Below are 72,089 nucleotides of genomic sequence, written 5' to 3' on the forward strand. Positions count from 1 at the left end.
ACCCCTGGCTAAATACTGGTTAGTGGTAAGGTTAGAGTTACGATTAGGGTAAGGGTTAGGTTAAGGGCTAGGAGATTTGGTTAGGGTTAGGATTAGAGCCAGGGTAAAGGTCCGGAGTGGGGGTAACTGTCCTAGACCCTTTTATACTCCTCCTATATACTTCTAAAACTACTGCTTACTAGTATACTACTCTCAATAGCACACTCCACGTCCACTCCAAGTTTATCTAACATGGCCACGACTCACCCTCCTGTTATAGAACTTTCCGAAGTCCTTGATGAGTATTTTTCTGAGGAGCTCGACATCAGTGACCATGATGACGGGTTCTCGCCATAGGTAGAGGCCCATCACTGGACCATACTTCTCCGACATGCCTGTTATCGTCTCGTGAAATTTCTTCTAATGCGAAAAGAACATGTAATGTGCATATAGGTATTAATTAGTCAACTGGTTACAGTTCGTTATTCCGAAGGCTTGTTATTACGAAGGTTCATTAATCCGAAAATGAAACAAAGCTCGTTATTCCAAAGGCTTCTTGAGGACCCTATTTCATTTCGGATCAACGAACCTTAGGAATAACGAATCCTATTTCATGTTCGGATTAACGAATCTTCGGAACAAAGAACCCTAATTCATTTAAGGATAAACGAGCCTTCGGAATAGCGAACCCTATTTCATTTTCGGATCAACGAACCTTCCGAATAACGCCACAAATGTTCGGATTAACGAATCCTTTTTCATTTTCGGATGAACGAACCCCTCGGTATAGAGAATTTGTATGTTTCCGATTAACGAACCTTCAGAATAACGAACAGCACCCATTGAAATAGAACTACAGTATACTGCAAGCACATAACCGCCACAACAACATCACCAACTATTTTACTATTGAAAGTAAGATCTCATTTGAATTGAATTGAATTGAATTGAATTGAATTGAATTGAATTGAATTGAATTGAATTGAATTGAACTGAATTGAATTTTTATGTAAATGAAAGCAAGAGATTTTTATGCAGAGGGGAGAAGGTTGAGGTGTGGGTTTTCTTCAGTTTGTTTCCCTCTACAAATTAAGTTTGAAAGATCGCAACTGATCGGTATAGGCATATTTAACGAAAGCAATGACATTCAATTCATGTCATGTTACTGAACAATATACAACTAATTATAAGACTTCTTCTCCTGAACTTTGATAATTATGCTACGAACAATATCACTATGTCAACGTATCTAAGTATGCCTACTTGCGGGTCTGTGTCAAGGTCTATGTAAACTTACGTTTCCAAGAGCGATGATGTTACCGAAGATAGGGAGAGGGGTGGGACAAGGAATTCCCTTTCGCCAAAAGTAGGTGTGGCACCAAAAATCGTACCTACACGACAGAAAACAAAGTGTTGTATATGCAAAGCATGGTAATCAGTAAGCCCAGTTCGTCGACACTGACAAACAAGGTATACATGAGATAATCATTGAATAGTTCTAAAAATCTGCTCTAGGTATATTCTTTATTTTGTTGGATCTTTTTGGCTGACAGGCTGATATTTTCTAATGTTCGCATGGGTGAACCCTTTGTTTGTTCAGCCATATACGTCACGTCACTTAACCAGGTGATTGTTGAGTGCTGAGGTCTTGCAGGGTACACCGTGAACGAAGTCTTCTCACCTTGATTACTGAACTCATTGTTACCATGTATCGCAATCGCCTCTCTTTTATGAGCATAATGCCCCAAACATACTTTTTTTGGGGGTTAAAAGAACGCTTCGTACAGCACTCGAAACAACTAACACCTAATACAGATTTAAAAGAAGACGCATAGTCGATCAACCGGGGGTGGCATGGGGGGGGGGGGGCAGTTGGGGCATGGTAGCTCCATGTGACATGTCCGAGCTGGCCTCTTATCTGAAATCTATCGTGCGTGATGCTAAAGTAGATCATGAAAGAATCATGCTTGCTGTACGGCTTCAAGGTTCAAGTTTGAGTTCACGTGATGTTCGTATCACTTAAAGGGAAACAATCACATTGCTGTTTTCACTTAATTGTAAAGAAATGAAAAAGGCGAACATTTTAGGAAAAGGAATGTATTTTTTTGAGGTCTCAAAACGCGCTAACGCGAAACAATGATATCTTTCAAAATCAACCATTACAGTTGTTCGAACAAGAAAAAGGTATATAACAACAACTCTCCCTTGGTTTGCTCATAAAATCGTTTCTCATTCACAAACACTGATTACTCTGGGCTTACAGGCTAAAGCCAAACATAAAATGCTTTTATGTAGGGACCATCTAGCTTTCTTTGTACAACCCTATTCGATTCCGACCAATGATTATAACTAGTGTGAACCATGCCTTTATATTCTGTGGTTTGTTTATTATGGACAAGGTGCAAGAATTTGTGATATTATTCTTGCAGTAACATTATATGAGAAGTAAGAAATAAATTGAAACTGAAATAACTTATTACGTGTGTGTGTGTGTGGGTGTGTGAGAGTGTAAAGACTTGTTTCCTAGCGAATTGGAAATTACCATGATATTTAGATATTATCACTTCGTCTGACTGTACGCAAGTTTACGACTACTAGGCCTATTACCCCTTTTTCAAATATGGATCATTGAGGCAGAATAAATTTTAGCCTTCATTCCGCTTACTGTTGAATTTATTCAAAATAGCGTAGAGCTTTCTTTTAAGACAGCGCCTTTTTTTTTTTGTATCGATACACACGTCACAAGATTCTGGTATCAGCAAGCATGTTTATCTTTGATAGATCATCGTTCCATCCATGTAATGCAAACTATATTAAAGAGACATTTCTTCAGACGATGTGTATAAACTTACATCATGTATACTGCATAGATCGATGGTGTCATCTAAAGATTTGAAAGGTTCATTGTGTGTGCCATTGTGTTCATAACAGGCTCGCATATTATTCCAATAACATGAGATATGAGTGTGAAATAGTTTTTTTTTTGTAGTTAAGTAAGTCGATAGTTGGTTAAAACTGTTTATTTGAATCTTTGTGCATGAGGCCCCAATATTAAGCTTGGCTTACTCACTGGGGATCCTCCTGTATGGTACCTTGACCTTTCTTCTTTTAGTATGTCTCCGTTCTCCGTCACAATGATTTGCTTACCTTTCATGTGCAAAATCAGCCATGAATTATTCTGTATATATCTGAAAGTGATCATAGTAGAATATTTGTACCATACAGAAACAATAAAATGAAATGAAATGAAATAATGTAACAATATAATTCCATTACAATAAAACTTGCTGCTTAACAACCTTGCCTGTGCAGAATAGATACATGATTTCTTCTTTTGTTCTGCTTCCTGAAACAGCGAATCACGCATTGGTTTCTTATGTGAAATTGCTATTTCGTCATCTTTGTTCCTTGTGTTTTGTTATTCAATGCAGCTCAATTCAAACTTTATTTTCACTTTTTTTTTTCAGCAGAGTTATGGAGTTATACAAACTAGTACAAGGTTTTGCCCTAACATTTCATTAAGATTGATTCGTCATCAATGTTTACCTCCCTAATCTATATCATTCAATGATATCGTGGAGATATAAAAAGATTACGAAAGGTCTATTCACCTTCGTGTGTGTATAACTTATCTGGAAAGGTCGCTTGGTACAGACTGCTCGTCAGGTGATCATATCAACCACCATATTACACCTAGACTCTTGCTAGACGTGAGAGTGGGTGGGCGGAGCTCTGGGGGAGTTCTGGGGGAGGGTTGGGGTGTAGTTAGGGGAGGGGTTAGGAATTGGCCCAGCCTGACGCGTCTCAACAATCATAATATACTCAAACTCGTTGCATGACTGATATGTGTGGCCCATGTTTTGGTTTCAATTTAACTGTTATGCAAAAGAGACAAACATATGATCGGTAAAATCATATAACTCACAAGACTGCCCCCAAAAGAGGGACAAATTTAGGTTGTTAGCCTTGAGTCCTACTTTTGTTTCAAGGTCATCATTACTGATCACAGCAAACATTCTGATATGAGGGGCCTATAATATCTGCAAATATTTGAGGCACGCAACTTTGATATACAGGGATTCTTTCTACTCACTTTGCAAACAAACAGACAATACGTGCCCTGAGCTAGTGCGATGGTAAAACATAATCGAAGTTATAATTCTATTGTAGAAACCAATGTTAGACTTGCAAACTTGTACAATACTCCTTTCCTTGTTCAATGTATTCCTCTAAACCTGAACTCAGAATGGCTGTTTAGATAAAAAAAGAGCTAAAAACAATTATAAACAACAGGATACTACTTGTCAAATTATCTAATCAGGAAACTTATTGCTCTTGTCTTAAAACAACAGTTGACTTCTCTTGTTGTTGTTGTTGTTGTTGAGGGGTTACATTTTGATCTACATTTTTCCTGTCAACTGCTTGTAGAAACAGCAACCATGCGTTTTATGTTATTGTGTCCTGTTATTGGGAAGCCTGCTGCTCAAGCTGTGCTTGAGACCATATAATGTAATTCACAATAAGATCGCTAATTAAATCAGTACGTTTGACAAGCTGTATATGCACATAACATTGGTATCAAATTTAAAGGGCCCCTAAAATCCAAATGCATGTTGATTTGTGTTGATTTATGATACCCTCAACATCACTTTTGTGGTGAAACGAATATCTAGAAACGTTCCATATATTTTTAACGATTTTGTTAAGGGAAGTAAAAAAACAATCTAATCTATTATAGTCGCCTATTTCATTCGAAAAGGTCACGGGCTCTGGTGTTAAGTAATGATTTCTCTTCGCTTGCACACACATTTCTATTGCTATTGTTGACGTGTATTTAAGGAAAAAACCCATCATAGCAACCTCTTTATAGGTGTTAACATGGTTTATGAATGACGACTTAGGGAGAGGAATAATGACCGTTTATTACTGAAAGCTAGATATCTGTTCAAGTGTAGGATAAGTTTGAGGCGATAATCCCATTACCGTATCTAATTTGCATAAGGGTCGGTGACATATTATTTTACATATTAATGGGGATGGCTAGTAACCGACCAGTGGGAATCAGTGGGAATGCTGAGGGATGATTGTTCCAATCCTTGTGGGATTCATTTAAGAGTACATTATATACCTACTGTTGTGTGAAAATTATTTGCTTCAGAACGGTCTCATATTCAAGTAATGTGCAGATTAATGCCCCGTCACTGACCAGGGACGCTTACCTGGAAACATTAAACTGCACATTACTTGAATATGAGACCATTCTGAAGCAAATAATGTTCACACAAGAATAGATATACAATGTACTCTTATAAATGAATCCCACAAGGATTGGAACAATCATCCCTCAGCATTTCCACTGATTCCCACTGATCAGTTACTAGCCATCCCCTTTAAAATTTGGAAAGCGATTCCGAACCAGAAAAAAAGTAGATAATATCTTTTTAAATTGCCAACTTTTGTTATTCTGGCCAAACAGATGTCGAATAGTTGATGCAAACAAGTCAGTTGATGACAAATATCTCTCACCTCTACTGCTAGTGTTGTAAGAAAATGACGATAATTAATTTTCTATACAGCTATGGAAATGGAAAAACCCATAATATTAGTTCTTACTTAATAATTTCAAAATAATGGTAAGTCAGATATACTTGGATATCAGAGGAGCTCGCAGATGAAGATAATTATAAACAACAACGGGAATACTATGTGTGTATGTGTTTCGTGCGCTTCTGTCATACAACAACATCGTCCAACATATCCTTAAATATAGGAAGAATATTAAGATGTACACACGAAACTTTAATTCAGATTGAACTTTAAGCAGCTATATTCAAGTGCCAAATACATCACCGAGATTGCTTCAGAATGCACAAATACACAAATGATCCGAACCACTGAACCCAACACTAAAACCTAAAATCTCTATTTACTTATATTAATGTTTGATGCAGTGAGATAAACCCTTTTTGATCGCCATGAGCCCCGCTGTTGCATAGCGAACGGTGAAATACATTTCGTTTCATAGTCGGTCTCCTGGTATATTACAAACAAAACTTGAAGACTTACTTATAGATGTCCCTACATTGTATGTGCACTGGACTTATACTGTCGCTGCCTGGTAATTTGTATATTTTATCTCCTATGGCGACCAGGGATGATATCTCAGAGTGCTTTGTATCCAGTAGAAAAGGCGCTCTAAAATGTCTTTAATTCTATTATTATTTTTATTATTATTACCATTACTGTTGTTGTTGTTATTATTATTATTATTATTATTATTATTATTATCATTGTTATGTAAACACTTTCTCGACCATTTCCTACTGCTTATACGGCACCGTGTTTTTTTTTTTTTCGTTTTTGCCTCTTGCGCCTATATGGGTGCAGTATGGGACTCTTTTGTACAATTGCTTTTGCAAAGAAAGTATCCGATGTATTACTGTGTGAAACAAGGAAAAGTAGAAATTACGCGGTGCGTAAAATATGTCCCCGCCGGAAGTAGCATTTAGTATCAAAATGTACTATATAGGTCAAAAATTCAAGGTCAAAGGTCAAAGAAGTCAAAGGTCAACATTCTGTGTAGAAGTTTTGAAGCCCTCACCTAGTGCCATCACATAAAGCAAACGGAATCGAAATCCGGGTTAGAAATGGCAAAGGAGTAGCATTTTGTAGCCAATATACAATATAGGTAAAAAATCAAGGTCAAAGGTCAAAGAAGTCAAAGGTCAAAATTCTGTGTAGAAGTTTTGAAGCCCTCACCTAGTGCCATCACATAAAGCAAACGGAATCGAAATCGGGTTAGAAATGGCGAAGGAGTAGCATTTTGTAGCAAAATGTACAATACAGGTCAAAAAATCAAGGTCAAAGGTCAAAGAAGTCAAAGGTCAAAATTCTGTGTAGAAGTGTTGAAGCCCTCACCTAGTGCCATCACATAAAGCAAACGGAATCGAAATCGGGTTAGAAATGGCGGAGTAGCATTTTGTAGCAAAATGTACAATATATGTCAAAAAATCAAGGTCAAAGGTCAAAGAAGTCAAAGGTCAAAATTCTGTGTAGAAGTTTTGAAGCCCTCACCGAGTGCCATCACATAAAGCAAACGGAATCGAAATCGGGTTAGAAATGGCGAAGGAGTAGCATTTTGTAGCAAAATGTACAATACAGGTAAAAAATCAAGGTCAAAGGTCAAAGAAGTCAAAGGTCAAAATTCTGTGTAGAAGTTTTGAAGCCCTCACCTAGTGCCATCACATAAAGCAAACGGAATCGAAATCGGGTTAGAAATGGCGAAGGAGTAGCATTTTGTAGCAAAATGTACAATATAGGTCAAAGGTCAAGGTCAAAGGTCACGACTGAAATTCTGTGTAGAAGTTTCAAAGCTCCCATGTAGTGCTATCATATAAAGCAAACAGAATCAAAATTGGCTCATAAATGACAGAGAAGTAGCAAATTGAAGATTTTGATCACACACGGACGCACACACGGACGGACACACGGACGGACGGACGGACGGACACACGGACACACACACGTACGGAGCCCGTTTCATAGTCCCCTGCTCGAACTCGTTCGGCGGGGACAATAACCACCCGGGTCGAAAACATAACAAAACAACCAATACGGTCATGACTCAACCGTCTTGTAAACCATTGACGTGTGTAATAGTTTTTCACATTTCAGCACTATGTGATAGCATTGCACCACCTGTATATTAAAGAAAGTACGTATGAACTGACAAATGTTAATAAAAATAGAAATGGCAAGAACTCACGCGAAAAGTAACAGAAGGGCAGTGACGAAGAGATAGAGCGTAGTCGTGGACATGGCCACATTGAAGGCGTCGAGGACAGCCATGACGATCACGGAGGAGTCAAGATGTAGCGGGTATCAAGCAAAACAGAAAACTTGGCAGAAAACTCCGGGGAGAGTCAAGCCCCTTACGTCCCGAAATCAGACCTCAGCACGAATGTGACACCGCTGTGAGATTGACGCCGATTTCAATATTCTGCAGCGATGCGTGCGCTTGAGTCTGGGAAAACTACTTGAAGAAGGGCGAAGGTAGTGTACACAACCACAAATGACACACAGTAAATTTGCATTTCTGTTCACACGTCCAATATAGCCAACATTTCCTGGTTAAACATTTTTCATGGTTGAATACTGTGTTCAGTATACGGGTGAGAGGTCTTTTTGAATGAGTTGATTCTTAACAAACACGTATTCTTTTCTCCCAAGCACTGCAGGAACCATCCTAGAACTTCAACCTCTCTTATTTTGCATATTATGTTAGCTCTTTCTGTAAAAGAAAGCCTATTATTTCTGACTCTGAATTTGGCCAAGTGCCTCTGGATTTGTAGAGAAGGGGAGTGAAGTGATTTTGAAATAAGTGAGCATATGCTGATCAAATTATCAACACTGCCAGCGTGACTGTTGCAAGATGCCAAACATACACAATACTGTAACACAAGAAGTACCTGTGTGAAGTATAACCAGACCTTTCATGGAGAATAAACTTGGCTTTGTTTAATAGTTCTGTTGGGATCGAAGTCAGAGAGTTTATTTCTGAGGACAAATGTTAGAGATCTCTGGAAAGCTCTCATTTTACTTAGAAATGCTCTCGTAGTGATGTAGAAAACAGAAAATTAACATAATATGATATGTGTCGATAGAATATAACAAGACACCAGAACAAAGTAAATAACTCAGGAAGGTTATTCCAAATCTTGAGCCCCTAATAGATATATTTGAAAAAAAAATCTCCATTCCCATGCAGTTATGCATGATCCTTGGGATGTACTCTATTTGTGGGTTGATTTGTACATGAACCGAGATTTTTTGATGGTTTGTTAACATTAAGGGTATCCTGTATTAAATCCTGCGTATTGTACGGTAGATTTCTCAGCCATTCAAAAACCTATGTTCAACAAATAAACTTTGAATTCCTCTTACAGTGGTATGCTCTGTCCTATTTCATAAGTGGTTTCTAGGTATCTCGCAAAAAGTTAAGAGCCCAATACCCATCTCCACCAATACTATACTATCCCTTTAATAATTGCTTATTATTTTTTTTTTGGAGAAAAATAATTTGTGAAACACAAGTCCTCCTCAGATGTTCCTGTTATTATACCATGATTTTATATACATTGTTTCTATTCTCTGTTTCTTTTATATCCGCTGTTCTGCATTCTCACCGGTATTTGTACCCAATTCTTTGCAACATATTCAATCCAGGCTGTATTTTAACATTACTCTATTACATCATGGAATCCACTTTGTCTACGATGGCAGTTTAATTTTTTCCTTTTTTTTCTTCCTAATTTGACTTCATGATTTTATGTCAGTTGACTTTGGTTCTTGTTTTATATCAGTTTGCATTTTAAAAAGTTTTTCGTTAATTCCTTATTTGTTTTCTTATGTATTTTCTGAGGGTTCCATATTGTACAAGCTTTGCGTTTTAATGGAACCTTCCATTCCCATTCCTATTTAATTTGTAGTATTGTTAATTCACTTTTTGCACTTGTTCAAGTATGTTCTGGTTGTACATTGTGTATAATTTTTCTGTTTATTTGATGGAAGTAAAAAAACAACAACTTCAAACTCCATATTCCTAGCATGTAAGGTTGGTATTTCATCACAGTATTACAGCAACATCTTTTTTACAACAATCAATTAGTGATAACGTGCAAACTTACCCAAACTGTCATGTAAAGCCAATAAAACAATTCATCTAATCCACACACCCCAACACCAACCTACACACACGCATACACAGACAAACAAGACATTACCGTTGATTATCATCTTATTTTTTACCTGAGGAATATGATTACAGTGGTTCGGTGTAAAATGGCAGAGGTAAAAATGGCAGAGGTAAAAATGGCAGAGGTAAAAATGGCAGGGGTAAAAATGGCAGGGGTAAAAATGGAAGGGGTAAAAATGGCAGGGGTAAAAATGGCAGAGGTAAAAATGGCAGAGGTAAAAATGGCAGAGGTAAAAATGGCAGGGGTAAAAATGGAAGGGGTAAGAATGGCAGAGGTAAAAATGGCAAAGGTAATAATGGCAGAGGTAATAATGTCAGAGGCAGAAATGTCAGAGGTAAATAATTATCATGTCAGTGGTAAAAATGTCAGAGGTAAAGTTGAGTATATGAATATAAGAACGACCCAAGTCCAATTTTTGGCCAAATTCAGTTTGACATGGGAAATTGTAGCTTATGCATGGACTCATCTTGCGTATAAATGATAAATCCTAATTACCCCCGGAAGTGCCTGAAATAAATGAGTTAAATCTTATATGAATGTAAGACTTAAGGACTTGGGTCATTCTTACATTCATATTATAGCGCCCTCTCTCGTCCTTCTCTTATCTCTATAGCAGAATATCATGTATATGAATCAAAGAACGACCCAAGTCCATATGAATCAAAGAACGACCCAAGTCCATCACCAAAATGGCCTCTCCACAATCAATGTTAATGTTAATTGTCATAATACTATATGTTCTAATTTGTATAAACAATGTTGCCTTCCCATCACAGTTAAATAGAATATTATTGGACAAACAAAAAAGATATGAAGTTTTTTTTTTAGTTTACTCGAAATGGTCCTCCATGGACTTGGGTCGTTCTTATATACATATACTCAGTTGTCAGTGGTCGTAGGCCTAATGTCAGTGGTCAAAATGCCAGAGATAAAATGTAATTGATACAAATTCAGTCGTAGAAATGCAAGAGGACGAGGTAAAAGTGACAGAGACTTTTTTCTTCATGTTTCTGACACTGTTCTCGCAATACACGCTTTGCGTGCCTTCTCCTGAAATAAAGCACGGGGGAGACCGGGGAGTAAATAATATGGGACACTCATGTAACTTGAAAAATGCTCAGGCAGTCAACAATCCAATTATATCAGTGAAAAGATGAGCCTCGGTACACCTGAAAATGGACAAATTAACCACTATACAGCTTTACAGCTATCTTGTCAGTAAAATATCAAACTTACTATAGATCTGGTAGGTCCTATAGGTATTTTAATGAGTGTGCAAACTTCTGAAAATAAAATTGCTTGATAACAGACATGCAGGTATGAAAAATTCGCAGGGATCTTTTACTGTTTCTGTTACCACTGTGAGAAATTTAGTAGGGCATGCCAGTGTTACATTTCTCCCCGCGGCACATGTAAATCCTACTTTAGTCATGATGGTTATGTAATTTCTCTCCAGGTTGTCTCATTTCTCCCCGCTTGATGTCCCATTTCCCCCAAAATTAGGGGTTAAACAAATCATTGATTACACGAAAATGTTTTATATATATAGGGGTATCACTAAGTGCTCTACAATAAATTTCTGAACCTATACTACATAATTATGATGATGACCTAGTTTGAAAAAATATTTTAAAAGTTACAAGGAATCTTTCACGACGATGCGAAAATGTCCCATTTCTTCCCGGTCTCCCCTACACTTTCCTGCATTTTTTGTTCTCACGGATAACCTCTGCGTTTTAATGGAAAGGACCAAACCTCCCACCCAGCCGCCAACGTCTCTAAACTATTGCAAATGGAGCATGTACAAAAATTGTCCAGAATGAAGACTGTATTCCTTCACGACCAGTAGGGCCTACGTACATGTACAAGATATTTCCCTCGTTTTCCTACAGGTAGAATGCATAATATATTATCGCCTCACCTGGCCTCTTTCTGGTTTATTCGAAACATTTTCATCGGGTTATGAGATAAGAGTGCATAAACCGTGACGTAAATGATGTACGTTATCATAAACATTAAAACGAAAAAAAAAAAAAAGTATACATGTGCATAATGATCACAATCGATCTTTATCAAGGCTGCACAAAAAGAAGAACTTATTCACATTCATAGACAGTGTGCGTGTTTGCATGAGAAATATGGGGTTGGTTCATGCAGAAAAGAAAGTAGGCGTATACTTATATTTGTCATGCACCCGGGGGTTGAATTTTTTTAACTGTTGGCTTCCTTTTCACTGTGTTATTACTACATTAAATTTAGTATGACTCCAAAGTCTTCAAAATAAAAAATTCATGCACAACACCTGATCGTATTACCCAAGTTAATTCAAACTTTCACAGCACCCTCTCGAACGAGGGAGGGGTAATTACCCCATCCAATGAAGACTTTAGTTTAACATAGTGACAGCGAACTGCCTGCAAACAGGTTTTCTTGCATGGTATTTTATGTTATTTTCTGTGACCCACGTGTATCAAGGGATATCCTTTTTGTGAGAAATTTGTCATATGTATATATTTAAGGAGCCTTATTTCAATCAATAATGAAAAAATAGCTTTAATTCATTTTCCATGATTACTTCTCATGCAGCAGAAGTGTTGTAATCGATCTCATATATCAATGCAGGACAGAGCTATGAATTTGCTACACGAGCAAACCCCGGAAATGACTATTCAAACTGAACTGCTAATAAAATAAAGACTTCTCCACCAAATTGATTCTGATGTTATTTCAATGAAGAATGGATGCTCCACCCAACAAACTAAAATACTATCGCATTTTATCCCAGCAAAGTCCTAAAAACCTGCTGTTCAAATGTTTTGGGCCCCCCTGTATAGTGTAAGCTCACCGTAATATTGTCGTTTATCTATTTGCATCTAATCATCAAAGTGCCACAGTTTTCGTAGCATTGTGGTCTTTCCAAGCAAGTGTAAATGGCCCTACATAATGTATAGTACAAACTCTGCCAAATTTAGCGACTTCCCATGAAAACGAGTAGCATTAGTTCTCACCTTTAAACTGACATGGTGCAATCTTTGTAGTCACTGTAAACAGTTTTTGACTGCATACATTATAAATCAAAGTCTGGAAGTCAATCACGAGCCCCAAATGTTCTTACACTCCTGTGCTACATACTACTTAACTACCCCCCCCCCCCCCCCCTCCCGAAAAAAAAGCATATGTTTGTGAATCTAATTTGTTGGTGTGGTAATGCAATGTAAATGTATAATATGTAACGGTGTAGAACTACCTACCAAATGTACAATGATGTCCTAATTCAAAGTATTTCTACTGTATAATTTTTTTACTCATGAATGCAGTATGTAATGTCTCCTTTTTGCTGTATTATGTTATTCTACTACGGACAATGTCTTTACGGCATTGGCAATTCCTACATTGATTTTTATCGTATACATATCCTTTTTGGACATATATCATTTCCATTTGTTACAATATTTGGAGAAAAATTAACAGAAATGCAAAACGAAATTTAAAAAAGGCAAACAAACAAGCAAACATCCCATAAATGGGGTTTTCACTGTTTGAAATCAAATGTTTAACCATTGATATTTAGCAATTAATATTATTGCCCTTCTCAATCCTAAATTGTGAAAAGTTTGATATTCATTTCCTCTCTAATACAAATGACAATACTGAGTGGTAGATTGAAAAAATATTATATGCAGTATTAAACAGCTGTGATCATAAAAAAAAAACTGACTAAATTTGTCTTATGCGAGTATAAGAGAATATGCTCAGTGATAATGTAAAGTGTTCAAACGATTGATTGTTGAAGAACTTTAAATTTGTTCGTACTTTTTACCTGTTTTATTGTCTTGTGTTTGTTTTAACTGACACAGTCACACACGCACACATATTCGCACACACACAAACATACACACACTCACGGTCAAAATCAATTTCATTCAGGTCAAATTCTACAGATGAAACCAAAAACAAATGGAGTAAATTCTACAATTCAGATAGATTTTTTTTTTTCTTCTGTTTCCATGGCATGATTGTAGTCGCAGCTTGTAAAAGTCTCTGAATCCAGATGAAAGCCTTGATATGTGGTATTTTATTCTTTCGTGTATCAACGGTTCCCCGTTAACTTTTTGCTTTGTTATAGAGACTCGTGGAAATCCATTCTATTCAACAGAGATTTTACAGATTTTTATTTTCAGGAACATTTCTTAACCTTTTTTTCAATTCCTATATATATATATATATATATATATATATATATATACATATATATATATATATATACATATATAAATGTATATACGCTATATATGTGTATACATGGATGTATATATACATGTATATATATATATATATTATATATTATATATATATAATTAGTCTTGCCGAAGGAAGAGCGAGTGGACATTGAAGTAGTTGATTTATTGCCTTTAATACCGAGATTTTGATCTTTTTACGGGTCTTCTTTAGGGCTTGAACATAACAAAACCATTTGAAACATCTGAAGGGAATATGGTAAAAACAAGGCAAAAAGAAATCGAAAGCCCAAGAAAAAAAGAAAACAGCAACATAACATAAGCTTGTATTCACTACACAAGAACACCAATATGACATTCATATTGGCATACACGGCGGTATAAAATAATAGGACAGCGATACGGAATAAATACACAATAGCAGCGCTCATAGTGGCAATGAAATAATTCAAATCATTATATTTTAACAATTAAATTGAATTGCTCGAACGATATATAACCAAGTAAACTGATTACCTTGTTTAAGGGCTCACACCCGTAAATACAATGGAATGTCCCATACCTCTTCACAAATTCGTACCAAAGATACCAAAATAAATGAAGAAAAAAATTGATTAAAAATCAATGATGTAGTTTGGCAAAAAACTGAATAGCTGTAGATATTGAGTATGAATTCCTCTACAAAGTGCATTTTGGTTGGAAGATGAAAGCTTTTCTGATGGAATTTGAGGGGACTATAATTCATTGGGTACGTGTACGGAAAATAGGTAATTTTTTGAGTGACAAGAACTCGTAGTTTGGCTTTGCGGACCCCTGGACAGAATTTGGACTGAAGAATCCACCCTGAAAATTTGATGGATGAAAGGGTATATCTCATTTATCCAGGTTCGTGAAGCTGAAATACCTCATTTCTCCCAGCTATTTTACAGAATTTTTTTTTGAAATTTGATTTTAAACACATATCCCTATGGGGAAATATTTATGGGTGTGAGTCCTTAAAGCATGGGAAGGTGTACCTGTGAGGTTTCTGGTGTCTGTAGAGTGATTGAAATGGGTTTGTAGGCGTAATGTGGGGGTAGTGAAGCGTGAGCATGTATTTGATGTAAAATACAGTGTACAGTGTTTTGAGCGACGATGGCACGAGAAATTTGATGCTGATGCTGTACATATGTATATAAATATAGATATCGTATATGTGTCAGTCAGAGGTGAAGGCGTTTATCATAATGGAGGGACAGGAATACAACGAAGGTGAGAAAATAATCAAGAATAATTACAAGAAAAACAAGTTGATAATTCATATTTCTGCAACTTCCTCCGTTGACTCGCCATCTCATTTCTGTCTGCCTGTCTTTCTGTCTGTCTCTCTACTCCTTTTTCCTAACAATGTATTACATCCTTGAATCTCACTTGAAGTTGTAATTCTTTTTGTGCGAGCACACCGTAAACCCACGTTTTGATTTATCAATCTTAGACAATTAAAGCTAACGGAACAATTTAAATCTCAAACGAACTAAGCGTCTAGTCTACGAGGAGATTAGTAGTCTGTAGCCCCTCACTAGCTCCGAGCCCTGGGTTTAAAACGGACAGCAAGGGTTAAGGAAATCTAGGTTCCATTAGATATGAGAACATAAGTAGGTATTCATATTCATACTATGTACGACAGTGTAATTTTTACATCATAATTAGAAACCTTCAACATCCTAACATTATTTCATCCCCCAACACTTCCAATCACTCCGGTCTTATCATCGATTGATAAACAAATACTATCACTCAAACACAAGTAAACCTAAGGCGATAGGAATATTGTCAGCTCCATCTAAAATCTACATGGACTTTGTAAATTAATGATTTATTTACACCATAATTAGACATCTCCAACATCCAAACATTATGTCACCAGCTCCTTCTCTTCCAATTACTCCGGTGTATCACCGATTTTTAAACAAATTATTACACAAACAAAAGTAAACCTAAGGCAACAGGACTGCGGTTAGTTCCATCTAAAATCTACAGGGAGTTGGGAATCTCGCATGGGTCGGTTAATTTAACTGATCATTATCATCAAGTACATGAGAGGCTTTTGCAGCGCAGAAGAATACATGTTTTTTTACGCTTTATGAATTGATATGTTATGAAAGCATTATTTAAGAGGAAGGCCTGGGGTAGAATCATTCTCAGCGAGCGACCAGTTTCAGGGTTACTCCATTGGGAGGAGAAAGAAGACCACTGGTACCCAACTTTGGAGGAATCTGCAGAAAACAAGCAAACAAAATAAAGGAACAAACAATAATTTTTATGATTTTAAAACGAGTTCGAACAGGAGCACGCCATGTTAAATCTGGCCACCTTTAATTCAAGCAGGGTGGAGGAGCGGGGAAATTGATGTTGTGCATGAACTTCAGTTAAAAAACCAAACAAAATATTTTGTGTCGATGACATAATGTTTCAGAGTGTACGTTATTCCTTGCTCTCCCTTCGCTACTGGATCCTTGAATGAAAAATCCATTCCAAAAGTTTACCAATTTCATAAAAAAAAGGGAGAAAAAAATCCCAGCAGAACAGTACAAATACGATCAAAATTGGATAAGAAATACGGAAGCTGTGATATTTTGAAATTCTTTTTTTTAACACTTCTTGGTCAGTCCTTATGAATATTCAAATCAGCAAGATGATGATGTTATACTCTATAAATTTCTTGTCATTAAATTTTCATAAGCAGAAATGATAAAAAATCTCATTTTCAGCTGTATGAATATAACACTTGCCTCAAAACCACCCAAAATAAGAAAAAAACAACAACAAATGTTGACTGTGATATATTTTGGTATGGAAATACGCTTCAACCTGTACTAGGTAATGATAACGACTTTTTTCGAATTTCATATGAAATATTAAGAGGGCATGGCATTATCAACTCGCTTATTTGAACATTCATAAGAACTGGTCAAGATCTGTTATTCGAAAAAAAAGATGCGAAATTCAAATATGATATAAAATTATCTTCTTCATTTCTTATCCGACTTTGGCCACTTTTGGAACGTTCTGTATGGATTTTTTTCTCTTTCTTTGGAGCTTATTCATTTTCTGGGTAGACTTCCTCTTAAGGGAAAAAGGAATGTCTAAAGAACGAATTTTAGATTTTCATGGGGAAGTATTACAAGATTTTAGAGAAAATTATATATAAAAGAACGATGAATTTTTTGAAGATGTGTAATGTTTTTACAAATTCGCAGTTTGGATTCCGAGAAAAGCATAGCACCTGTCATGCTTTGCTTAATTTTGTTGGCAAAGTAGCACATGCTTTAGACAATCGGTCACATTTGATTGGTATCTTCCTGGACTTCTCCGAGGCCTTCGACACTATAAACCATGATATCTTACTCTACAAGTTGTCTCATTATGGTATACGTGGGAAGGCCTTGGAGTGGTTCAGGAGTTATCTAACTGATCGCAAACAATATGTATTTTTGAACAATCATAATTCTGATATGAGAGAACTGAAGTGTGGCGTGCCACAAGGTAGTTTATTGGGTCCACTATTGTTTATTGTTTACATTAATGATTTTTGTGCTTCGTCAGATGTGTTATCGTTCATACTTTTTGCCGACGATTCAAATGTTTTTTACTCACATGAAGACCCAAATATTCTTGTGCAGACAGTTAATTCCGAACTACAACATTTATGTGAGTGGATACGAGCAAATAAGTTGTCTTTGAATATCCAAAAAACAAAATATATGCTTTTTAGTAACACTTTAGATAATTTAGATATGGACATTTGTTTTGGTGACGCTGTCTTAGAAAGTGTTCCCCATATAAAGTTTCTCGGTGTTACAGTTGATAACAAACTTTCTTGGAAATTTCATATCGATAATGTTTGCAAGAAAATTTCACGTAACATAGGTGTTATTAATAGATTAAAACTGTCTATTCCTCAGCATTCGCTGTTAACATTGTATTCATCTTTGATATTGCCTTATTTACATTATGGAATTTTGGTATGGGGAAACACGCATCAATTATCATTGGATAGGATTCTACTGTTACAAAAGAAGGCTCTTCGCATTATTTGCAATACTGTCCCATATTCTCATACAGATCCTTTGTTTTTTGATAACAAGATTCTGAAAATTAAGGATTTGTTTTTATTACAATTAGGGCAGTTTATGTATACTTATAATAATAATTGCCTCCCGTTTGTATTTAACTCCATGTTTATGCGCAACCGGACATACCATAGATACCCAACTAGACAATCAAATGAATTTCATTTACCTCTGTTAAGAACCTTGTTAGCTCAACAGACTTTTATTTATGTAGGTCCAAGATTCTGGAACTCCCTTCCTATGGATATAAAAAGTGCCCCTTCATTGAATTCTTTTAAAACGAGATTGAAAATGCTTCTTTTGAAGTCTTATAATGTAACTGAATGTTTTTAATTTTGTAATATATTTTGTGAGCACGATATCATTAATCTCTTCTTTGACTGAAAGGCTGCGTTCTCTTGAGGTATCACTTATTTTTACTACCTGGTAGTATTCTATACGTGCTCTCGTTCTCTCGTCCTCACAGTTGAATCTCTTCCGCTGGAAAGCTGCTCGACAATTTGTCACTTTAGAAAACACCTGGCTAATTGTCTCTGTGGGCTTTCGCCCTTGGTGTATGCATCAACAAATTTTTGGTTTCTCTCTCTCTCTTCTCTCTCTTCCACTTTTCCCTGTTTGTTGTTTCTTTTTTTCACACTTTTGCTTTCTTTTTTTTCTCTATTCCCCGCTTCCCCAGTTTCCCGCACTCTTTGTAGTTGTAAGTTTTCACCCCATTTTCCCCCTTTCCCTCAGAGGTATCCACATGTTACAAGCTTAGTCTTTTGAGTGGGTACCTCCACTTTTTTTCTCCTCAGTGTGTATATATAGAGTGTATGTATCTTTATTTTACTGATCATGTAGACAAGAATATGTTGTTAATCCTGTCTGGTTATATATATTTACAACGAGTCGCATGTCAAGTTCATGATATTGTTTCTTATACATTCTGTTGAAGAAAGAAAGTGAAAATAAAGTTTGAATTTGAATTTGAATTTGAACCCCCTTCAAGGAGAGATATGACAAAATATAGAGGATGATATTATAACTGTAAAAAAGAAACCAGGACAATATTCTAATGTAAACAGGACAGCCGTTGATTGTCGGAATTGCTCAAACACCTCACACAGCCTTTAGGGAAAATGAAGTGGAGGGACGTTTATTCCTTACTAATATTGTAAACAATCACGAAGCTATTATTTTCTGATGAGGTCGGAGAGCTGTGGGGTAAGGGACATGTATGACCCGATTTGGTTCAACGGCTGAATAAAACCACTCTGTGAATAACCCAATGCTGCCGAAATTTAGGTCAAGCGCTAACTAATGTAAGTGGGATGCGTTTAGGATAGTTCTTTTTGGATCAATACTCGCAGGCACACCAAAGACAGAAACGTAGACTCCGGAGGATTCACTATACGTGGATAATATGCCAGTTTTGTGAGCAAGAAAGAAAACAAAAAGGATAGGAATATGCATGAATATTCATGTGTCGCTCATGAGGATATTTTTTATTTCAGTAAATCTTAAGATAAAGGATGATAAATGCTCAAATGAAGCAACTATCAATAAAATGAATTAATCTGACTTTATGAAGCTTTCCGCGGAGTTTGAGCAAACCATTAATTTTAAGAATTAATAAAGACGACAAAATAGGGGAAAAAGATTTAAAAAAAACATAGAATGGCGTCCAGTATGCCTCGACCATAACCCATAGCTCTCCTATAAATCTACAGAGTACGTCTTGACAACGTGAAACGACAGGTTCACAATATTACAAAAAATATATATATTATTCCTAGGTTACATGCTTGTCACAAATGTGGTGATTGTTTACTTACCTTGAAATAGGTTTCGTTTGGATGGATAACTACATTGTTTAAGAGAGCAGGTAATCGGGGACTTTAGAATTTTTACTTGATCCTAAATCTCTGCCATTTGACCCTATGGCCCAAAAATTCACAGGAAAACCACTGTTAGGCAGTTAATTTTAGGATGACACCTTTGGCCATTTCCGAGATATGGAAAAAAGGTGCCTTTTTTAGCATTTCACTCGACCTTTGGCCTTTTACCCTCAAGAAAATACCTTCAGGCCTTGTATAGAGTAAACTTTTTGAGAGTATTTTGACCGCGACTTTTGATTTTGTGCATGTGCACCCAAATGTTGTCCACTTCGTCCACTCAAACATACATATGCAAAGTTTCATTACGATACCTCGATTAGTTTTTAAGTTAGGTTGTCCATAAGATTGATCAAGGACAGACGGACGGACTGACAGACTGACAGACAGCCCCAAAGCATAATGTCCTGGGCAACACTTCGTGCCGGAGGCATAAGATTCCTTAATATCTGCAGTCCCGTTCAATCTCTTTTTGTGTGTATTTCGCAGGTGTGCGTGAATGTGAACGTTTATTTCATCCCACCCTTTACCCAGGGGCGGATCCAGGAATTCCGTAAAGAGGGGGCGCGTTTACAAAATTAAAGGGGGCGCACGCACCCCTCCCCCCATTTTTTCTTTTTATTTCTTTTGTTTCAACAAAAAATAAAGGGGGTGGGCGTGCGCCGGTTGCGGTCCTCCCTGGATCCGCCCCTGCTTTACCATTAGTTCCTCTGCAAGGTTAATCAGAATCGTAAAAACTTATAAGGCATTATAAGCACGAATTGTCGGGGGGGGGGGGGTATCAACGGGCAGGGGGAACGTACCTCAGTCAGCGGGCTGGTTTCGAAACGTGCTTTTTGCAGGACGCGAACAAGCGCCATCTTAGCTTCCATCAGGGCGAACCTCATCCCGACACAGATTCGTGGTCCGGCGCCGAAAGGCATCCAGGTGAAAGGGTCTCGCTTCTCGCGATTCTCCTTGGAGAACCTGGAGACGATGGAATAACGAGACCAACAAAGAAGAATTCATTGGAAGAAAAAGAAGAGAAGAAGAAATAGACATAGGGGAAGGCAAAGGAGAAAACGAAAAAAAAAATATAAGAAGCAGGAGTAGTTCAGAAACACATGAAGAAAACAAGGACAAAAAGGAAAATAAAATAGGAAAAAAACGTACATTCAAGATAAAAAATGGTGTAAGAAAGACAAAATAGAAAAGGGAAAGGATGATAAGAATTTAAGGAGCAAGGAAAGGATGAAGAAAATTCAAAACTGATGAATTTGCCGAAGATGATTGGGGGAATTAAATGTATCTCACCTATCAGGATCAAACTTGCTTGGCTCGGGCCAGTAGGAGGATGAGTGATGCATGGTGTACGGGTTGACCCATACGTCCACTCCCCTCTCGATGGTGACTCCCTTGTACGTGCAGGTCTCACCACACTCGCGATCCAGTCTACGTAAAATACGTAAAATAATAGTCTCGTGAAAGTTACCAAGACTTTATTCAGTCGGTGCTATGATTATAAATACATTTAGGATGGAGCTAAGGAAAGGGCGTGGCTCTGTATACCGTGTATCAATGATCTGATACTCATCTCTTCATCAATGATTTCTTACTCATCTCTTCATCATTAGAAGAATGAAACGAACTATAATACATAAAACTAACAAAACAGCCAAACAAAGATGAAAATCATTACGTGGTAGCGGGTGGGTAGTAGCGGAGAATCTCACACATGACCTGATCGAGGTACGGCATCGTTGAGACCTTCGTGTAGTCGACATCGTTACGGTTGGGGGCGAGCTTATCGATCTCGGCGATGAGTTTGTCCTGGACGTGGGGATTTTGGGCGAGGAGGTACGATCCCAGCGTGAGAGCAGTGGTAGTTGTCTCGTAGCCGGCCGAAAGGAAAATCATTGCCTGTGTGTATATGAGAGGCAAGGATTTCTAGAGGGATATCGATCACAGGTGTTGTCTATTTTTCAAAAGACGAAACTTGGTATTTACGCGTGTTTTTGAAAATGCACGCAGCCTTTATAATGATCCGAATGATTCGAAATATTGTAGACTCTGGCAAGTTCATATATCTCTTGATACTTTTCCAGTCATTTATATGAGCTCATCCCCTTACATTTCTGAATAATTGTTATGGCATGAAAACTATATTCGAAAGTCAATAATTTCACAGATCTTATCACTGCGACATAGGAGAGGTGAACCTTTTAGAATTTTAACGTTCAAGAGGAGCAGAGATGACATTTCATGTGTCCGTGAGTAAGAGAGAAAATTCTCCTCACTACAGTATGTATTACAACACAAAGCAGTTTCAATTATAAATCTCACAAATTTCCGGGCAAGCCTTGCGTGTAACTTGCGGGAAACAATTGCTGCTACCCGGAGGTCCCAGCAGATAGACAGCACCTTTCAGTTCACACCACGTGCCTCGCCCCTTGTTGCCCGGAGGTGTGCACGTCGTCCTATTTACCCGCTGCCAAGTTTAGGCCTTGTCATATCTTTCCGGGCAAGCTAGGGGGGGGGGGGGGGGGGGGGGGGATTTTCCATTCATAAGTAAGGCTTTCCCACAAAGGTGTGGCAGGGCCTTGCGCATTCTCAAAACTTGCTCCGGATGAGTTGCGGGGGTTAGCAGTCGCACCGTCACGCAACTCCAACGCAGGTAACATAGTTGTAACACGGGTACTTTGTCCATTTGTCGCCCGTGATTTAGGTGGATCAGTTTCAAAGCTCTCACGTGCTTTTTTAGAGCCTGACATGCAGGTCACACTGAATACACACAAGTAGAACCTAATAAGGACGCGTCCCGCTGCAGGTTAGACGCTCGCGAAACTCGCCCAAATCCTTGACTGCCCACAGAAAATTATCCTGTCTGCTGAAAAATCTCTACACGCAAGAAGCCCGCGTAGTTTGCCCGGAAAGGCCTGACATGGTAGTCGTCGGATTTAACTTACATTGCGCGCTACAATTTCAGCCGTGTAAATCTCACGACTGAAGTTAAACATATAAACAAATTTGTCTATTTCAACATGAATGTTAGAATCAATGCATCTTTCGGGTTTATTTCTATCTGACACAAACATGACAATACCTCTTATCTCAGCCTACCTGTCCAACAACCTCACGTCTGGAAAGGCGCCCTCTAGTGGTCGGAGTGATGGAATTCTTGCCTTCGTCGGATCCGACGAAGAGTTGGTTATGCTGGTCGTCGTCGTCGTTTTCGATGGTGTGTATGTTTTTGCCATCCTGGGCGTCGATCAGGAGTTGGAGGAAGTCCACATTCTGATATATCATGAGAAATGTTGGTCATTTTTGAAACTTCTTATTTCGTCTAAATATAGTGACATTCTTCAGTTCCTTGTACTATTTCTTACATGCAACATTTGCAATGAAATTCAAATAAGAAGATAATCAATTATGAATGTCAGCAAATCATGCTTTCTGTATCAATTGCTCCGGAAGTTGATGGGACGAGTGAGGGTCTACAAGACGGTGAGACAGACAACCAGACAGACAGACAGACAGACACAGAGACAGACATTACAGACAGAGAGACAGACATACAGATAGACATATAGACAGACAGACATACGGACATGTAAAATGTCGGACACATAATATATGGAGTATGGAGTGGTAGATAATCCATTTACTAGTCGTGCTGGCATGGCTAGTATCACATAAACATGCCCCTGACGTCAACGTTGAAAATAGCAAGCATATAAGTTATATAAGTTAAGCTGTAAAATGTCACCATGCATGAACAATGATAATGACACCGCCAACAACAACAACAACAACAACAACAACAACAACAACAACAACAACAACAACAACAACAACCACAACAACAACAATCACAACTTAGTAAAAACAGAAACAATAACAACAACCACAACAAAAAAGTAAACTACAGTAATAAACACAGAAGCAGGAAAACCGTATTCAACGCACGTGTGTGCCGTGTCCGCCTTTCCTCATAGCAATGGTTTTGTCAATGACTTCAGTGAAGAACTTGATGGTGTCCTTCGGAAAGAGGGTGAATCCAAGAAATTTGACAACAGGCGCCAAGAACGGCAGGAAAGCTGAACTCGAAGAACAGCATTGAAACAAAGAAAGATAAATCGGGGGAAAGAGTCAGTCAGTGAAAGCATAATATTCATATAAATGATACTATTAATACTTCTCCCCCTACTTCTGCTACAACAACTCTTGCTGCTGCTGCTGCTGCTGCTGCTACTACTACCACTACTACTACTACTACTACTACTACTACTACTAGTAGTAGCAGTAATAGTACAACTACAATTACTGCTACTACTGCTACTACCACTGCTATTACAACTACAGTTACTACTACTACTACTAACTACTACTACTACTACTACTACTGCTGCTACTACTACTAATACTACTACAACTGCATCTTCTACATTTTTTTTTCTGTGTTGCTTTTTTCCCGCATTGAATTTTCTTTACGAGATCAGTAAGAAGGACTTTGAATCCAAGAAGGGAGTATCAGTTCTGAGGGGTGAATATCTATGTGCAATGACAGCTTCTAACCAATGCCACCCTCTGTACAATTGTATTTGTAATATTCAAAGAACTATCCCCGCTATCTTATTCTGTTGAAGATCCTTTTGATTCCTCGGTTACTTACAGACGAGGGCGAAGACGGGTGTGGTGAAAGAAACCTGGAAGAATTTCTTGGCGTGGTTCACGAATGGTTCGTCTGCCTGAGTCTGTGACTTCACCTGCAGACCGAAGGCACAACTCGCCACCGTGTCCATCACGAAACCGCCGAACAGACTGCATCGGTTAATCAAGTAAACATCAAAAAGAATGATACAGCATTATAGATTTATAAAGCACAAAACACGTATATGTACAGACAGTATAAATCTTCCACAAGGATCTCTGAGTGGAGTTTAAAAGCAGAACCCTTTCCCCTAATCGGTAAATTCAGGACTAGTGTGAAATATGTGGGTCTGTTTAGATCGGCGTAGCCAGGATTTCATCTTAGGGGGGGCGGTTAGTCTGTGAGGGAGCGAAGCGACCGAGCCCGAGCGAGCGGAGCGAGCGAGGGGGGGGGGGGGAGGGTGTGGGAGGGGGGTGTCCCCCCTCCCACGGTAAGAACTTTTTGCATTTTGATGTTGTAAATGGTGCAATTTGATGCATGTTTTTGCGCGTTTTATCGACGTGAAACAGTCCCACTAGTTTAAGGTAGCAGTTTATTTTGATGTCGATTATTATTGAACAATTTGCCTGTAAAATGGTATAATTTAAATACATGTACACTTCTTGTATCAATTCTTTTCACTGAATCATGAACGCGACTGAACCCGAGTGACCGGAGCGAGCGAGGGGGAGGGGAGGGTGTGGGAGGGGGGTGTCCCCCCTCCCACGGTGAGAACTTTTTGCATTTTGATGTTGCAAATGGTGCAATTTGATGCATGTGTTTGCGCGTTTTATCGACGTGAAACAGTCCCACTTGTTTAAGGTAGCAGTATATTTTAGTGTAGATTATTATTGAACAATTTGCTATAAAATGGTATCATTTAAATACACTCTAGTATCAATTTTTTTCACTGAATATCATGAACGCGACTGAACCCGAGCGACCGGAGCGAGCGAGGGGGAGGGGAGGGTGTCCCCCCTCCCACGGTAAGAACTTTTTGCATTTTGATGTTGCAAATGGTGCAATTTGATGCATGTTTTTGCGCGTTTTATCGAGTTGAAACAGTCCTACTTGTTTAAGGTAGCAGTATATTTTAGTGTAGATTATTATTGAACAATTTGCCTATAAAATGGTATCATTTAAATACACTCTAGTATCAATTCTTTTCACTGAATATCATGAACGCGACTGAACCCGAGCGACCGGAGCGAGCGAAGGGGGAGGGGAGGGTGTGGGAGGGGGTGTCCCCCTCCCACGGTAAGAACTTTTTGCATTTTGATGTTGCAAATGGTGCAATTTGATGCATGTTTTTGCGCGTTTTATCGACGTGAAACAGTCCCACTTGTTTAAGGTAGCAGTATATTTTAGTGTAGATTATTATTGAACAATTTGCCTGTAAAATGGTATCATTTAAATACACTCTAGTATCAATTCTTTTCACTGAATATCATGAACGCGACTGAACCCGAGCGACCGGAGCGAGCGAGGGGGAGGGGAGGGTGTCCCCCCTCCCACGGTAAGAACTTTTTGCATTTTGATGTTGCAAATGGTGCAATTTGATGCATGTTTTTGCGCGTTTTATCGACGTGAAACAGTCCCACTTGTTTAAGGTAGCAGTATATTTTAGTGTAGATTATTATTGAACAATTTGCTATAAAATGGTATCATTTAAATACACTCTAGTATCAATTCTTTTCACTGAATATCATGAACGCGACTGAACCCGAGCGACCGGAGCGAGCGAGGGGTAGGGGAGGGTGTCCCCCCTCCCACGGTAAGAACTTTTTGCATTTTGATGTTGCAAATGGTGCAATTTGATGCATGTTTTTGCGCGTTTTATCGAGTTGAAACAGTCCCACTTGTTTAAGGTAGCAGTATATTTTAGTGTAGATTATTATTGAACAATTTGCTATAAAATGGTATCATTTAAATACACTCTAGTATCAATTCTTTTCACTGAATATCATGAACGCGACTGAACCCGAGCGACCGGAGCGAGCGAGGGGGAGGGGAGGGTGTCCCCCCTCCCACGGTAAGAACTTTTTGCATTTTGATGTTGCAAATGGTGCAATTTGATGCATGTTTTTGCGCGTTTTATCGAGTTGAAACAGTCCCACTTGTTTAAGGTAGCAGTATATTTTAGTGTAGATTATTATTGAACAATTTGCCTATAAAATGGTATCATTTAAATACACTCTAGTATCAATTCTTTTCACTGAATATCATGAACGCGACTGAACCCGAGCGACCGGAGCGAGCGAAGGGGGAGGGGAGGGTGTGGGAGGGGGTGTCCCCCCTCCCACGGTAAGAACTTTTTGCGTTTTGATGTTGCAAATGGTGCAATTTGATGCATGTTTTTGCGTGTTTTAACGAGTTGAAACAGTCCCACTTGTTTGAGGTTGCAGTATACTAATTGTTTACTGTAGATTATTATTGAACAATTTGCCTATAATATGGTATGATTTAAATACACTTCTTGTATTAATTCTTTTCACTGAATATCATGAACGCGACTGAACCCGAGCGACCGGAGCGAGCGAAGGGGGAGGGGAGGGGGTGGGAGGGGGTGTCCCCCTCCCACGGTAAGAACTTTTTGCATTTTGATGTTGCAAATGGTGCAATTTGATGCATGTTTTTGCATGTTTTAACGAGTTGAAACAGTCCCACTTGTTTAAGGTTGCAGTATATTTTAGTGTAGATTATTATTGAACAATATTTGCCTATAAAATGGTATCATTTAGATAATCTTCTTGTATTAATTCTTACACTGAATATCATGAACGCTGTCTGTTCAGCAATCAAACAGAAAAAGCATGCACACGAGGGTGTAGATAGGGGCATATCCCCTCCCACACGAACGTGATTTTGCGTTTTCAGACCTGTAATTCAGCGATCTGGTGCACATTTTTGGTGCAATACTTTTTCATCGAAGTGTTAAAATCACGGAATTTAGCTCTTATTCCGAATGTGCACCATCTGTGTGTATGTATAAAGTCTAGTGAGGTAGAGCTTAGGGGAAGGGGGATTTCCCCTCCCGCTCGCGGAGCTTTTGCGTTTTTAGAATTGAAATAAAGCGATCTTGGTATAGCCACAGTCTACTTCTATGCATGGCGGAAGGGGGGGGGGGGAGGGGCGGGCGAGCAGGGAGAAGGCGTGGGCGAGTGTTATCTCCACCCTTCCCTTCCGATGGAGCTTTTGCCTTTTTAAGGTTGAAATTGAGATATCTCGTATACGCATATTTGATGGAATCAACATTTGGGAAATCACAAAAAACAACAACACAAAACAACTGATGGGGGGCGGGACTGAGGGAGGAAAGGGTCGATTAAAAGGGGAAACTCCCCTTATACATGAGGGAACCTTGAGTTTTCGGGATATAAGTGATAAGTCTTGTGCACTCAGAATTATTCATATTTTTTTTGCAAATCTAAAAAGTGTACTAAGCTAGGGAAAGAGGCACAGAGGGGGAGGGTTTGGGAGGGGGATATCCCCCTCCCAAGCACGAGAGATTTTGCATATTTTGAATTGAAATTCAACGATCTGGTGCACACTTTTAGTGAAATATTCAAAAAAATATCTTATTTGATGAAAGGTTGCAAAGGAGACCCGCTTCATGTGCATGCATACAGATATACACGCATTTTTTTTTTCCGCCTCCCAAATCCCCGGTCCAAATCTTAGGGGGGGCGACCGCCCCCATCGCCCCCCCCCTGGCTACGCCAGTGGTTTAGATGATACATAAAAGTCACTGAATTGTTCGTGCATTTCCTACGCGCTTGCATTTTCTCATTTCAAACTTATATGTTAAGGGATAATTATTTATACATGTTAGAAAAAAGGACATATATTGCGAGTTTGTGGTGAAATTTTTCATGTTCATCGTAATGCTGACTATAGCCGATTATGGAAAGCGCCCTCTTAGCCCAGCTATGGCGATTTTAAAGTGTTTCGATGGAAATAAGCCAGTTCATGAATGTGAATTTGCCATTGATTTAAAAACGAATGGAATCATCTTCAAACTTCATCTTGAATGTTTAGGGTTGGTTTCATTGGCAGAACACGGTCTGAAGAAAATGATCTGTGTTGAAAGCTAACATGATGTGTTCATTTATGAATAGTCCACGGTAGGGAAAGTGTCTCGATGAAAATGAGCAGAATCAGTGGAATTCGGATCGAGCGAAGACAAGACTTACTCTTTACACTGAACTGTGCCATCCTTAGCACACGCCTTCTGTACGTTGTCCATCATGGTATCTGCGCAGGAATTCACGATGCCTGACATCTTGGCGAAGAGAAATCATATAATGGAAAATAGAACAAGCTAATAAGCACTGATTAGTTGAAACTCAGGATTTTATATGCACGATAAAAGGACAAGATTTCCTAATGCATATGGAGTCATTCTTAAAACGCAGAGAAAATGGTGACTCCCCTAAACTGAAGTGCTACAAAAGCTGGACGATTCGTTCAAGAGTAAAAATGATTTCTGGTAGATTTGCATTATTTGGACATTCCCGTATGCCCCTCAGGAATGAAAGTCTTAGTATAAGTCTTAGTGTTGCATGTTAGTTTGTTTCTTCACATTAATTCAACGAGACTACAAAAAAGCGGCACTTGCTGATCACAAATTGCAAACAAATTGATACAAAGAGAAAAAAGTTCACAATATTGTATTTTTTTTTTAACAGTTCACAATATCATATTCCACCTCTCTTATTGAGAAATTTCGAAGCAAAAATTAGTAATGAAACTCTGGAAATCAAAAGAGTGTTAGGCAGTGTTAACTTGATTTCATGTATAACACTCTGATCATCAAATAGGAGTGGCCAATATGAAATATCTAAATATGTGACGTAATAACATTCTACGTTAACATTTCGAATGGACCTTTCGTAAGAATACTTGAATGCGTCCGCAAAGATGCCTCCCAAAACCAGGTAAATTCTTATAGTTATACATCATGTGATAATCAATGTTTGAATATTATGATTAAACAAAGACAATGGAACGCAACTTGATGCTGTAGACCGCGCATAACGCGCATGATTACCTGCAGTGCCTTTCATTTCTTTACCAGTTATAATTTCTTTCATTCAAATGCATGTATTTTTCAAAGTTTTGATCCTTATCACTAAAAAAAAAAAGAAGGCTGGTATAAGAAGGATAGTGCTTTGAAGATGGTTTAGGACACTGTGGTGTGTTTGGAATGTATTTTAACGTGTATTGCTTGTGCAGGTGTGTGCGTTAATACCAAACAGGAGAATGAGTTGATATAAGAACATAGCTATGTAAAGAGAAACGCCTGAGCGTTTCTCTACGTACCATCTTCATCTTTCGGCCAGTGAATGTCGGGGTAAGGATGTCACGCACTTTCTTCCACTGCGCGTCTCGGAGGTTGAACAAGGCGGTGTCAAAGTCCCCGGATGATACGGGTATCTCCTGGGGCACATACACAAAGAGGTGGAAAGTCCACATGGAAATACCTGGCCTTCAATCAATCACCCAATATATCGATCAGCAGTCGATGAATAATATTGATTGACGAATAATAGACAGGAAAATGAATGCATCCCTACATCACTGAGTTAGTGCCTTCCTCACATAAAAGAATGAAAGATTTTAAAGATTAGAAGCCCAAAAGCACAAACAAAAACAGTAAAAACGCACAGCTTCAAAAGTATTTTGCAGAAATAATTGGTAGCCTTTTGTTTCTAGATGAGTGAGAGAGAGAGAGAGAGAGAGAGAGAGAGAGAGAGAAGGAAGGGAGACGGAGAGACAGAAAGAAAGAAAGAGAGGGAGAGAGCTGACGTTTGCGTTTTCCTTCGCGTAGTCATAATTTTCGAATGATATTCATTTGTGAGACACAGGTTGCAATACAGCTAATCAACCTTCTAGACCCCTCCAGAAGAGTAGCATTTTACAAGATATCGCTTACTCTATTGTTTATCTAATTCTGTTTTCAAATCATCCTAAACATAGTGTCATATTGCAATATACAAATAATGCACAGGTGAGAGTGCGTTAGTGGAGATCCAGTGCACTTGTGGGTATGGGTATTTACAATAGTGCAACGTTCACAAGGCGCGGCGGAGTGCATGTTGCAAAACATTGTAAATACCTGAAAATGAGCTGCACCTCCGATATCGAAAAAAAAAAAAAAACCACACCAGTGCATTATTGCTTTATAAATGGTTCTATGAAGTATTTTACATTTACCTTATTTTATGGGTAAATACAAATCAGCTGTACATGAAGAACTTGCAAGATATCCAAAGAAATACCCAAACAATCTCGTCCTGCACTCGAACTTGTTTCCGGTAAATATTTGATCGCGCGCTTGTACATTGACTGAGTGCGCATTGCTATTAAAAATTGTGCAATATCGATGTCATTGATTACGACAAGCCACAGTCACGCGCGTATCTCTAAGTGAGAAGCCAAGGTCCTACCGGTCGCGATTTGCATGCAGTCAATGGTTAAAAAAAATATGCCCGTTTGGGCATCAATAAGAAGAACTAAAGAATAGTCACGTGATTGCGTCTTGATTAGGATCTTTAAAGTCCTACTACTTCATCTGCTACTGCTCCTACTATACCATTAGCACAACCCACACTACCACTCTAAGCATATCTACACATTGCTACGACTCACCCTCCTGTTATAGAACTTGCCGAAGTCCTTGATGAGTATTTTTCTAAGGAGCTTGACATCACTGACCATGATGATTGGTTCTCGCCACAGGTAGATTCCGGTCACGGGGCCATGCTTGTCCGACATGCTTTTTATCGACTCGTGAAAATTCTTCCAAAGTGAAAGGAACGTGCAATGTGCATGTAGGTATAAAGCTGCATAATTGAAATTTACATATACAACTGCAGTACTGCAAGCACTTAACCGTCACAACAAAATGTCCAACTTTATACTGTATTTATGGAAATGAAAGCAAGAGTTTATCAAGTAGAGGGGACAAGGTTAAGGTGTGAGTTTTCTTCTTTGTCTCCCTCTACAATGAAGTTTGAAAGATCGCAACTGATCAGACAAGGCATGGACACAATGAAAGTCAGTTCATATCAACTTACTGAACAATGAACTCATTTCAACGCTTCTTCTCCTGAACTTTGATGATTATGCCATTAACAGTGTTACCATGTCAACGTGTGTAAGTATGCCTACTTATGTGTCTGTGTTGAGGTCTATGTAAACTTACGTTTCCAATAGCAAGGATGTTACCGAAGATCGGAAGAGGGGTGGGACCAGGAATTCCCATTCGCCAAAAGTAGGTGTGGCACCAAAAATCGTACCTACAAGGCAGAAGTGTGGATGCAAAGCATGATAATCAGTATGCCCATTTCGTTGACACAGACCAGCAGATATAAACGTATAAAAGCTTCCATAGGGGGAATAAACGTCTGAAAACGAGGTTGTCTTAAGGGGATTTCGTTCCAAAGGGGAAATTTTTGATTCCCCTTAAGGTTTTGACAATGTATGCAATGCTTTTCAAAGCCTTATCTTTGATCTGGGGCCTCAGGACTACTCCACAGTAGGGCTCATTATGGCAAAGTGTGTATAGATGAGGGCTATAATCAAAACAATTTATGGGAGATTGGCAGGGATGCATAAAATGGGTGTATATATTGGATGTGCATAGAAAACGGGCTATCTGAGGAATTTAGATTTACAAATTATCTGCTTTTTATTAAAAAAAGAATTGTATTTTCTCATTAACATACAGAATGTAGTGGTATAAGATGCATTTTGTGCTCTTGTGAGTTCAATTCCGCTTTGAGCCCATATCAATGCATAATTTTTCAAAAGGGCAATATTTGCATTTCTGCTGAATATTTTCATGCTTTTCGTCAAAATTCCTCCATTTATCATTTATTCCGCATTTCCCCTTGGAGAATTAAAACATATTGACATCATCATCATCATCATCATCATCACCTGATCAAGTGACGCATATGGCAGGACAAACAAAGGGTTTACCCAGGCGAACAAGGAAATATCAGCAAACAAAGTCCACCCTAATATCTTAACATATTGAATAGATTTAAAAACAGATCTGCTCTTGGTATATCAGATATTTTGGTGGATTTTGTTTGCTGATATTTCCTTGTTCGCCTGGGTAAACCCTTTGTTACCTCCGCCAAGGAAGGAGGTTATGTTTTCGTTACTGTTGGTTTGTTGGTTTGTCCGTTCGTTCGTTCGTTCGTTCGTTCGTTTGTCTGTGCGCAAAACAACTCAAAAAAGTATTGAACGGATTGGGATGAAACTTGCAGGAAAGGTTGAGAATGACACAAGTACCACACGGTTAACTTTTGGTAGTGATCCGAGAATTTTGGGGGAATTTATGAAGGATTTTTGATATTTTGGCAGGTAGGGTCAATGAACTTGGGAGATCAGGCTGGGCGTATTTGAGGTTTGCATGCGCGCACTAAAGTGCGTGCCGTAGTTTCTGCTGGGCGAGGCGCGCCCACAGAACTCTTACACATAGAAGAATCACTCGCCACCCGTTTTGTCGCCGTCGCTCGACTCATTGTCACGTGACGTCCGCCATTTTGCTTAGCGGAACTTTTTTGCGTGCAAATCCCAGCAGACGCTATCCACATACAGTGACTGCATGTTGTACCGTGTTTTTCTGACCCTGAACGAGGCATTAAAATGCCGTATTGTGCGGCTGTAAACTGCACAAATCACTCGACAAAAGGATTTGGAAACAGGTAAGTTTGACACCAAGCCATGATGAGAATAACAACTAATTAATTCCCCAAGTCACGTTACAATTAGGCGGATCGGTCGTATGTTGGCTTTCTTGTGAGCGCAGTAGCAAAGGTAGTCCCAGACACTGGATTTTGTGTTTGCCGTCGACATATGTGTTTACCACCAACTACCAAAATATGCAAAATAAAAAAAGATCAAGTAGGCCTAATTTAGGCCCTGGGGCTATACACTCTGTACGTTGTGTGTTGGGGCAAGCAGCTTTGTACATGAAAAAAGTACTATCTACTTATGTAAATTTGAGCTTAGGTGTAAACTTTACACGTAGATTTATTCTTGTCTAGCTAGAGTCACAGTACCAGTGGTGGGTCAGTGTCAGTGACAACACTACAGTCGTTTAGTAGATACTAGATTGTCTAGACTGACTGTGTACTCTAGTATTAAAGTAGAGTAATAGTAGTAGTAGTAGTAGTAGTACGAACAGTTGTAGGGTAGACTGAAGTTCCAATGATATTGATAATACTGAATAAATTTAACTATTCTAGTATATTACTCAAACTACTTACTTTATACTAGGTAATGTCAGTGTCACGTCAGTACTGAGTCTGTAGATTCTAGTTTCTGCCCAATTTCTGGTAACCTTTATCTGTTTATTTTTACTTCTGTCTGAATTAGCTAGACCTGACTGATGCGTATTCGTAAACTCACTAACTGTTATTGCGCTGACATGTAAGTCTCTTCTTACAACAAAGTTAGGGGTGATATTGGATATAAACTGTCAGCTGCCGGTGCCTTGTTTGCTGCCATATGCTAAGTGATTGTACATGCATTTGCTTTCATGATATACAAGACATGTAGTTGTCATATTTGTGACACTTGTTTTGCCTACATGTACATACTTTGAGATACAGTGTACTATGTTTTCACACTCTTTAGATTTCAGTTTGAATTTCGTTTGAAGCAAACGGGTGCGTGTGAAATCATGCATTATACAGATGTTCATGTATTGCCTTTAGTTGATATTGTTATGCCAAGAATGCATTTGATATTCTTGCCCGACAGTGTTCATTATTTATGGATTTTATGTTGTTGCTATATTGCATGATAGTTGATTATACAGGCATTTGCTTTCGTGATATACAACATTTGTTGTAAATATCTGTGATACTTGTTTTGCTTACATGTTGTTACCAAATTATGTTTTCATACTACACAGTGTATGGGATATATAGTTTTTGTTAAACTCATTACTAAGGATTTAATTTTGAATCATGCTGAGCTAACAAGTACAAGTGAAATCTTACATTTACAAATGTATTGCCTTTAATACTGTTGCCAGGAATGCCTTTGGTGTTCTTTTCAGTGTCCATAATTCATAGATTTATATTGCCATAGTGCATGCGGATCAACACAATATGTTTTCATACTATACCATAGTGCGTTTTTACACTCATTAGGATTTTCTTTTTGAATCACGCTTGAAGCTATCAAGGGCAAGTGAAATTGTGCACTATATTGATGTATTGCCTTAGATAATCTTGCCAGACAGTGTTCATTATTCATGAATTTTATGTTGTTGCTCTATTGCATGTCCATTATAGATGTATACATTTGTATATGCATTTGCTTTTGTGATTACAATAGTTGTCACAAATTTGCGACACTGGTGGTCTTGCCTATCATTTGCATAATATGTTCCTGACGCATGTACTGCCTGTGATTATAGCCGCCGTATTAGGTATGATAATGGTACATGTACTTCAAGCAAATGGTATATCACTGTACTGTGGTTGATTCTCAGCAATCAACTTTGACCTTGATAAATGTCAAATAAATTGTAAAAAATCAGGAAAATTAACTCTGTCCAACTTAACTTCCTGTTTTTTGTGGGAAGACAATCTTGAAAGGAGTTCATGCTTGTAATGTGTGTGTGTGTGAGTGTGTGAATACACACATATATACATATATACATAGATAATTATATATATATATATATATATATATATATATATATATACATAGATAATTTTTTATATATATATATATATATATATATATATATATATATATATATATTGATTGAGTACCGGGTAGTCTACTTGTTGGTGCAGCAATATCATGATATCGAAAGTAAAACAGGAACCAAGTTCATGTTGATCACCAACAATTTATTTACAGCACACAAATATTTGAACGATTCGCTCTTTCTCAAATGTTGTTGCAAATCGCTCAAAAATTGGTGTGGTGAAATAAATTGTCGGTGATTAGCATGAACTCGATTTCTGTTTTATTTCATGTATACAGATATACAGTGTATATATGCCTATAGGCCTATTGCTTCCTATACCCTATACCAATATGTGCAATAGTGATAACTACATTGTACTACACACTACTAATGATAATGATAACAGCAGGAATAATTAAGGTGATGTTGTCTTCCAAATTTCTGATATGTTGAACGAGTATATGTCAGATGGGGAAGATGTATTACATGATCATATCCACAAATCATTGATTTTTACAACTGGACTGACTGGAAATTTAATTTGACCTGTTTAATGGGAGAAAAATCAAAAGCACGAACACACATCTTCTTACAATATCATTGGAGGGGAAAAAATGCAAGACATAGGGTTGAGAGGGGTATCAGAAAAATGTCAGGACACAGACAAGGATAGGCGCGCGTCTTAGATTATTTTATACCAAAGCAGATCACGTCTCCGAAGTCAAATAGATCTATCCGAAAGGGGAAAAAACATCTGTTTCAATACAGACAACTTTCAGGGAAGAGTGTGAAATAAATATGAGTACATGAATCTGTGGTCAACGCTGGATTGAGAAGTACCAGTTTGACAGTTTACAAGTTCAAGTAAATATCAAGGGCTATGAGCGGCTGTCATACTGTCCGATCAGTGAGTTGACCGTATCGTACTCGCGAGGAGCTGCTGAGGTTCCGCTAAGCAACATGGCGGCGTGTGCACTGAGGCGTCACATCCGGGGCGCGCGGTGGCGACACCGAGCTCAGCGGGTTGTGAATGGGTGTGATTCTTCTATGTGTAAGAGTTCTGTGGGCGCGCCGCGCATGTGAGGGTTTATGACGTAACAAAGGCTCCTATATTGGGGAAATCGGGCAATTTTTCAGTGGGTGGAAAGCAAGATCATCGATGGAAAGTAACTGCTTGGCCGAGGTCTACACTCTCGGAGTGCTTTTCTAGTTTGTCCTGCCATATGCGTCACTTGATCAGGTGATAATGATGATGATGATGATGATTTCAGTATGTTTTTTATTCTCCACTTGTATAAAGGAAATCAACGTGTCAAAATAAAAAAAAAATTCACATGAAAATATGCACAAGAGTGTTTATTGATATGAAATAAGAATAATACGTACATGCGTTTCATTATGGTATATGTTAAAGTATAGGTGGAGGAGACCGTTATCGATAAGCAAACGTGACCCTGCATCACAAAATCAACAAAAAGTCGCCAGACATGGATTTTTAGTTAGGGTCAGATTCTGAAAGAGCAGACTCTAAGCTTTCAAATCATGTACTACTCAATTCAAATGGACTCTCCTAACCTATCTAAATATTGGAAAGAAGGCACACACTCTGAAACAAGCGTGATCTGAGAGAAGAGGCTCTGAAGTAGAGTGTCTATACCAAGGGTCTATACAAGCGCTTATAGTCTTTACCAAGCAGTGCTAGCTCTTCGATGAAAGGAACAAACAGCAGGTTGTAAACCACAGGAGCAACAACAATGAAGGGATTATCAGATTAAGCTGAAATTGAGCATGCTCTATCAACACATTCTGTCCGTAATCAATGCCTACGTTAAAAGCAGTAGCATTTTCCTTTCAAAAGTTACTAGAATTGAAAATGAAGAATGTGCAAAGGATTTTCGAGAAATGAAAAGGGACCTCTAAAGACATACCTGATCACATTATTCTAAAAAAAGTGGCATAAAACTGCTTAGCACACACTTTTCCGTTCATCTTATGATCCCAAACTTAAGAATAATGTAGAAGAAGAAAGCTCTTTCAGAAAACATGAAAAAACTCAATTGAAGAGTTTGTTTGCAAAAACCGATAAGTCCCTTTTTGAAGATTTTGAAGTACGGTCTCTGTCATAAAGCACAAAATAATACCTTTTAAATGATATACTGGTCACTACATATAAAGGTACACTTCTGAAGCTATGGTCAAAAGAAGCAAATATTTTCTTTTTATTCTCTTTACTTTTCTTGACCTTTAATCGCAAATATCTCCATTTGGCAAATATGGACATATCGGTTTTTGCGAACAAACTCTTCATATTGACTTGGTTGACCCGTTTCCCCTTTTTTAGTCCTCCCATAAAACCAAGGGGTGCGTCTTTGTGTTTGTTTCGTGATGCAGGGTCACAAATGGCTTGTGATTTTGATAACGGCCTCTGGACATTATGACTTGTTGTTGTTCTCTCTACTTTTAAGTGAAGGAACAAAACGCATAACACACAAATTTAAATAGCGTATAAATTAACAGTCGTCATTTCCTATGTTATTTGACTGAGGAGGACAACACACTGGGGATTTGATACAAGACAGAAATTGAATTAAGAGACAAGAATAATGGGTCCCCCCAATATTCTTGTCCCTTAATTCAATTTCTGTCTTGGTTCCCCAAAGAGGAAAAGATAAGAAAAGAGAAGGAAAGACAAGAGCAGAGCAGAGAAGAGAAAAAGCGATAGTACACAATGTTCAGAAGTTGAGAGCTTTATACAGGAAATGAAAACCACCTAATATCATCGAAAGATCTATATTTCAAACACTAAGAATCTGTATTAGCCAAAATATGTGTGTGTGTGTGTGTGTGTGTTTTTTTTTTTTTTTGGGGGGGGAGGAATAGATTGGTGAGCATAATTTCTAATTTGAGTGATACCTTGAAGGAAGGATATTTTGTAAGCTGTTTTAAAACATTTTAAAGGTGATTGTTCGGTGCCGAGGACTTCCAGGGTACGCCATGAACAAATTTTTTTCCTGCAGCTTGTCATTTTGACTGACACTATTAGCTTTAGCCTTATCTTGATGAAATTCTTGCATCTGATTGGCTGAGAGCAAATTTGTCCGACAAATTTGTCGGACAAAACGCTTCATAAAATGCCCCCAGAGCCCATGACTTACGGCTCGCACCTTCTTTTTTTTTCGTAACCAGGCGAGAAATTTTCTCAAAGTCTGCATAGTTCTACACCACATCGTAGTGTTTGTGTGTTTTCACACAGATATGTTGTGTGTTGTGTGCATGTGTGTGTGTGTATGTGTGTGTGTGCGTACGCGTGTACAAATCGTCTGTGCACGGTATATAGCTGTCTGCATGCAGGTGGTTGCGTGCATCAACCGCTATCAGAACTTGAAGAAATAGAAACAAAAAGGTCGGTGGCACCTACTAAGTATTATTGCCGTAATTTATGAGGGAAAAAGACACTATTAATTAGACATTATTAATACTCTGGCAATTATAGGCCTATATTGCAACCCGACACCCGACACCCGACACCCGACACCCGACACCCGACACCCAACACCCAACACCCAACACCCAACACCCAACACCCAACACCCAACACCCAACACCAACACCCAACACCCAACACCCAACACCCAACACCCAACACCCAACACCCAACACCCAACACCCAACACCCAACACCCAACACCAACACCAACACCAACACCAACACCCAACACCCAACACCCAACACCCAACACCCAACACCCAACACCCAACACCCAACACCCAACACCCAACACCCAACACCCAACACCCAACACCCAAGGCCCGTAGTCGACCAACCCAGAAAGGGGGAGGGGAGGGCATGGAAACTCCGAGATCTGACAAGCCTGATATGGCCTCGTATTTGAAAGTAATATCGTGCGTTATGATAAGTTGGATCACGAGAGAATCATGTTTGCTGTGCGGTTTCCGGGTTCAACTTTGAATCATGTGATCCTTGTAACACTGTAAAGGGAAACAATCACACTGATATTTTTAATCAAATGTAGAGAGATGAAAAAGAAAGGTGAACATTATAGCAAAAAGAATGCAATTTTGCGGTTTCAAAAGCGGTAACGCGAAACAATTATATCGTCAGGGTCAACCCTTGTTCGAATTAGAAAAGGACATAACAGCTCTCCTTTGGTTTGCACACATAATACTGTTTCTCATTCACAAACACTGATCACTCGGGGTTTTACAGCCAAACAATCCTGCTTTTATGTTGGGCTGTCATACTTCTCTTTGTACAACCCGATTCGATTCCGACCAATCATTATAATTACTGTGAAAACTATGCATGTATGTTTTTGGGTTTGTTTATTATGGACAAGGTTACGAGAATTTGTGACACTATTCTTGCAGTAACTATATGAGAAGTAATAAATACATTGAAACTGAAACTGAAATAGCTTATCACTTGTGTGTGTGTGTGTGTGTGTGTGTGTTATGTGAACAATTCAGAAACTATGCATCATATCAAAACTTCTAGAGAAGATTTGTATCTTGGCGAATATGACATGACCATAACACTATCACCTCGTTTGAATTGTACTCGAGTTTGAGACTAGTAGGCCTACTATTCAAATTAGGTTCGTCGAAGGCAGTATCAATTGTAGACTTGTTCTGTTTACTGTTGAGGTTATCTAAAACAGCGTGGGACTTTCTTTCACACGGTGTTTTTTTTTTGTTGTCACACCCTGATTTGTGACACTGTCTTAAGTCACGAGACTCTACTGTATCAATTAACAAGCATGGCTATCTCAGACAACCGTTGCATCCATGCCATGCAAATGCAACTAGATTAAAGAGATATTCCATACGATCTGTATAATGTCACATTATGTAATACATAAATTTCTAGTGCCGTCAATATATGTATTTGAAGGATTCATTGTGTGCCATTTACTGACATTCATTGTGTGCCATTCAACTGAAATACATGTACTCAGAACGTATGTATACACATGAAAAGGATGATGTCATTGCAGGTTCACATATTATTCTGATAATGTAGCAGTATAATTCCCTTACAATACTACTTGCTTAACGAGTGTACCTTTACAGGAGTTAAGCATACATTTCTTCGTTTGCTCTGCTTCCTTAAGCATCGAATCATGCATTCTTATGTGAAGTTGCTATTTCATCATCCTTTTTTTTTTCATCATGATTTGTTATGGAGTTCAACAAAACAGTGCAATATTTTTACCCTATAACGTGTCACGAAGTGGATTTCGCATCAATTGTTTACCCTCCTAATCTATATCATTCAATGATATAATGAAGACACAAAGAGATTACAAAAAGTATCTTCACCTTTGTGTCTGTGTGTTTAGCTTATCTGGAAAGGTCGCTTGGTACAGACTGTTCGTCAGGTGATCATATCAGTCACCAAATTACACCTGGTCTTGCTAGATGTGAGAATGGGTGGGCGGAGCTCTGGGGGAGAGGTGGGGGTGGGATTGGAGGAGGGGTTTAGGGGAGAGTTGGCCCAACCTGGCACATCGCATTCATAATGACACATGTATATTTAGACTCGTTGCATGACTGTCATTTTTACTCCATATTAGCTCCAAATGCTTTTGATTCAGATATTTTAGTGGTATTTTGAACATGTAAGAGAATGAGCAGGCCTACATGGAATCATAAATATAAAAACCACATTTCATTATACGTGTTTACATATGTCTATCTTTGCATGTGGTTGCGGTTTGTGGGTTTGTGTGAAACTCAATCGGTGAAGCGTTAATCAAGATCTCGTTTCTGGCAATTTTGAAAAGACAAATGAAGCATAAATTATCGAAAATTGATCGGTCAAGTTTGGTTTCTAGTAAGATATCGATGAAAGTGTAATATAACTTTCGGGTCCTTCTTCATTTCGGTGCAATCACATGGCTGTTAGCCCTCTGTTGTCTCCTCGTCCATTCCAGCCCCATCCTACCCCAGTCCTTTCTCGCTTGATCATGCTCTTAAAAGGGGGGAAATCCTTAGAATCACATGACCGCCCCCAAAAGAGTGACAAATGTGGGTTGGTAGCCTTCAGTATAACCTTTTCCTGAAATGTAATCACTAGACTGACCACAGCAAACATTCTAAGGTCAGAGGCCCATTATATCTGCAAACACAATGGCAGATATTTCAAGCACGTAACTTTGATATACGAGGATTTTTTTTTCCCTCCTAACATTGAAAACACCCAGACAATACGTGCCCTGAGCTACGTATGTCATGTATGTGATAAAAGAAACACATAATCAAAGTTTTAATTCTATTATGTGGAAACCAAAGTAAGACGTGTTAACTGAACTAAAGAAGACGGTATGTAGAGCCCACAAATGTCAAAAATCGACCACTTATGTCAAAATTACTACAAATGTCATAACACGTTAATCACAAATGTCAGAATAACTACAAATGTCATAATACGTCGACAACAAATATCATAATTACTACAGATGTCATAACACGTCGGCCACAAATGTCATAACGCGTCAACCGCAAATACCAAAACTCATTGCCTGCAATTTAATAATGAAAAAATAGCGATCAGACTATAATTTGATCAACGTTTGTTTGTCTGTCAGTCTGTCAGTTATTGGGATTAAACTTGGTGGGTGGATGAAGGTTGATCCCAGAATTACTCGCAAATGTCACCTAACGCGTCAACCACAATGTCAAAACCTATTGTTTGCATTGTAATAGAGAGAAATAAAAGTATAATGAAATAAAAGGGATTGAAATACAATCAAATCACATCAGTACCTCTGTTTTGTGTGTATACGCATAGTCATCGTCTGTTTAGAGCAAGGGTTATAATCCATTTGTTAGGCAGGCCTACTACACAAAAACAATAAAAATAATACAATGATAAGCGGGTCACAGATTTTTGGTAGCATATAGCTACATTACATCAGTATCAGATTTTAAGTTTTGGATGTCAGAGGGCTACATTTGTTTAATGCTAATCAACTATCATTGAGAATGACTTTCTTTAAAGATGTAACCTTAATCAAAGAAACAATTAGATTCCTCAGGGTCTGAAATACATGTTATCAGACTTTCTAAAAGCTATGGCAAGTATGAAACATGTACAACTCAAGCTATTCTAGTTTAGTGAAGCAGTATATTCCATCACAGTCGCCTATAATTTGAGCTTATGATAGGTATTATGATATTACGTTCTCGGAAAATATCTCATTCGCTTGTACACAGATCTCTACCGAATGTTTTTGGTGACATGCACTTACGAAGAAGAAATTTCTTCACATCAAACTCTGTAGTTGTTGAAATGGTTATAGGATTGAGGACTCGGCTAAAAGGGAAGAGGAATAATGAATCACAAGAAACAAACACATTAAGAAAAAAAAAACCATGATATTTGTTCAAGTGCTAAACAGTCTTTTCTTTAATGGTAAATTTGAGGCGATATTCCCATTGCCATGTCTAATTTGCATATGTGAGGGTGATATATTCCACATATTTGAAACCTCTGGCGATTCCGGCGATTCCGGACCCCCCCCCCCCCCCCCCCCCCCAAAAAAAAAAAAAAAAAAAAAAAAAAAAAAAAAAAAAGACAAACAAACAAACAAACAAACAAACAAAAACAAAACCCAAAAACAACAACAACACCAAACAAATAAACAAACAAAAGAACGGAAAACAAAAACAAAAACTAACAAACAAGGAAGAAAAAAGAGTAGTTATTTTTTTCAACTTCAGAAGTTTTGTAGATATTGCCAAACAGTTGTCATGAATATGCACACAAGTGAGCTGATACTCAGTATCTTTCATCACCGTTGATAGTGTTTAAAATAAAATGACGTCAATTTTAACCAGCTTTAAATGTGAAAGTCAGAATGTTAGTTCTTACTGAATGATTTAAGAATAATGGTAGGTCATGGGATATATCACACAAGCTTTCAGGCTAAAAGTGATAATAAAAAACCTCAGGAACATTAATTCTGATTACGATCTGTATCATAATGAATGGCGAGTATTCGGACAAGTATTAATATGTTTTTCGTGCACTTTTTCTTACAACACATCCTCCAACAAGGTTTAAAGGATACATTAAGAATCTTTACATAGGGCACCTACATGGACATTCTAATACAGATGGAACTTTAAGCAGCGAAATCCACACGCAAATTATATATCACCGACATTGCAACAGAATGCACAAATGAACTATTTATCCCATTGTTTGCGATGTGTTAACATTGTTTGTGATCTACCAGTTTCTAGACATCATTCATTACTCTGTATTTGATAAATGAGATTTAATCTGTTAATAAATAGCAAACGCTGAAACACATATAAGTCTCCGGGTATATCATTTCAACACTTTTCCCTGTTTGCAATACTCTGTCACTTTCCGCTGCCTTACTTCATCGTGTTCTTTACGTTTCGCCTAATGTACCTATTAAGAGGTGGTGGACTTTATTGTGACAATTTTATTACTTTTGAAATGCCTGTTGTAGTGTGAAATAACCATTCGAATGGAAAACATAACAATAATATTTACAATACGGTCACGGCTCAATCGTCTTGCAACTCTACGACGTATAGCTGCTCACATTTCAGCACAATAATTATGATGGCGCAATACACGACCTCACCCCCCCCCCCCGTGTCTCTCTCTCTCTCTCTCTCTCTCTCTCTCTCTCTCTCTCTCTATATATATATATATATATATATATATATATGAGTAAAATTGTGTATGATGTACCCCTAATGTAAATCCCTGCCTATAGGGAAAAGGAGAGAATGTAACTCACGCGAAGAAAAGGAGTATGGCCGTCACGAAGAGATAGACCGTAGTCGTGGACGTGGCCACATCGAAGGCGTCGAGGAAAGCCATGACGATCACGAAGGAGTTAAGATCTTACAGGTATAAAGCAAAACACAAAACTTGGCAGAAAACTCTAAAGACAACCTCCTGAAATCCCGGCTTCCTCACGAATGGTGGTACCACCGGAAGATTGACCCCGATTTATGAGCGATTGCGTGCACTTCACATTACTAGTATAGGAAAACGACCGAAAGGAGGGCGAAGGCCATTATGTACACAATCACAAATGACATATTTGCTGTTCTCTTCACACGTTACGATATCAGATATTTCCTTTGTAACTTTTCATTTTTTTTCCATGTTTGAATACTGCGTTCTCAACGGGTGACAGGCCTTTTTTGTATACGTCCGTTCATGTCAAACATTATTGTCACCCCCCCCCCCCCCCCCCATGTTGGGACTACCATCGACCTTCACCCTCTCTTACTCTATACGTTTTGTTAGCTCCTATTGTACAAAAGGTTGTGTGAACCTGGCCAAGTTCCATGGATTTGTGGTAAAGGGAGTGGCGAGGGTCGATGCTGTCTATGATGAAAGGATTATACCCACCGGCAATAGAGACACATTATAGTGCTTACGATTGCACAAGGGCGATCAAAGAAATGATACCAATAAAAGCTACTTTTACAAGAACTCAAAAACGTTCCGATCAAATCATCAACACTGGTGCAATATGGCAAATGTATTGCACAATAACTCAAAAGGTATCCGTGTATTTCAATCAGACTGTCATATTAAGGGAACCTACTTGGCTTTTTTTCGTAAACCGCTCATTCTACTTATAAAAGGCACTCGTGATGATGTGTGCAAAACAAAATAGAACAAAACGAAACACACAGACATCCACACACACAAAAAAAACACAAAACAGAGTAGGATAGTATGACACCTTTCAAGATAATATCACAGTATCATACTGTTGTGTCGGGGTCATCCGACGAGCTCGACATCTACGAGTCATAGCCCATGAACTCGATATTGAAATATTGTACAACTCGCGGGATGTATGACTCGTGGGTTGTATGACTCGTGAGTTGTAGAACTCGTGGGTGTCGGACTCTTGAGATGACGCCATCTGTGAGATATATATATATAATGGGCTTGACTAACAAGGATTTCGTAGTGATTCGTAAACATTGGGGAATCTTTCGTTAATCAAGGGTAAGCCTGTGTAATAGACTATAGACAGGGAGGAGGACCTTAAAAGGATTGTATAGTATTGGTTGAGGCGAGAATTCAGCTTTTAACTCTTTGTGAGATACTTAGAGACCCCTTCATGAAATGTTAAGAAGCCTACAATTCAAAGAGAAATCAAAGTTTATGTGATGAAAATTGATTTTGAAATGGCTGAGGTATCTAAAAACAAAGTAAAACAAAGCGATCCTAATTAAAGCTGTCATGGGTCCCACCTTTTATTAGTATTGCTTTGTTTTGGATATCTCAGCTGTTTCATAAGCAATTTTCATCAAATAAAACTTTGAATTCCTCTTTGATAAAACCGGAATTATGCTCTTTCATATTTCATGAGGGTATCTCATTATCTGAAAAAAAAAAATCAACATCGTCAAAAAATATTGGGAACCTCAAACCCATATCAACCGAAAGTTTACTATCCCATTAAAGGTAATGCGTTTATTTGACAGGGCCTTCAAACTACCCTTAATGGGAACATAGTCTATCTGTTACGGATGACGTTTGTACACCCCTATTCACGTCAAGCAGACTGCAACAAAGTGGGAGACCGAAATGGAATGCATTAATTTGCGTTGAAATTACTATGTACGATTTTGCTTCAGCCTACACCAAAGAGTTAATTCATTCCTGATCCCCTTAGGACGCCCTGTGGTATTACACCATGATGGCGAAGCGACACTTTAATACAAGAAGGACTTTGAACTCAAGTTGCCGTCATGTCTGTTGCAAGTATTTGATTAAACTTCCCTGGGGCACACAACCGGCTAGAATGTCGCAATAAAACCGATGATAGACAAAACGTCGTGATATCATCATCATAACTCTTTTTTTTTTCATCACATCGTTTACAAGAGGACCACTTGAAAAAGTCGAAGCAAACGTTACATGTGCATAAAACATGTGTGCATGGTTATGATTACGAAATAAGTGTAATAATAATAAGTGTGTGTGTGTGTGTGTGTGTGTGTGTGTGTGTGCGCGCGCGCGTGTGTGAGTGTGCTTATGTGCGTGTGTGTCAGTGTATGAAAAGATGGTTGGGTTCGATGTATGTATAAAAGTTGTTTCATGTGTATGGGGATGAGGGTGGAAGATTGGTGGTAATAGGGTCGATGTATAGGAACATGAGGTTAAGAGTTCGGTTGGTAAATGCAGCAAGCGTACATAATTTTGTGATAATTGTTATTGATTTGCATGATAAAGTCAGATAAAGTCAGACCAGTGAGCACCTTTAAACATGTAACTTTGCACCTTTCTGGTTTGAAAGGCGCAAAGTTGCCACCGTAATGGTGCAAAAGTTGAACCTATTTTTCTTATAAAGGTGGTACATTTGTAATCAAGTAAGCTGAATAGTACGCATCAACCGTGAATCAACCCTGCAACGAATGTGTGCATAGTCGGAAAGTCCATAACGTCCCTCTAGATTGGGGGAGGTGTGATGGAAAACAACAACACGAACCATGGAAGGGAAATCAAGTGTGTACATGTGGGACACTACAGAGTTGGTTGAAACAATGGTGTGACTGGTTGTGGTCATTTTTGGCTCTAGTAAGGTTCAAGTCTTGGCGTGTGTTTCATATATGGTCTTGTCGTTGTATGACATGATTGTGTTGGTAGGCCTACGTGAAAATCATGATTTACTATTTCAACAATTGCTTGGCAGTGTTTATCTTGGCATGTTATGCCTGTTTTAATGTTTAAAAAACAAAGCAGAACAAAACAAAACAAAACAAAACAGCAACAACAACAAAAACAAAGCAAAACAAAGGTCGTGGTCATTTAAATGTTTCCTCGCTCCTGCGAAATCCGATTTTAACATTTTATTTGACGTTATATCAAATGTCAAAATGTCTACTTTTCGCGGAATTCCACTCCGGTTCAAAGTTGAATATAACCAGAGCGTACATTAAAACAAAATCCACATCGGTGCAACTATCCTTGCAGGTACATATTTGTGTGTGTGTGTGTGTGTGTGTGTGTGTGTGTGTGTGTGTGTGTGTGTGTGTGTTTAGTCAAGTTTCTCACGTTTCCGAAATCTGAAATGGAGTGAAGATCACAACATCAAAGAAGAAAAGCAGGTATCCTCCTTTTTCCTGATTTTCTTAGTCTGGTTTCCAAACTCTTTGCCAAATGGACTTCGCGGCGACTCGCCGCCTTTGCCGAAGGAAAAAAAAATATCCACCTAAACCTGCTCTAGTTATCGACGTTGAGGGCGTCAATATCCTGCATAGCAAAATAGTACGAGCAGAGGGACTGGAAGCCTTTTTTCCTCTTTTTTTTTTTTTGAGAATCAAACCATAATTATACCCAACATACCATTTTATAATCTCACAATTTTCCCTTTGCTTCGAACTTTAGAAAACTTGATTATCAAAAATTTCATTAAAAATACATCCATTACTCTACTATCTGATATGGCATCATTGTTACGTTGTTGAAATTCTACAATGCATTGACAACGATAAGGGATATGATCATTTCAGTTTCAATAAAGAATGTAGATGTGCACGTCGTGGGGAATCATGCATGGTGATGACAGTTTTCCCTCATTTTATTTGAATAAAATATTTCATTGTTTATAAAAAAAAAAAAAAAATCAGTGCTTTGATATTGCTCCTTGACTACTTTGTCTCTAATCATCCATTTTAAGATATCATTTTGCATTTCGATTTATCACTCGTCATTAAAATTAGAGCCTGAATGGAGCGTAATATTTCTCGTTAATGTATTAAATGTATTTTTTTATCTCCTTTCACACAGGTTGCTTTCTACACTGTCCAATGCCCTTCACAGATAGAAAACTCTAGATTGAACCTCGTCCAAACGTGCAATTGATATACGACTGATTTACCCACGCTCGTTTTGCGGTCGCCAGGCATTTAGGGTGAATAATTGACACGATTTTGACCGTCACCCCTTCGATGAAGATGATACGTTGGAGGCCACGGGGATACCTGACCGAGCATATTTTGGATGCATAAGTGGTGAGCACACACCCATTTGCCATATTCACAACGTTTCGCAAGCACGTTGCTACAGGATGGAGTGTCGCCAGAGCTGTCTGCCCCTCACATGGTCCACGCTATATTCCAGGATTGTTGTTGGCGCCAATATCGACATTATATTTTTCACACGACTCTGTCAACTTTATATTATGGAAGATGATTTAAAGCTAACTACACGGAGTGTTACCCGGTATTGATTATCTATACACGCATGTACTTACAATGTATATTCTTATTCTCTTCTTAAATAAGATATAATCATAACAGGTATAAAGTTGATTTTATTGTTGGATAAAATGAAATAAAACGTGTTTTTTTAAGATTAAATTTGAAGATTCTTCGTGGGGAGGGGGTCATTGACCCTTGACTAAACCGTGACCATGAACACCAGTCTTGTTTAAACCCTCCACAGTCCTGATCGAGTGCCCATCCCCCTCCCCTCCCCCCCCCCCCACACACACACTGAAATTTCTCTATCATCAATGGTCACCTTTATCGCCAGTAGTTGTATTTCGATGGAGACATTCATTAAAACGATCATGATAACGGTTGTGTTCTTGTTTCCTTTCCTTCTTGTTTTGCTTGTCTGTAATGTGACTACGTAGATCTTGTCGGCCAATAGCGTTTAAAATAGTAACAGCTGAGACAATCAATGGTTGGTGAATGTAAGATGATGATGAAAGTCACAACAACAACAACAACAACAATAACTAATGTATCAGTTTTATTGTAATGATGGGGTGGAGATAGAAAAAAAGAGGAGTAAAGGAAGAATGATTAAACACAACGAAGTTGTTATTTAAACTTCCTCCGTTCTCGCTTTCTCTTTTTTAGTCTGTCTCTCTCCTCTTTCTCTCAATGTATACATGATATCAATCATGGATCTTGCTGGCATTCATTTTCCTTCTCCGTATAAGCACACCATAAACCCACGTTTTGATTTATCAACCTAAGATAGAGAAATCTAACGTAACAATTTGAATCTCAAATGATCTGAGCGTCTGCAAAGAGATTAGATGTATGTGCCCCCTCCCCTGCCCCGGGCCCCGGGTGTTAACGGGCATCAAGGGTTAAGGAAACCTAGGTTCCATTAGATATAAGAACAACATCAGACTTGGGAATTAGTTGCTACGTGGTGAAAATGTTAAACGTTGGGCACAAAAACTGATAGACCTATTTGGTATGGGGTGACTGAGGGGACGATGCATATCCAAGTTGTGTGCCATTATCTTCTCGCTCTTCTTTTGAGTATAGGTTCAACATTTTGTTATTGTGAGTCATGTGACTCAATGATTCCTTAGCTATGCAGTCATCACAAGTAAAACATAAGGAATTGCCGGTAGGCGGTCATTATACCATAATTCTTCATCATCGTTGGACCGTAAAATTAAACAAGAAAGAAAGAAATATCGACATTTACAGTAACGACATGGGAATTGTGCTTATTAGACTTAAAAGATCCGTCTCCTATACGCCAACATTGAAATGCGGTTTTGAGAGACGTTCAATAGAAATCTATAGGATGCATAAATTAAACATGTCTTCGTTGAACATATTATATTTTTCGCAATCACCTATGCTAATTCGATAAAACGATAATGTCATGGTGTATTAGAAGTCTCACCTAGACCCGCACAGATGATACATTTCCATGATAATGAAACCAGTTGCTAATGACTAAACAATAATTGAAATGTTATAATAACTTAATAAAATATCAGTGGTGATCTTTAGGAGGTCTAGGGGTGAAATTCTTCAGATATGGACCCAAAACTTGCTATTGTTTTTCTTTTTCATATTTGTATTCACTTCTTCGGAATGAATGGGATGTGAGGCGACGACGTGGAAATCCATTTCAATTGCGTTTGTAACAGTAACGAATACTTGTGCTTGGTAAGAACATGTTAAGCACAGGAATATCCAGGACTCGTGTTTTATGTCCAAATAATGAGACGCCTTTACCACTGAACATTCGGTGACATCGGCCTTAGAATGCAATTGTTCCTTTCTTAAATCTTTAATGCGATAGACGGAGGCTTGTTTTTCGCTGGCAACCAAAATCAAAATGTCATTAGTATCTGGGCCTGGCCAGTCTCATGGGATCAGCATGTGTCACTACATGTGCAGTCTCTTTCTCGATTGGCGATGAGAAATAAACCTGAAGATGGGGGAGAAAATAAGCCTCCTCACACGCAGCCATTTAAACATAATGATACAAGCTCGCATTGGTATTCATTTTTCGGGATATCGAAAGTTGTTAAGTAATAAAAAAAATACCCATAAAAGGACCCTTTAACTTAGCGGTTGCGGTCACGTGATTTTTTGTTTGTTTTGTTTTTACTCTTGCATACAGAATATCAGTAGCCTTGCGTATCCTTGGAGTAGACTTTGTTATCACATTATTAGAAATGATATAACCCTAATGATGTGTTTAATGCTTCCTGTTTATGAGCAGACATAATATAGCATGATTAACACTTCATTGTTCGTGACATTACAGTCACACTATGCTGCTACGAATCCCCAACCAAACCCTGAGACACATGAAAAAAAAAAATCCTAAAACGGACCAGCACAACTTTACCAACCAACACTGAATCAAATCGATATTCGAGTGTAACTTATTCTTTTTTAAAAGAAAGTTTAGAACTGCTTGTGTGTCCATTTTGTTTCATAATCATGACAGGAGCATGAACTGGTTTTGACCAAGAAGTGTGCGTCATAAAGGACCACCCCTAAACAAAAACCCACACACACACAAACAAACATACAATTTGAATGTATACCTCACGAAAACACAAACAAACAAACATACAAACATACATACATCGCACAAACTATACAAAAAATACCACTTTCCTATTTGTGACATTTTCACTTGAATCCTCATGACATCACATTACCAGCAGACACACTCTGTCAGTATCGGTGTCAATAACCACCGGCTTCCCGTCATACCTCACTCGTGTCCTTCCGGTTCATAATTGGTGTTGGAAAGGAGAAGGTTTGTTCCCGGTTACCGCATGCTATTCTCTCCCTTTCTTTCCGTCCTCTCTCTCTCTCTCTCTCCTCCTCCTCCTCCTCCTCCTCCTCCTCCTCCTTCTCCTTTTCCCTCTCCCTCTTCTTGCTCTATCCTGTCTCCCTTTCTCTCTCCTGTAGGCACTAACATTCTTCCCGTAGTGTGTATTAAAGTATGCACTTAAATGCTTCACAAAGAGCAGCCAAAAAGTCAAAATATAACGCTAGTTTAACGTTATGAAACTATTCTGATGGTATTCATGTTAAATTTTTTTACCTTATGATGAATTCTATAATCCAAATAACATGTACTTTTACATTTATTACAAAAGAGTTGATATACAGGGATATACTCAGATCGTGATATAATCCTTAAAGGCATAATATACCATTCGCAGATAAAAACAAAAACCCAGCAGCAGTGCTTTGAAATAGTTCTTAAATGTGAGATAGGGATAGAAACAACCACTGTAAAAATTTGAATCCGTATTATCGAGGTTAAGTATTGCTAAATACACAAAATGTGAACAATAGTTATAACAAAAATGTTTCCAGACTACACCTTGTACAGTTATGGTTTATTGAGAGAAATACTGATATGTCCTTGTATTTGAAGTCTTATTGCGAAAAAAAAAATATTATGGTAAGATGTTTTGTTATTCAACAGACCTTCACATATGCATCAAATGTGATATCTTGAAATTGTTTTGAAATCACTGCTCCTGAAGGTAAACAGGACCTTTAAACTGTGATTATTTGACACGAAGCTGTGAGAAGATCTCTCTAGGGTGATGGGTAAAAGTGATAATCGTCCGAGAAACAGACAACATAATGGCACATCAGTTTACCTCAGGAAATCATCGTATATATTTTAACTTTATATTCTCCAGCCCTTTTCGTAATAAATGACAGACTGTACAGTTTAAAGTATTTCTAATTAGCTAACTATTTTAGCATGATCATTCTTAAAGAAAAATCACACGTTGCTCTTTTTATATCTGATGAAAATCGACCCCACAATAGACGGTTAATTCACGAGAACACGCAACTTTCAACGGTGAATTTCGAAAGTATCAACACTAGATCACTGACCAATTCAAAGCAGAGATGGACCTAGACAGTACTTGTCTTGTGTTTTCGTTCGGGTCTGGGTATTTTTTTATTTGTTTGTAAAACTCTTCTGCATTAATTTCGAAATAAGTGTTGACGAGTAAAATTGGATAAGAATGTCAAAGTATGTGGTAAACAAACAAATAATACAGTTTACAAAATATATGCGACACAAAACCTTGTTTAATAAGATGAATAAAAACTTGATATTGAGCGAATCGAAGTGTGGGACTGCCGTAAGCAATGATAATATTGCTTGAAGCGATAGTATCCCCCAAACTATACATAGACATGCGAGTATAGATGAGTAAATAAAATAAATGTCATCATGATAATTTGTCAAACTGTACATGTAAAAAAAAGTTGAGTTCATTCCGTCTTTTAAGACGCTGCCAAATGGTTGTGAACAACACCCACTAGACCAACGGATTGGGGTCCGCTTCGAAGGGAAATGAGAAAAAGTGCCTTTCCTATAAAGCACGTTATCATACATTATTTATCCACCTAAAGCATTATGGAATTTATCATTTGAACAATATCATGGTTCTCTACAGAATATGTGAGCACATTTCGCTGAAATTAAAAGTGTACAGCACGGTATGGAGTGACCAGAAATACTTAAAACATAGTATTTTTCATCCAAGTTGGTCTTCTTCTTCTTCTTCTTTTTCTTCTTCTTCTCCTCCTCCTCCTCCTCCTCCTTCTTCTTCGTCTTCTCACGGCGACTTTCATGAGGTACAGTCCACTTGAGGTGTATCAAGGTGCTTGTAACTTACTGCTAACTAAATATCCCTTCGATAGTTCATACTTCTCCTTTAATGATGACGTTACTTGTCAGTTGGTCACACCCATTGCAGGCCTCTCAGTTGTAATTACATCGCGAACCCCTTGAAAAACGTATAGCGGAGACTTTATAAAGACATGAAATGTCATTTCGATACGTTGGAATGATTTTGGGTATAACTCACTTCGAACCTGAATTCGTGTCTCTTTGTACAATCAATTTGATTTGATGTGTTATGAATAGAGAGTCTGGTCCTTAAACAATATTATTCTATTTGGGTTAATTTCAGAATACAGAACAGTAGTTTGTACTTGGATTATTTCTATACGAAGGGGAGTTACAGTTTAGGGTCAGGGCGTCATCGTTTTATTTAACACGTTCATATCTGTTTCTCGCCTTTTTGTCTAGTTTTATTTTCTGTCATCTTGTTTGGTGTTTTGCTCTACTGACTTCTGTTTTTCTACTCTGGCCCAGACGCAACAAAACTCGAACAGGTTTTACACAAGATGAAGAGAAGAGGAAATATGGGATGACTTCAGGGATATTCTGTGACTAGCCTGGGATCTAAAGAGAGAGCGAGCGATAAGAGAAGTTATAAATGAATTAAGAACAGGCTGGTTGCTAGGAAACCATCATGCGTAACTCCCAGCGTTGCCTCGGGGAAACGATGAGTTGGGGAAAGTTGTTTAGCTCCACCCTGTCTTCCCTCGTCTTCTTTAATCGTCCAAGTCAATTTTAGATGAAGCCAAGGCTCGCAGATGTGACTTTTAACCCTCTAGCGACCACCCGCTGAATATATCACTGATATCTTATACAGACTTGTTGACAGGGCAGACGGCAGGGAGTTTACAGGAAGGAAATCACATCTCAATGGCAGCGCGCCCACTGCTGGGAAAGAGTGTGTTATGGGGGCGGCGAGGGGGGGGGGGGGTGGGAAGAATCATCATGATGACCTTAAACTACGGACCTTGCTGCTAGCGGACGGTGGGAACGAAAGAGGGGGTAAAGTCATTTCATGCGAGCGCACGGCCTTCATGGAAACCTTTTTGATAGCTGGCAGGGTATGATGTTAATAGCTCTCTATCCCATTTCACAACTGATCACGCTTCGCAAAGGGCGCGCGTCCGCTGCAGTGCGTCATGGAGCTTTTGACTGTCCGGTGGATACTGAAGTCCAACGTTTAATTTCTGTTCGGGGAGGACACATCTGTGTAGAGACACTCTTACCCCCCACCAACGACTATCAGTCCAGGGTAGCTAGCTCTCGTACCTGTATGCCATTTTCAGTAATGTCCCAGGATGGCTTTGACGCGCTGATCGTGCTTTGACGACCAAACTATGATCTCTCCCTGTTTCATGCTTGCTCGTATCACGCCGAGCTCTAACGACGATTGTCAACGTCGTTTTTAGAGGCAGCATTGTTCTCACTCTCACCCTCGCTGCACAAGGGGAGTTCCCCTAGCTAAATAAGGCATCCGCCCATTTTTTGAAGCTGCTTCGTGATTGGTCGTAGTGATCACAGCATGAGAGATGGAAGTCTGTCTGATCTTTAAACAGGTGGAATCTGGTCCGACGATGGAGACCCGGTGAGAGCCTTGAGAGATGAAGCTAACTTTTCGAATTCTCGCTTAATTTGTACGATGACCAGACGATTTCGGACGGATAACATGGCGGCTCCATTTCGCTGGCAACTCTTGGCTCAGCTTGTGGTTAATGTAAGTTTTGTGCGATGTGATTTTCAGGGTATCATCTAGATCGAATTCATTCACTCTTTCTCATGTGTCTGTTAGCATGTCTGTATCTGTTAAAACGTTTTTTCTTTTCTCACTCCTCTCTCCCGTCACCTATATCAATCCGTCTATCTTTCTGTCCGTCTGTCTGTCTGTCTTTTTATCTCTTCACATCTTGTCATGTTGTCTATGTGATGTTTGTATGAATATAGGTCTCCAACGTATTCAATATCTTTGCCAATAACCTAATGCATGTACTGATTTCGCATTCTACTGTGTATCATTAAGGACGTTTCGTTTGAGTTGAGGTAGGTAGCTATTTCACATCACTCCAGGAAGCATGTAAAGGAGACCCCCGGATGATTTTTAGACTTTTACATTTGAACAACTACATGTAAAGATCAGTTATACTGAGTACAGAGTTTCAGAATTTTTAGTGATTGGGATGAGGAATAAGAATATTTTCAAAATCTAAGGTAAATTGCAATGAACTAGGGTGATGATATGGCAGCCTCACCATAAGAATGCATGAGTTGGGACTCAAGGAAGCAGAACAAAAGAAGAAGGCGAGCATAGATTATACACAGGTGAACTTGTTAAGCAAGCGGTATTGTAATGGATTTACACTGCCACATTTCTGAAATAATGCAATATGTGAGGCTTCTATGTCGACATTATTATCATTATCAACACTGTTCAGTGTAATTTGTTTAAGATTTTTCAGAGTAATGGTTTCTGTGCTCAAGGACCACAGTAAATTCTAGAAATCTATACATGGAGCTGTCAATTTACGTACTGCATGATGTGAAATTATGAAAATCGTCTGGACTGCCCCTTTATAATCATATGCTTGTGAGTATGCAAGCAATCAACTGGACCGACGGCTGCAGTTATCTCAGAAGAGTATGACATATATGTGCGTGTCATTATCTTTGCCATTTGCTTCAAATCGCAAAAAAAAAAAAAATGCTTACTTGTGATATTGATGTGTCATGACGTGCATACTGACAGCATTTGACATAAACCAAACATAATAATATAGACACCTGTTGGTTAATCCTACGTAGTAATTTACCAGCCATATTCATATCTCACCTTTTATTTGCTGTCAATTTTTCCTCTAAATTTACACATTACAGTTTTCGTCAAAACAAGACCACACAATCCAAGGGCTTCTTTTTTTATTGTGATGCATGATGCATACCCGGCGGATATAATACTGTCACTAAATTACCTACTAGTCTGCGGTCACATTGGCATACTCGTTTATGGAATGTGAAACGGCGGAAGTATACACGATGAGTAGGAAAACTGGGCCACTATTACTCATATTGATGAGGGAAATCTCTGCATGGGCAGTGCTGTGGGGGAAATAACATTAGAAATACGATCTGCGGTGAAAAGTGTCCATACAATTTCCACTTTGTTTGATGGTCTGAATGTGTCAACAGAATGCATTATTTTACATCGTGTGCAGTAGGTTGTGCACAATGGTCTCCACATGATTGGGCATTATTTCAATAATACGGTATTCCTGATGATATCATAGACGAATTTCAGTAATCATTTCGTGCGTAAGTAATTCTGTGAAATATTTGAAGGGGTGCGGTACTGACTTGTTGCTGAATAAAAAGTGCCTTCACCAATCATATGCCGATGCAGATATCGTAAGCGGCGAGTACTGTATTGGATTTTCATGATTTGCGCAAGATCGCAAGGGAGGGGGGAGGGTGGTTCTGATAGAAACAGACTGATGGTTATCATGTCAACACGTACAGGATGTTGCCATGGCGACCAATTTGCTGGTCAGACGACCTGCATCCTTACAGCACAGTATATATGGAAAATAGTTCTGCTTTCCACAGAAAATAAATTGCATGAAATATTTTCATCTTTACATGACTCATCCAAACAAATAGATATAAATCCTCACCTCCTAGAAAATCAAAAAGACCTTGAAGTCTGCTGGTCTACGCTGACATGCAGACTCCTTATCTCGTGCGCAGGTAGATACAGCAGGGGTCGCATTGCAAGAGAGCGACAGTTCTGCGTTGGACGGAGGTATTTTCTGAACTTGCTATACTCAGCTACTCACATTCACTTCATAGTTAAGTCAAGGTACCAGTGCCACAACTAACTGTTTTGAACGTTTTGCGAAGGTTTCATACGCACCTCATTAACAAAAAAAAAAAACAAAAAAAAAACCACACAAATCAAAGCCGGAATTAGGCCGGAAACAAACAAAACAAAACAAACAAACAAACAATTAATGAAATGTAAAAAAAAAATATCAAGATCCACATTTTTTTGGTGGTTCTTGTATAGATTAATTTAGTGTAAACAACACGTATTACATTGCATGCGTCCAAGCTTCAGCTGCAGTTGCTGGAACGGGGACTGTCTTAGGAAGTATTATTCAAATTCGGACTTGATGATAGCATTTCATTGTTTGCTGTTTGCTCGATACGAATATCAATTTCCACTCTCTATGGAGGTGTGAAATATAACCAAAATGTTTAAACAATGCACGATGAAGAGTAGGCCTATAACCTACCTAAATCTTTCAAGGGTGAGTGATAGAAAACGTAATCCTAATTGGATGAAACCTCGCAGGGGGTCTTACCACGCTCTATGAATTTGAAGATGTCACAATCTCTCTTTAAAGAAAATATCGTACTGTGAATATTGATATATGGCCTCTTTTCTTGTCTTGATTTCTATATTTCTCTGTCCCTTTCCTCTCTCACTTCTCTCACCCCTTCGAGTCTCTTAATTCTTCTCTTCTCATTTTGCCATTTTGCAATTCCATATCCATACCGCATTGCTCTTATTTTCTTACTCTTCTTTTCCCCTCCCTTCGAGATACTCTCACCCCTATCGGTATTGGTTTACCCCAAGGGATTATGCCCTGGGTTCAGCTGGTAATCCCGTCTTCTCCAAAGTAAATCCTTGGCACATCTTGCTCGATATTTTTTGTGTTTTATTTCAAATATGATTTTCCAGACAGCAGACAACCGTCCAGATCTCCTTTCACTTTGACCGAATCTCATCTCAAATTTTTGGCGCATTCCATCGACCCGGATGTACAAGTTATGTTTTTGGATCAAATGGACATCTATCATTTCATATCTAACAATATTTCTTTTTTCAGTTTTAGCACACTAGACGAAAATAGCCTAGGGGCATTGATCAAGTGCATCTGCGGAGGATTAATTATTATGAAGTCTTGGTAAGTGGGAAAAATGCTCCCCAATCTGTATAATTCAATTATTATTCCACGTAAGCATTTTTGAAATACATTGTTCATTGACGATGATTACAATAGTCACCATCGCCAAGTAGGTCGTCAATCATTCAATCATTGATTTACATTCCTTTTGTTTCTGTAGTCTTGGCTACTACCAAGACTCGCCACGGATGTAACTTTCGCACGGTTAATTAATTTTGATTACGGTATGTCTTATTCACTTTGTCTTAAATTTAGTTTTTCCTTACCCCTATAATAAGCCGACTTAAAGAGAAAATCCACCTTTAAAATACTTTAAAAAGAAAGAGAAGAAAATCGGATAAGAAATAAGGAATATATGACATTTTGAAATTTCACATTTTTGAAAGCATTTCTTAACCAGTTATTATGAACATTCAAATGAAAGAGTGGATGACGCCATACCCTCACAATTTTTCATGTATGTTTAGGCCTACATATGAATTAGGGAAAAAGTTATCTTTAGGTAATGCAAGTAAAAGCCTGCTATGGTTTCATACTAAGATATATCAGAGTTGAGGTTTGTTCTTTTTTATTTTGGGTGGTTTTAAGGCAAGATTTATATCTATACAGCTGAATTATTTTTCATTTCTGTAAATGAAATGAATATTCAATTGTGAGAGCATATTTTCTTCCTTATTTCTTGTCCGATTTTTGTCATTTTTGCATCTTTCTGTAGGGAATAATGTTTTCTTTCTTTTGAAGTTTTTTTTTTGGAGGGGGGATGAATTTTCTCTTTATATGGTTGTCATGAATTATCACGAAATTAAAATATTAACGTGGGTTCTGTAAGTGCAATCTCCCCGTTTGTTTTCAAGCCGATCAAAATCGCGATAGCTTAACAAGTGTCTTGCATGCACAGGCCCACCACTGTTTATTCGGCCAACACACATCGACCACACCCTCTTTGGAGGGGTTAATCAATTCCACACCAAATAATTCTATGGTGGAATTGAAATGGGCCAAACATTTCCTTCGCCGTATTACCACTGCTGTTCCTGACAACGCGGCTGTATCATCACTCCGTTCGTGGCGAATTTTGCAGGAGGGCGTTGACTGTTGATAGCACTATTCATTTCACCACAACACTTACCACAAGTACTACATTGTGGTATATGGTAACGAAGAATCAATTAGGACGCTTTTTAAAAACGGTCATCTTGAGGTAGACGCTTTACAGTCTCCTCTTTCGAGGCGTATGCTGTTTGGACATCTTATAATCACAACAGTTTCTTTTTGATCTGTCTTTATAGTTACATGATATTTGTAGGGAATATTGGTGATTGAATAAGACGCTTAGAGAGAAGCTGGCTGATTAAACGTTTCTATCCTTCTTATGGTGTATTTAATATGTGTTCTTTCACGTCTCTTTCGAAGTGTTACTTAATATAAAGCGTTTAATACATATTTTTTATTAAAAAAACATTGTTATTTATTATTATTATCATCATTATTATCAGTAGTATTGTTGCTTTATTATTATAATCATTATTATCATTATTATCTTTATTTTTATCATTATTATTATTACTATTATTTTCATCATCATCATCATCATCATCATCATTACTGTCACTGTAATTTCTTGCTATCAATGCAGATCTGTGAATTTTTTTTTCCTGTTTGTGGTTTGTTTGTTGTTATTGTTCTTTGAGAGTTGCTTCACTCGTATAAGTGTGGGTGTCCTGTTTGAACTGAAAGCTTATCAAGCGAGCCCACGGAGTGTCACAGTGTCGCGATGATGGAGTGATATTCTAGTCCGTTGGGTTTCAAAAGGCGCCTCAAGTCGGGAATGCGATCTTCACTGCACGGAGGTTGACAGGGGAAATACGACAGAGTATTTTGAATTACAGAATATCTCTTACTATCGGATTGATAAATCCAGTTTTTTCCCTTTCAAACCCGACAAGAGGAAAGGGATGTGTGCTTGTGAGAGATCAAAAAGGAAATAAGAGAGGGGAAGAGGGGGAGTGAAGAAATAAGGACATGCGTAGAGAAGAATTACGGGGAAAAAACAAATGAAAGAAGTGAAATTGACTCGTTTTAGTAAGAAGAAGAATCTGATAATGTTTTTGGGTATGTGTTATTTTGGGAAGGGAGGGCTGTTTCATTTAAAAAGACGACCGAATTTAGGAAAATCGTATTATGTCACGGCACCATTTTGAAGCAGAATATTGAAACCTTAAAACATGCATTTAGTTTAAAAGAAAAGGAAAAATAAATCAACATTAAAGGACTCAAATGACAGGAATGTGTCACTATATTATAAAGTATTTACTCTGAACAGCAAAAACAAAATGCCCATACTCTAAAAAATACCTAGTCAGTTATGTTTAGAAACTATTCATATCTGACTATGGATCCCAGGCAGTGCCAGGGCACATATTCTTTTCTAGTCACTGAAAAACTAATCACTGACTTTGACAAAAGATCTAGTCGATGTCTATGACTAGAAAATCTGGTTAAAATGATTAGAAAATACTGCAAAAGATAAACGAAAATTTTCACCATCATCTCTCAACAACGTCATTTTTGTCCTCTCTCCCTCTCCCCCCCCCCCCCCCCCCTCTCTCTCTCATTCTCCCCAGATATGTAATATACTCTTCAATTTTTGCCAATATGTTTTGGAAGGAAACTTTTGTTAAACGTACTTCCGTTTCTTATATGACTTAACTTCGAATGTAAATGGACTTTCACGTCTTGATGAGATGACAAAGTTAGCGAATGACAATTTTCCAAACCTGATAAAAAAGCTGCCGACTTTCATACTAACGCAAATGTATTACATATCAATCACACAGTCTCCCGATAAGCCTTAATGTTAGCCCTTTCTGAAATGATCAGCGACTAGAATCATGGTAGTAATCGACTCGACAAACTGAACCTTGTGATGGTCATGCAGGAGTCAAAATAAAATCGCTGTTTTTAAGACACAAGACTGTCATTCTCACCACGTAGAATAAGGGATATCAGTTTTGTTGGCATCCAGTGCTTGTCGGCGTCCGTGAGATGGCACTATGATTGAAGGAGAAATCATTTGAAGGGGAGAGAACTTCTCTCCCTTTTTTCGTCTCTCTTCCCAGCACTCGAACGTAGAAAATAAAATTTGCGAGAACTATACATTTCTACTGTCCCTGGAGATATGAATCCAATGGGACCTGGAAACGGGGTTCCATGTCCATGACATTTGTAGGACCGATGGCTCTCACTTTTCCAGCCAATTATCCTTTCCTTTTTCAGTTTCTGTCTTTACTCTTTCTTTGTCCCATGAATATGGAGTAGAAGTCAATTGCTGCGGGGGATATTGAATTTCGCTGCGCCCCAGAATTCACGATCATCACGTCCGAATAGGCTTCTGTCAGCGAACCCTGGTTGACCTGCATCTAAACTCCGGCAGGGCGTGAAGTCCTATGTACGAAGTAGGACGAGACCGCCGCCCTAAAACCAGAAATAACCATCATTAACATAAACACTCATGGACACACAAAAATGCGATTGTTATTGCTCTTATCGTTATTATGATCATTATTATTAGTGATCATAATAGCTATTATAGTTATGATTAGTTTGTGATTATGGTGATGATAATACAATGTTGATGATAATAATGCTGATGATGATAGCGTTAGTTGTGGTGGTCATTAGGTGATCCGAGTATCCTCTCGGATCACCTATTGTATCTGTACGGATTCTTTCTTCTTAGGTGATCCGAGTATCCTCTCGGATCACCTTCTGTATCTGTACTGATTCTTTGTTCTTCTTTTTATTTTCCTTTATTTCTAACCAAAATTTGTGCAGCGGTTAGCTCAGAAAGTGCATTGCCTTTCAATGTCAAACTTATACCATATATGTATCATGTCCCAAAGACGACAGATCAAGTAAAATCACAGTGATCAGTCGACCGTGACGTCACTATGACGTCATTATATGAAAACACATTTTTATTCATATCTCATTAATGGAATGGAATTTCGCAATGAAATTTATGTCACATACATTTCAAGTTATGCGCATTTTACTCATATTCTCAAAATTCATATTTTCTCTTAAAACGTGCGCGTACGCGCGCGTTGAAATATTTGTATGCTCAAATCGAGCTCAATTTTTTTTTGCACACGTTTCAGACCATTTGGAGCATTTTTTGAAAAATTGAAAAAATTGGACGGACACGTACGCGCGCGCACATATTCGCACACACAGCTCATATGCAATGGAAATTTCCCGTTCTTTTACATTTATCGGATGCCTAAAATGTCAAGGAATATTTCTACCAAGTTTCAAGTCAATCCAACTCAATATGACGTCATACGGGCCCGTCAAAGTTGAAATTCCGCGCGCGCGTCAATGGCGATATACAGTGCAACGATGCCAAAAAAAACGCCAATTTTAAATCCGATTTTACTCGTCAGGATGGACGGTAACCTCCCATTTTCTTTACATATTCTGAAAGCTGATGAGTTGGATATGTTATTTCATGGGTTGGCGATGCTGGCAAAATGATTAAAAGATATCAAATTTCTTAATAAAGTAAAAAAAGTAAATTTTCAAAATGACGTCATCAAATTTCAAGTTCACTCGAGCGTATCTCACTTATCCTTTGCTAATTTACACCCAAATTTCAGTATGTTGTAGCTTATTAAATGATCTTACATTAATATATTTACAACATTTTGATTGGAGGACGGCATCACCTCGTAAAAATGAATTGAAAGTAATATTGTCAAATTTGACCAGTTTACGTGTTATCTCTATGGGAGAGCAGTTTTTCTGGCAGTGAAAATTGACATGACTCTCTTTTTCGAGCACTAGCTCACTTATGCTTCGGTGAATTTCTCCCATATTTTAGTATGTTGTAGCTGAGACATTGGGCTATCGTAAGTGTGCCCTCCATTTTTTCATACGATGTCGGCATCACGTCGAAAAACTTGGTTGAAAATGGCACGAGGCTTCGATGCAGCGTCATTTTGCTTAATACACAGGGCCTATGGAGAATGAAATAGGTCATTGCGTAGCGCATCCGACTCGTAATCCTAAGGTCCCTGGTTCGAGGCTCACTCCTGCCAATATTTTTTTTAAATTTTTTTAACACTTTTTTCCTTCTTTTTCTTTAGTTAATCTTAATCTCCCTTTCCTTACTTTATCTTTTTGTGATTTTTTTTATGCTTCTTCTTCAAATTTCTATGTAATAACATAATTAGGTGATACGCTATCAGCGTATCACCTATTGTGATTGTCAAAATCTCTCTTTATTTCTTTTTATTAGGTGATACGCTATCAGCGTATCACCTATTGTGATTGTCAAAATCTCTCTTTATTTCTTTTTATTAGGTGATACGCTTTTAGCGTATCACCTATTGTGTTTGTCAAAATCTTCCTTTCTTTCTTTTTATTCTTCTTTCTTTCTGGCACATTTTGTGTCGTGAATATCTCAACATTGACATGACGGAATAACATGACATTTTCAGTCAACATGTCTCATGTCAATATCTAGCCACAATAAGGTTTTCATGACAGTAACGTATCTATGACGTCATCTAGGCGCCATTTTGTGATTTTCGGACATGTTACATGATCGATCATAACTTCATAACTAAAGGACATTTCTGTATCATTTTCGGTGGACATAAAGTTCAGGTCACGCTCTATCTTACTTTTTAATGCTAATTACCTAGGACATCATTACGCGCGCGTAAGCGCGCGTCAAAGTTTTTAAATGCTTAAAACGACTTCCCAATGGGAAATCTCGAAGTTTCAGACAATTTTAAGCGTTCCGCGCGTTCGCGTCCGTCCGCGCATTTCCGCGCGCAGTGCGCGTAAGCAACATGAAAATGCACATTTCTTGACAGATTTGGATTCCTGATACATTAAGTAACAATATCCATTGATTTCCGATCAATTTCGACTTATAACAAAGGAATGCGCTGGCGTCAAAGTTGAAATTTCTTGTGCGCGTCTATGTGGAAATATAGCGAAAAACATGTCTTTGTTTATTTCGCCATAGCTCTTTAAAACGTCAGGTGACCCTATGTTTTTATTGCATATTACAAAAGCATATGAATTGAAAATAACGTTTCAAGTATCAATATTTCCCTAAATACATTATGACGTCATCATATCATCATCTGAAATCAAAAAAGTGGAATTAATTTTTTGGAGGTACTGTTTCTGACATTCATTTGCTCGTATCTCTGTTGTTTAAGCTCAATATTATCCCAAATTCAGATATGTTGTACTTTGAACAATTGCCTTTCAAGTCCAAGTCATGGTTTTGAAATTTGATGACGTCATCATACCTTAAATTGTGATTAAAGGTAAAGATGCAAAATCGGACAAGTTTACGTGTAATGTCTATGGGAGGTGATTTTTTTTAAAACCATGCATTGACTTGACAACGTTTAAGCACATTTATCTCAGCTGATTTTGCTTCATTTCTTCTGAAACTTAAGTATGTTGTAGCTGAGACAATAAGCTTCAGTAATCATGCATTTTATTTTTTGAAATCTCATCATCAGGTTGACAATTTTGCAGTTTAAAACTGAAAATGAGAATGGAATGTGGACAAAACGATTCCCGATTCAGCTTTCACATACATAAATTTACGTTCCTCATATTTTCTCGCCGAGACGTATGGCCGAGTGGTTAAAGGCGACGTCTCAGAGACGTGAAGTTGCGGGTTCGAACCCCACAAGATCACGAAACAAAATACTTAGCTATTTTACTTTTTTTTTCAATTTTGTATCACATATTCGTCCATGTAGAAATCACGTTCGTATATAAACGCACCTATACACACACACAGACACACACCATATCCCTCTTTTTTGTGTTGGAGACCACATTGCTTCGACTGCTGCAAAATTTTGCAGGCTGACTTTGTCAAACCGATCATAGTATGTAATGACGACGACGGAGGTGTTGTACTTTGAACAATTGTCTTTCAAGACCATGTCATTGTTTTGTACTTTGATGACGTCATCACATTGAAAATTGTGATTAAAGGCAAGGTATCAAAACCGGCCGATTATAGGCTTTATGTCTACGGCGCGTATTTTTCCCAAGTTGCCAGAAATGGCATAGCGACATCAGTCGTTACAAGGCCGCATTTCTGTCTAGCAATGCAATACATGTTCACGCGGCCACGATTGTTGAGTGGGCATTGACTTTTCCCCCTGTAATATCTATACATTTCTTTTTTCCCTTACCATTTCCGGGGATGTCCCGTGGCCGAGTGGTTAGAGAAACGGTTTTGCATGCACGCTCAATATAACTTCAAGGTGCCTATATCACATTCTTTTCTTTGTCGATCACAGATGACCGACACCTGATGACCCCAAGCGTATCACCTAACTCGTCAGCGTGACGAGTTTCATATCTCGTTCTTCTTTCTTTCTGGACAATTTTGTGTCATCAATATCTCAAGAATGACATTACGGAATAACATGACATTTTCAGGGAACATGTCTCATGACAATATCTAGCCACAATAAGGTTTTCATGACAGTAACATATCTATGACGTCGTCTAGGCGCCATTTTGTGATTTTTGGACCATGTTACATGATCGATCATAACTTCATAACTAAAGGTCATTTCTGTATCATTTTTTGTGGACATAAAGTTCAGGTCACGTTCTATCTTACTTCTTTTGATGCTAATTACCTAGGACATCATTAAGTGCGCGTAAGCGCGCGTCAAAATTTTAAAAGGCTCAAAACAACTTTCCAATGGGAAATCTCGAAGTTTCAGACAATTTTATGCGTTTCAAACAATTTTGCGCGTGCGCGTCCGTCCGCGCATTTTCGCGCGCACAGCGCGTCAGCAACATGAAAATACACTTTTTTTGACAGATTTGGATTCCTGATACTTTGAGCAACAATATCCATTGATTTCTAATCGATTCCTACAAATAACAAAGCAATGCACTTGCGTCAAAGTTCAAATTTCGCGTGCGCGTCTATGTGCAAATATAGTGAAAAAACATGTCTTTGTTTATTTCGCCATAGCTCTTTAAAACGTCAGGTGACCCTATGTTTTTATTGCATATTACAAAAGCATATAAATTGGACATGACGTTTCAAGTATCATTATTTCCATAATTACATTATGACGTCATCATATCGTCATCTGAAATCAAAAAAGTGGAATTAATTTTTTTGAGGTACTGTTTCTGACATTCATTTGCTCGTATCTCTGTTGTTTAAGCTCAATATTATCCCAAATTCAGATATGTTGTACTTTGAACATTTGCCTTTCAAGTCCATGTCATGGTTTTGAAATTTGATGACGTCATCATGCTTTAAATTGTGTTTAAAGGTAAAGACGCAAAATCGGACAAGTTTACGTGTTATGTCTATGGGAGGTGATTTTTTTAGAAACCATGCATTGACTTGACAACGTTTAAGCACCTTTATCTCAGCTGATTTTGCTTCATTTCCTCTGAAACTTATTTATGTTGTAGCTGTGACAATAAGCTGCAGTAATCATGCATTTTATTCTTTGAAATCTCCTCATGAGGTTGACAATTTTGCAATTTAAAACTGAAAATGAGAATGGAATGCGGACCAAACGATTCCTGATTCATCTTTCACGTACATAAGCTTACGTTCCTCTAATTTTCTCGTCGAGACGTATGGTCGAGTGGTTAGAGGCGTCGTCTTAGAAACGTGAGGATGCACACGTACGGGTTCGATCCTCACAAGAGCACGAAAGAAAATAATATATTTTTTTTACTTTTTTTCTTCAATAGAGTACTACACCTTCGTCCATGTAGAAATCACGTTTGCATGTAAACACACCTATACGCACACACTCACACAGTATACCTTTGTTTTGCGTTGGAGACTGCATTACTTCGACTGCTGCAAAATTATAGTTTTGCAGGTTGGGCTTTTCAAACTGATATAGTATACTGTCACAACATGAAATTTGTTCATATTAATTCAGTAACACAATGTAGTCGTGGTTACTTTGTGCTGATTTATACATGTAACAAGCTATACATTGTAAAAAAGGTATTCAGTCTTCTGTATTGATGATTATTTGTCAATTAGTGGTTTTTGTGGAGTTTCAGATAGTGATAAAAAGTATGGATGATAAGTGCAGCGATAATTCCTATAGTTAGTTCAAAGCTGTGTTACAGATGTTTGATACATACATTTAGCATTGTGTGTGTGTATATACGTGTGTATACAGGTTGGCCATATGACACATGCTAGACAATTACTCTTAATTGATTAGCAAACGTGATCAGCTATGGAACTGAATATGGTACTAATGTATGATGTTAATGATTCTGATTAAACTGTGACGAGTTTAAAGGGATAGCGTAACTGTGTGTAAAAATAAGGCAATTATAAGGATATTTTAGGGCAATTTGATAACCATGCCTATAATAATTTCATACAGGTACTAATGCCTGCCTCATATTCAAATGATAGATCGTCATGTCAATAGCAAACTGACAACGTACGATGAATGTGTTATATATTGAACAACTGTCTTTCAAGTCCATAACGTTCCCCATATTTTCCCGTCGAGACGTGTCGCCGAGTGGTTAAAGGCGACGTCTCAGAGACGTGAGGTTGCGGGTTCGAACCCCACAAGATCACGAAACAAAATAATTAGCTACTTTACTGTTTTTTTTTCTTCAATTTTGTATTACATATTCGTCCATGTAGAAATCACGTTCGTATATAAACGCACCTATACACACACACAGACACACACACACGCCATATCCCTCTTTTTTGTGTGTTGGAGACCACATTGCTTCGACTGCAGCAACATTTTGCAGGTTGACTTTGTCAAACCGATCATAGTATGTAATGACGACGACTGAGGTGTTGTACTTTGAACAATTTTCTTTCAAGACCATGTCATTGTTTTGTAATTTGATGACGTCATTACACTGAAAATTGTGATTAAAGGCAAGGTATCAAAACCAGCCGATTATAGGTTTTATGTCTGCGGGACGTATTTTTCCCAAGTTGCCAGAAATGGCATAGCGACCTCAGTCGTTACAAGGCCGCTTTTCCGTCTAGCAATGCAATAGATGTTCACACGGCCACGTTAGTTGAGTGGGCATTGACTTTCCCCCCGTTATATCTATACATTGTTGTTGTTTTTTTGTCTTACCATTTCCGTGGATGACCCGTGGTCGAGTGGTTACAGATACGGTTTCGCATGCACGCTCAATATAACTTCAAGGTGCCTATATCACATTCTTTTCTTTGTCGATCACAGATGACTGTCATCTCATGACCACAAGCGTATCACCTAACTCGTCCTCAATGTGACGAGTTTTCATGTCTCGTTCTTCTTTCTTTCTGGACAATTTTGTGTCATCAATATCTCAAGAATGACATTACGGAATAACATGACATTTTCAGGGAACATGTCTCATGACAATATCTAGCCACAATAAGGTTTTCATGACAGTAACATATCTATGACGTCGTCTAGGCGCCATTTTGTGATATTTGGACCATGTTACATGATCGATCATAACTTCATAACTAAAGGTCATTTCTGTATCATTTTTTGTGGACATAAAGTTCAGGTCACGTTCTATCTTACTTCTTTTGATGCTAATTACCTAGGACATCATTAAGTGCGCGTAAGCGCGCGTCAAAATTTTAAAAGGCTCAAAACAACTTTCCAATGGGAAATCTCGAAGTTTCAGACAATTTTATGCGTTTCAAACAATTTTGCGCGTGCGCGTCCGTCCGCGCATTTTCGCGCGCACAGCGCGTCAGCAACATGAAAATACACTTTTTTTGACAGATTTGGATTCCTGATACTTTGAGCAACAATATCCATTGATTTCTAATCGATTCCTACAAATAACAAAGCAATGCACTTGCGTCAAAGTTCAAATTTCGCGTGCGCGTCTATGTGCAAATATAGTGAAAAAACATGTCTTTGTTTATTTCGCCATAGCTCTTTAAAACGTCAGGTGACCCTATGTTTTTATTGCATATTACAAAAGCATATAAATTGGACATGACGTTTCAAGTATCATTATTTCCATAATTACATTATGACGTCATCATATCGTCATCTGAAATCAAAAAAGTGGAATTAATTTTTTTGAGGTACTGTTTCTGACATTCATTTGCTCGTATCTCTGTTGTTTAAGCTCAATATTATCCCAAATTCAGATATGTTGTACTTTGAACATTTGCCTTTCAAGTCCATGTCATGGTTTTGAAATTTGATGACGTCATCATGCTTTAAATTGTGTTTAAAGGTAAAGACGCAAAATCGGACAAGTTTACGTGTTATGTCTATGGGAGGCGATTTTTTTAGAAACCATGCATTGACTTGACAACGTTTAAGCACCTTTATCTCAGCTGATTTTGCTTCATTTCCTCTGAAACTTATTTATGTTGTAGCTGTGACAATAAGCTGCAGTAATCATGCATTTTATTCTTTGAAATCTCCTCATGAGGTTGACAATTTTGCAATTTAAAACTGAAAATGAGAATGGAATGCGGACCAAACGATTCCTGATTCATCTTTCACGTACATAAGCTTACGTTCCTCTAATTTTCTCGTCGAGACGTATGGCCGAGTGGTTAGAGGCGTCGTCTTAGAAACGTGAGGTTGCACACGTACGGGTTCGATCCTCACAAGAGCACGAAAGAAAATTATTTTTTTTTTTAACTTTTTTTCTTCAATGGAGTACTACACCTTCGTCCATGTAGAAATCACGTTTGCAAGTAAACACACCTATACGCACACACTCACACAGTATACCTTTGTTTTGCGTTGGAGACTGCATTACTTCAACTGCTGCAAAATTATAGTTTTGCAGGTTGGGCTTTTCAAACTGATATAGTATACTGTAACAAAATGAAATTTGTTCATATCAATTCAGTAACACAATGTAGTCGTGGTTACTTTGTGCTGATTTATACATGTAACAAGCTATACATTGTAAAAAAGGTATTCAGTCTTCTGTATTGATGATTATTTGTCAATTAGTGGTTTTTGTGGAGTTTCAGATAGTGATAAAAAGTATGGATGATAAGTGCAGCGATAATTCCTATAGTTAGTTCAAAGCTGTATTACAGATGTTTGATACATACATTTAGCATTGTGTGTGTGTATATACGTGTGTATACAGGTTGGCCATATGACACATTCTAGACAATTACTCTTAATTGATTAGCAAACGTGATCAGCTATGGAACTGAATATGGTACTAATGTATGATGTTAATGATTCTAATTAAACTGTGACGAGTTTAAAGGGATAGCGTAACTGTGTGTAAAAATAAGGCAATTATAAGGATATTTTAGGGCAATTTGATAACCATGCCTATAATAATTTCATACAGGTACTAATGCCTGCCTCATATTCATGTGGTAGATCGTCATGTCAATAGCAAACTGACAACGTACGATGAATGTGTTATATACTGAACAACTGTCTATCAAGTCCATAACGTTCCCCATATTTTCCCGTCGAGACGTGTCGCCGAGTGGTTAAAGGCGACGTCTCAGAGACTTGAGGTTGCGGGTTCGAACCCCACAAGATCACGAAACAAAATACTTAGCTACTTTACTGTTTTTTTTCTTCAATTTTGTATTACATATTCGTCCATGTAGAAATCACATTCGTATATAAACGCACCTATACACACACACAGACACACACACACGCCATATCCCTCTTTTTTGTGTGTTGGAGACCACATTGCTTCGACTGCAGCAAAATTTTGCAGGTTGACTTTGTCAAACCGATCATAGTATGTAATGACGACGACTGAGGTGTTGTACTTTGAACAATTTTCTTTCAAGACCATGTCATTGTTTTGTAATTTGATGACGTCATTACACTGAAAATTGTGATTAAAGGCAAGGTATCAAAACCAGCCGATTATAGGTTTTATGTCTGCGGGACGTATTTTTCCCAAGTTGCCAGAAATGGCATAGCGACCTCAGTCGTTACAAGGCCGCTTTTCCGTCTAGCAATGCAATAGATGTTCACACGGCCACGTTAGTTGAGTGGGCATTGACTTTCCCCCCGTTATATCAATACATTGTTGTTGTTTTTTTGTCTTACCATTTCCGTGGATGACCCGTGGCCGAGTGGTTACAGAAACGGTTTCGCATGCACGCTCAATATAACTTCAAGGTGCCTATATCACATTCTTTTCTTTGTCGATCACAGATGACTGTCATCTGATGACCACAAGCGTATCACCTAACTCGTCCTCAATGTGACGAGTTTTCATGTCTCGTTTTTTCTTTATTTTTCTTTCTTTCTACTACTTTCTGTGCAATAGATGAACAACAACAATGGCTATCAATCCCATATTTGGCACATGTTTAGTACATGTCACGTACATTATTTCATAAAATAACAACTACTTGATCGGACACCATCTTGGGTATGTAAATTAGGGTCAAAGGTCATAAATGTTTTATCCTGTATCTTGGTGAATACATGTCCTATCTTTCCCATATTTTGCACACGCAAAGACCATGTTACAAGAATCATTTCATAAAATAATTACTTTTTCCTTAGACGCCATCTTGGGTGTGCAAAGTGAGGTCAAAAGTCAAATATACTTCATTCTGTATTTCCGTTAGTGTATACGGAATTCGGTACCAAAGATGGCAGGTCTCACTCCCTTTTCTAAATGAGAATCCAAACATCACACGGCCAATGTCCCGTCAACACAGATGAAACCTGTATGGTCATGAATATTTGGATCAGGACTCAAATCATTGATTTTCGAAGAGATCGGATCA

At 38.2% G+C, this 72,089-nt stretch overlaps 2 protein-coding genes across 4 annotated transcripts in view; both read right to left on the minus strand.

Annotated features, from left to right (window-relative positions):
- Positions 1-7,923, minus strand: part of LOC139718729 (cytochrome P450 3A29-like) — a 22,150-nt gene extending 14,227 nt beyond the window's left edge. For 2 of the 3 annotated variants that reach the window (XM_071630193.1, XM_071630190.1), the window contains exons 1-3: positions 7,745-7,923; positions 1,277-1,370; positions 247-399 (exon numbers count right to left, since the gene is read on the minus strand). In XM_071630193.1, coding sequence (XP_071486294.1) covers positions 247-399; positions 1,277-1,370; positions 7,745-7,827 — 330 coding nt within the window. In that variant the 5' untranslated portion in view covers positions 7,828-7,923. The remainder of the gene's footprint in view (positions 1-246; positions 400-1,276; positions 1,371-7,744) is intronic. The other variant, XM_071630191.1, reaches the window with a different exon arrangement.
- A 6,225-nt stretch (positions 7,924-14,148) lies between these two features.
- LOC139718730 (cytochrome P450 3A29-like) lies at positions 14,149-44,338 on the minus strand. Its single transcript, XM_071630194.1, has 12 exons — positions 44,155-44,338; positions 31,835-31,928; positions 31,279-31,428; positions 29,950-30,066; positions 28,821-28,909; positions 24,610-24,758; positions 23,904-24,034; positions 23,058-23,231; positions 21,637-21,857; positions 21,252-21,389; positions 20,762-20,924; positions 14,149-16,227 (listed from the first exon to the last, which is right to left on the minus strand). The coding sequence occupies exons 1-12, from the start codon at positions 44,235-44,237 to the stop codon at positions 16,153-16,155; spliced, it is 1,584 nt and encodes a 527-aa protein (XP_071486295.1). The 5' UTR covers positions 44,238-44,338; the 3' UTR covers positions 14,149-16,152.
- Between the last annotated feature and the right edge of the window lie 27,751 nt (positions 44,339-72,089).

The sequence above is a fragment of the Diadema antillarum genome, unplaced genomic scaffold, assembly GCF_040938485.1.
Source record: "Diadema antillarum isolate AM-2024a unplaced genomic scaffold, OU_Dant_1.0 scf00000099, whole genome shotgun sequence".
NCBI lineage: Eukaryota > Metazoa > Echinodermata > Echinoidea > Diadematoida > Diadematidae > Diadema > Diadema antillarum.

Excerpts from the sequence above, each read along its gene's own strand:
- LOC139718730 (XM_071630194.1), bottom strand. The coding sequence starts at position 44,237 with ATGGCTTTCCTCGACGCCTTCGATGTGGCCACGTCCACGACTACGGTC. Across the intron at positions 28,910-29,949 it reads CTGGCCGAAAGATGAAGATG|ATGTCAGGCATCGTGAATTC; the intron begins GTACGTAGAGAA and ends CTCTTCGCCAAG. Across the intron at positions 23,232-23,903 it reads AAGGCGGACACGGCACACAC|AATGTGGACTTCCTCCAACT; the intron begins GTGCGTTGAATA and ends ATGATATATCAG.